The sequence below is a fragment of the Glycine max genome, chromosome 13 (assembly GCF_000004515.6).
Source record: "Glycine max cultivar Williams 82 chromosome 13, Glycine_max_v4.0, whole genome shotgun sequence".
In the NCBI taxonomy this organism is placed as follows: domain Eukaryota; kingdom Viridiplantae; phylum Streptophyta; class Magnoliopsida; order Fabales; family Fabaceae; genus Glycine; species Glycine max.
In genome coordinates this window covers 27,470,762-27,521,631 of record NC_038249.2, presented here as the reverse complement: position 1 = coordinate 27,521,631, position 50,870 = coordinate 27,470,762, and the positions used below count along the sequence as shown (strand labels likewise).

Sequence of the window (50,870 nt, the reverse complement as noted above, 5' to 3'; positions counted from 1 at the left end):
TGGAGCATGATTAAAATGTATGTCTAAATTAATCTCAGTCAGTCGCAAATATATATATATATATATATATTGAAATATGTATTTTTTATTGGATAATATGAAATTTTAATTTTTAATATTAAAATAAACACTGGCTAATTATGACAAATTTGAAATAATCATACCGTTGTGTTTGCAGTTTTTTTTTTTTGAGGCAGTGTCGTGTTTACATTTATCCATTAAGCTTTTTTTTTTTGCTTGGATCATTACGAGCTAAATTTTAACGATGACAGTGCTTATCACAACTCCTAAGAAAAAACAACAACCAGATTAATTACGTACTTATTAGTACTTTTAGTGATTTTGAACTGCAGAGAAATTAAAGTCTACCTCAAGAAATTTAGTTTACCAAATTTTTTTTTATAAGAAAAAACATTTTATCAGAGTTACATCTCTGGTTAGCATAAAAAATATAATTAGATAATTAATGATTCTCAGTATCCCGTTTTAAAAATTTAAATTACAGAGAGACCTGATTAAATTTCTTCACATTATAATAAATTATAAAGGGATAAGATTGAACCAAATAAATAAATAGAGAAAAAAAAGTAAGTTATCCAAATAATATGTTCAAATGAAATATTTGCTAAAAGGCCAAATGTATATATATATATATATATATATATATATATATATATATATATATATATATATATATAATGTCATTGTCAATTTATATGTACTTGCAAAAAAAGTATTATGTAAATAATATTAAATTAATGTTAATGATGGACCACCTATAATTGATATAAATTCTATTTTATTATAAAAATACAAAAGGATATTTGTTTTCATAGTGACATTTTTATCATTTCGAAAGGTGCGAATTACACATCTTAGACATCTAACTGATTTTTTGTCGTTTTATCATTTAGAAACAAAAATACATATTTAAGTGAAAATTTTTCAATATAAACTATTTTTTTATGGAACAATATAAAATAATAAAATACTATTTTTTATTGTTAAATAGAAATCATAAATGTAAAAAATAGGCTAGTAGTGGGGAGATAAATTTGTCAAATAAAAAAAATATGTATCTAAAAATGCATACTCGGAAACACGGAGCCTCAGCGCAACCGTAATGTTTTCAATTCACACTTTTTTGTGGTTAAAGGCTGAATACATGTAATCAGTCTCAAATTGCACTTTCCTTTGAAGTTTCTAGCTGTCAATTGTTATTTTACAAAGCACATAATTACTTATCATTTGTGTAAGCAAGTTGTGTTTTTTCTCAATCGGTATTATTAAATTAAATCTCAACTCTTTCTTTCTTTTTATCTATCAACTTATAAGAAAATAAGATAAATCAACTTAAGCAATTAATTTTGTCTTTTATAGTAAACTTATTTTTCATTTCTTAATATGACGACCTTTATTGTTATTTCCCTTTTATTTATGATACGTGTATATATACAACATTAAAATTAGATAGTATTATTCAAGATAATGTTAATATTGTCTTTAATATATACGCAGATATCCACATAATTTTATACTTTTAAGTTTTCAAATTTTATTTTGTTATAGATTTTCTTTTTCTTAATTTCTATAACAAAATAGCAATTAAAAAGCATTGATTATTGATAAATCATAAAATATATTTTACTTGATATATTGATCATAAATATGTTAAAATTAAAGTTTACATTATAATGATTAAATTTTAGGAAAAAAAAAGTTATGCATTGATAATGTAAAATAATTTTATATTCTTATAAATTTATTAATTTTTAGAATAAATATCTTAAAAAGTCATACAAATCATAATTTTTTATTTGATGATACTGTATAATTATTTTATATTTTTTTTTTGCATCACTATTAAATTCATTTTATGTTGTAATAATTATTTTTATTTATTTGCATAACAAAAAGAAATTAAAAATGAATGGATTATTGATAAATCATCAAATATATTTGCGCGCACATGATGTTATACTTTTCAGTCTTCAAATTTTATTTTGTTATAATTATTATTATTTTCTTTATTTGTATAACAAATAGCAATTAAGAATGCAAAAATTATTAATAAAGCATAAAATATATTTTACTCGACATATTGATAATAATATATGGAATATATATATATATATATATATATATATATATATATATATATATATTATTTTTATAGATTTATTCTTAATTGGTATAAAAAAAAGTAGAAATTAAAGTGCATTTTTTATTGACAAATCATAATATATATTTATCTTAATATATTTATCATCAACGTGGAAAAAATAAAGCTTACGTTATAATGATTTTGGTAATCACAATTTTAACTTATTTACAAATTTAGTTACCTTTAATTTTTATTCTTTTCTAAATTTGAAAATAATGTATGAACTAAAATTATATTAGTTTTTACCAAATCATAAAATAATAATTTATTACTTATATTAATCATAAATAAGAAAAGAAATAAAAGTATATATAAACATTGTAGAAATTACTACTTTAAATTATTTATACTTTGTATTCTCTTTAAATTTTATTCTTTTAACATTTGTTATTTTATAGTTTACAGATTCATACCTTTTCAATCTATTTTCTTCCCCTATATAAGGGATGCTTTCCATGTGTTTTAATCATAAGAAAAAAGGACCATCAACAAAAATACTTGTTACTTTAGTTCAATTTGAGGAAGAACTGTGAGCATTCTCCAACATTTCGTTTTCAAGTGCAGAGAGTTCGGTGCATCAATATTTTTATCGTCTTCAGGGTTGAGTTTTTATTTTAAATTTGTTCTAATTATTTTGCTTCTTTTTTATTGTTTGGAATTCATATATATTTTTATTTATGTTAATTTACAAATAATTAGTTACTCCTATGATTTATCTGTATACAATGAATCATTTTTTTCCCTTCAAAAATGTCACTTTAATCTTAACACCATTTGTTGATTTATATTTTCTTACAACTTTTTATTTAAAATTTATAAATAAATAAAAACACTTTTTTTTCCAAGTCACTTCCTTCAAAATAAATTTATTTGAAGTACAGTCGAAAATGAGTATCTTTCCTAATAAAATTTAATACTTAATTCGAGATTAGTCCATTCAATTAGATTCATCGTCAAAAAAAAAAAATCTAGTTTTAACAATTTGTTAACTCTTTGTCTTTTGAATGATGATTTTAGCCTCAGAACTTGATGATTTGAATTTCTGAATAACAAAAATTAAATTTTGAAATCATTTCTTTTTTGATAATGTTTTTTATCCTTTTTTTTTCAATGAAAAACTCAAAATGAGTGGTATAAATCGTATCGAAAATGTACGAGTTGTTTTAAAGTTTGTTATATTTTGAATATATGAAATTCGATCAAAAAGATAAGTTTTGCATGATTCTTCATGTTAACTTATTTAATTACCAAATAACATATTTTGCATCATTGCTTAGTTTGTACCTTAATAAACATAAAGCTGACAGCTGCAGGCGGTATATAATTACCAAATAACATATTTTGTTAAAAAATCTTGTTCATTTGTTAAATTGTTAATTTCAAAAACCAAATAGGCATATTCTGTTAATAAATTATAGATGTTTCTTAATTTACACTATATTCGAAATTAAACCTTGAATGATTAAAGAAGAAAAAAAAAACGCATGCATGCATTTTATTGTTATGTTTGTGATATAACATAAAATCATCCATATAAAGCTAACTATTGCGTCAAAAACAAAATATTTTTTTAATGAAAGTATTATTTGGTGTAACAGACATAAAAAGCAAAAAATAAAAAGGGTATTTCTAGGTGCAACCTAAGAAGCAACGCACCCATATTAGTGTATGTACCGTCCATAGTATCTTCCTCAAAGTTCACGCATCACTAACAGTTTGAACTTGATTAAATTAAATTAAATTGAAAGAAAAAAAGAAGAAGAAGAAGAGAGAGAAAGAGAGAGTGTACTTGGTATTGGTTTCGAGGAAATTGTATTATAGTACTAGAACTAGAATTTACAAATGCTGAGGTGGTTGGTTTGGTTGGACTAAGAGAGAGAGAGAGAGAGTTGTATGTGTTTTTGTGTTGTGTGGGGAATAGCCGGTTTTTGGGGAAGGATTCATTGCATACTGAAATGGGCAGTAGCAATGCACCTGTGCTGTGGTGTTGTCTGTCTCTGTGGACTACACCTATTTTTCTTTTCTTTTTCTTTTCTTCCTTTTTTGCAATACTATGACTTTGTTTCTTCGTGACACATATCATAGACATATAATACATTCATTCCCCTGAACGAACTCCAAACCTGACTTCATCCATTCCATTCCAAAGCTTCTTCCTTCCTCTCTTCTCTTTTTTTGCCCTGCTCTGTGGGGTTTACACTCTCAACTCAAATGCTCTTCACCCTTTTCTCTCTGATCTGCTTTTTTCTTCTCCCTCTCTCAGATCCTAAAGGGATTCAGCTGCTGCAACTCAGATTCTCTTGCTTGTGCTTGTGGACTTATTATCATCTGTGCTCATGCCTGCCCTTGTCAATTACAGTGGTTAGCTTCACGACTTTTTCTTTAATTTTTATATATTTGATTGGATATCTGCTCTTGAATTTCAATGTTTGATTGCTCTCTTGGTCTGCATGTACTGATTGAATTTATATATAGATTTTTTTGAGGTTTGTGAGATTTTTTTGAATTTATATATAGATTTTTCATTTATATTGTTGGATGGTGTCATGGTATGCTTAGGAACCATTTTCTTAGAGCTTGATTTGATCTACTACTGATAAGAATGACTTTATAACTAAGAAGATTTTTTTTTTTCTCTCTAAAGAAAAGATTTTTCCTTTCGTTTTTCTTTGGTGGAATGAGCATGCATGAGGAAGTCTTATTCTGTTGAAAGCTTAAATCTTGCATGTGTGATATGAGATGAATGTTGAGTTTTGGTTCTGGGATATCCTATCATGTTAATGTGGAACACTATTCATTTTATTTTGTTGGGCTGATTTTAGATTTTGTGGATGGAATTTTCAGGTGATGATGAACTGTACCCTGGGGGTTCTTTTTGCCCAAATCCAATGGAGTTGGGTCGCTTGTACACTACTATTGGCTCCAATTTGGATATGTACTACCCTCCTACTAAGAGACCACGCTCCATCTTTGAAGCTATTGAGCGTGAGCAGTATTATCAAGACCCTGGTATTGAGGTTCTTCCAGATGAATGCCTCTTTGAGATATTCAGACGCCTCCCTAGTGGCAAAGAGAGAAGCTCATGTGCCTGTGTATCTAAACGGTGGCTTATGCTTATGAGCACTATCTGTAAAGATGAGATTGAGGGGACTACTTCTGTTGCTGAAACTGTTTCTTCTGATGAGAATCAAGATATTGATGATGATGGCTACCTTACAAGGTGTCTAGATGGGAAGAAAGCCACTGATGTGAGGCTTGCTGCAATTGCAGTTGGGACTAGTAGCCGTGGCGGTCTAGGGAAGCTTTCAATCAGAGGAAGCAACTCTGAGCGTGGTGTCACAAACCTTGGCCTCTCTGCAGTTGCTCATGGTTGCCCTTCTCTCAGATCACTTTCTTTATGGAATGTATCTACCATTGGGGATGAGGGTCTGTCTCAGGTAGCAAAAGGATGTCATATGTTGGAGAAGCTTGACTTGTGTCATTGTTCCTCAATCAGCAACAAGGGTTTGATTGCAATAGCTGAAGGTTGCCCCAACTTGACCACCTTAACTATTGAATCATGCCCAAATATTGGAAATGAAGGTTTGCAAGCTACTGCAAGGCTATGCCCCAAGCTGCAGTCCATCTCAATCAAGGATTGCCCTCTTGTTGGGGATCATGGAGTGTCTAGTCTTTTGGCATCGGCTTCAAATTTATCAAGGGTTAAGCTTCAGACTTTGAACATCACAGATTTCTCTTTGGCTGTTATTTGCCATTATGGAAAAGCGATAACAAATCTGGTCCTCTCTGGTCTAAAAAATGTAACTGAAAGGGGGTTCTGGGTCATGGGGGCTGCTCAAGGTCTGCAGAAACTACTGTCACTTACTGTTACTGCCTGCAGGGGGGTAACTGATACAAGCATTGAAGCCATTGGTAAAGGTTGCATCAACCTGAAGCACTTGTGCCTTCGCCGGTGTTGTTTTGTGTCTGACAATGGATTGGTAGCATTTGCCAAAGCTGCAATATCTCTTGAAAGTTTGCAGCTGGAGGAGTGCAACAGGTTCACTCAGTCTGGGATTATTGTTGCCCTTGCAGACATCAAAACGAAGTTGAAATCTCTTGCCCTTGTGAAGTGCATGGGAGTCAAAGATATCGATATGGAAGTGTCTATGCTTTCTCCTTGCGAGTCTCTTCAATCTTTAGCCATTCAAAAGTGCCCTGGTTTTGGTAGTGCTAGCCTGGCCACGATTGGAAAATTGTGTCCCCAACTTCAGCATCTTAATCTGACTGGACTCTATGGCATAACTGATGCTGGCCTTCTCCCCCTTTTGGAGAATTGTGAGGCTGGACTTGTCAATGTAAACCTCACTGGTTGCTGGAACTTGACAGATAATATAGTTTCAGCCTTGGCCAGGCTACATGGTGGAACCCTCGAAGTACTAAATCTTGATGGATGCTGGAAAATTACTGATGCAAGCTTGGTTGCAATTGCAAACAACTTCCTAGTGCTTAATGATCTAGATGTGTCAAAGTGTGCAATCACCGATGCCGGTGTAGCTGTTCTCTCAAGGGCCAGTCTGCCTAGCTTGCAAGTGCTTTCGTTGTCTGGTTGTTCTGATGTATCAAACAAGAGTGCGCCTTTCCTGACAAAATTGGGCCAGACCTTGCTGGGATTGAATCTTCAAAACTGCAATTCAATTGGCAGCAGCACAATGGAGTTGCTAGTGGAGAAGTTGTGGAGATGTGATATTCTGGCTTAATCATGTTACAAAACTAGAAACAAATAAAACTGGCTAAATCAGGGAAGGAGATAGAACTGTACAGGTCACATTCGGCATACATTTTGGTTGATATGTCTATCAAGGGTGGATTGGTGGCAGTTTGGTGACTTGGTTGTTTTCCAGGGAACTTTGGCTTGTTACTTTATGACCCATTTTTTTCGCAAGCATGAAATGCTTGTTCCAACTTACAACCCTTTTGGCCCCTTGGCTTACTGGGGCTACTTCTTTCATGGCTAGGGTCCCCTGAGAATACAGTTACTAAGTCTTGGTTGATGGTATCCACTGCTAGATAGTGCATGCTTGTGCTAGGTCTTATTTTGTACAGCTGGATGTTGACAATAAAAAGCATGTTTTAGCTTCTGTTGCACATTTGCTATGATGTTGCTTAGACTTAAGCTTTAGTTCATGTCTTTTGAAGTCTTCTGTCTTTTTAGTTTATACTAATCAAGCATCTTCACCATGCCTTAGAGTGTGGAAGAGGCTTTAGCTTGTCTTCCTTTGGTCTTGTCAGTGTGGTTATGTTGTGCAATTTTAAGGCTAGGTACCTCATATTCAAGGGCTTTGGTGTGGTGGCAGGGCGTCCATTTGTTGCTATTTTTTTTTCTTCCCTTTTAAATCAAGTCCTTGTTTTTGTAGGCTTGTCTTGCTTTTGAATTGTACTTAGCAGACCACTTTGCTTGTCTTCAATAATAAAACTGCAATTTCGCTTGAACCTATGCTGTCGTTATTATTTATTGTTTTCTATGTTGTGAATAATGGAATCTTGTACTCGTGAAGTGAATTTGGATGGCAGAGAATCTGGTAGGTTGGGTTGTTCAAAACTCGTAACCTGCTTTGATCTAAAGTTAATTACTTTTGACATATTGACTTTTAGAATTTAGATCTAACATGTTTTACAGTTTTTAGGCATGGACTTGAGTTAGTGTGTTTGGTACAAGTGGTAGAAAATTAAATACAAAATCATGATAAAATTACTACAAAAGCAACCATTTGTTGCATCATGAAAATCATGGGCAAATTTCCATAAAGAAATTATTTGTTGCTTCAAAAACTCATGGTGGGTTTAACACCTTACCATAACATGCATTTGAATCTCTTCCTCGATTGACAAAAATTAATAATTAATATTTATTAATAAAAAATACGACATCAAATAATTTATGTACGAGAACATACTTATTTGATTTAACTAATTTATGTACGAGAACATACTTATTTGATTTAACTAACATGGTATGATATTATTGATAAATAATCTTATCTCTTAAACGTTTATTAAAAGATTTTAATCTCTTAAAAGGATATCACAAATATATGATTGATAGATAATTTTGTCTCTTAGATATTTGTTAGAATATATCAACCTCTTAAAAGATCTCACCAGTACCGTGAGAAATTAGTTAGTGGATGGGCAATTTAAAAAAAAAATAGTTATTTTTGGTTTAGGTACTTTTTACTCTTTTTCTTAACCAAAGTGTTTTTAACTTTTTAATACATGTTGTCTTCTCAGGAGGATTCAAGAAAGGAAATGAGAATTCAAACACGTTATGTTCACTCTAATACATGTTGAAACGGGAATTCTATTCTGACGGATCAGGATTTATGTTCAATGGAAGGAAACGATAATTTAAACACGTGGGTGTGTTTGTCTTGCAGTTAGTGTGCGTTTCGATGCACACATTGAAGCCGATCTATGAGTCTTGTATCATTAAGTTCACACATATTCGCAAGCAAGTTCAAGTCAATTCACAAGTGTAGTATCATTGAAATGGACATTTTGAAGCTTCTAAAATAGAAAACTAAATACTACACATTATAGAGACATGAGTTCGAAGTGCATTGAAAAGTGAAAATGAGTAAAACAAAAAAAATTTAGTTATTGATCACTTCATGGCTTGGGGTGCTAAGGTGTTGTGTTGGGACTTGCAATGGTGGGTTCTCTTTGGTTACAAGAAAGGGTTGCCCATACGTTGATGGAATGGCAATAGTTAAAAAGGGTCTTAATTTGCATCAAACTTTACAAAAATAAAAGGACAAAATAAGGTGCACCAATCACATTGACATAGAGAGGATATTGTTTCTGGAAAGAGAGGGGAAATGATTAATAGTACCACAACATAATATATAAACTTTCATTGTTGTGAGTGGCAAGATATGGAGAAAATGTGTCTGCTGTTAGAAAATGATACTTTGTACAGGAACTGTTATCTATCTGCTACAACTGCTCATAGTCTTTTCTTCACTTTGTCCTATTCAAAAAAGGCATGAGCAAGCAAAGACGCGGGGACCTGCTACACCTGCAATGGACTTTTCAGGTCTGTCTCTGTGCCTTCCCACTACCAGGGCTACTACTTTTCATAAGTTTGCCTCTTGCCATGTGGCTCCATGCATGCTGACATCTCTTCCCTTCTTTTCTTTGCAAAATAGTAATAGATTAAGCTTTACTTATAAACATGTATTCAGAGATTCATTATTCATATTCATGTGTATGAAAGAATGTTTAGTAGAAAAAGTTAATCTTCTATGTTAATTTCTATACTTTGAGAAATTAGTTTTTATCTCTTCAACATGAATAGTCTAGGCCAAGGTTTTAATTACAGTATGTAACAATAATAAGATCGACTCATCTCAATCGTATTAGGACCTCAATTGCGTCCACATTAGCTAGATACTTTTTTTTTTAATTATCCACAATGTCAAGAATTGTAACAAAACTATGATAGCAACCACAATTTAAAATCATGCCATAGACACAAAAGAAATGATAGAACAAGTTGTGTTGTGTACTAATTAGGAACAAATTTGATCAACAAGAAGATTTCATTTATCGCAAATTATACCCTGTATGCAGAAGAGTGAGTGGCATGTGGATTATGATAGAAAGAAAGTTTTAACAATATATCTTTTACGTTTTCTTTTTAATGCAACTTTCGTAATTATGTAAATTTTATATAGGATTTAGATTTTTGTAAACTCCAAAGTACAAACAATAGGATTGGATCTCGAATAATCTTTCCGTCTTTTTTACTATAGTTAACACTCATTAATGTTCACAATTACGGTCTAAAACTCAATTACATATGTCTAATTCAATTGGATCTTTCTCAAAATTGTTCGCTAGGCAAATGAAATCATTATGAAGGATATGAATAACTAAATCATAAATCATTAATAGAAAAACCAAAGCAAATTATTAATCGAGTATCATAGATTCCTTAAAAGCTTAGCCATTCATGATCATATAAAAGCACTCATATAAGATTCCATATGATAACATGTACAAAATTGTGTGATCTCCACTCCCGAGGGTAAGTGTATGTCATAATGAACCGAGAAATGATGGTAAATTGCAGAGTACATAGTTAGGAATTATATTGCGGTGGTGGGGAACTTGTGCATATAGATCTCGATTTGGAGAAGAACGTAACTTAATTAATGGTGCTGTGCTAATCTTGATCATCTTGCTCAACCCAGTAATAATAATCTTATCCGTTTCCCTAATCATAATTACCTCAACCAGGGTCAGTGCCACGTAACGTTGATACCATATTACACAACATACATAAAATACAATACAAAATATTATTCAGGTTTTGGTCAACTATGTAGTGCGTGCTTGATCAATTTATTTTTGAAAAAATAATTAATTATTTAAACAGATTGTTTTCTAAAATTAATTATATAAATACACAAAGTCAATTAATCCAACTCATCTATATTTCTAAATGAAATGTTCTGTTATCTTTATCAAGTGGTGCTTATTCATTATGACTTTAAGCTCGTGACTTCAAAAGTAAAGTTTACTCTAAATTATACTACACAATGTCCTGTAGTAAGTTTTAGTGACTCGATGAAGCATTATATCTTATATGAGTATTGGTCTTGTTATTGTGATAGTATTTTCTATATAATTTAGCTTTAATTTATGTCATAATATTTTATCTAAATTTTATACATATATTGAATCTCTTTGTGTTTTACAGTGATCTTTTTATTTTCAAATTCAATGCATATAGTATAAAAAGAAAACTTGACCAAACACAAAAATCTCGTGCGTTAAATTTATTTCGAACAAACTAATGAATTCTACACAGGAGAATATTTAAATAGAAAGATTAAGGGATAATAATAATAATAATAATATATGATACAACTGAGAAACTAACTAATTAGCTAGTAATCTGTTGCAAAAGTATTTAAGAATTAGTATAAGATTTTGCATGCATGTATTTAGGGAAAATGCTTCATGAGTCTTGAATATACCTGTAGTGATTTCTACCTAACGTTGAATAGATGTTTGAGGTTGAAAGCAGGGTGTTACCCTTGCGTGACTTATAAATGCCCACTAAAAACATTGCCAGCATTCAGCAGATATATTATGGTGATATCGACACGAGTGGCGCACACACAAAAAAAAAAAAAAAAAAAAAAACATTGATGCGACACCACTGCACCTTCAAGTCAGTGGAATCTCTCATCATCTAATAGTAGTATTCATTACATATCTCTGCCAAAGACCAAAGCGGTGCTGGTTTATCCAACTTCAAATAAAAAATATCATCCACACAATTAACTTGGGGTATGTTTGGATTAATATTAGAATGTTTTTAAACGGCCGTTTACGCATATTGAAACATTAAACATAGAAGTAACTTTTCTATTGGATTGAAAAAAACGTCAGTTATGTTTGATGTAACTGGCTTCAAACACGCACTTCATTATATTCTTCGCTTGGTACACGTTGACGTTGTTCATGAGAACTTAATTTTGAAGTGGTGTGTGACCAACGACAATCAATTATATAGCAGCGATTAATATCTGTACCTTGTAAGCGTACACTGCATGTGTGTGTTCAATAATTGTTTTGTAATATATTTTTTTTATATTATAATGCTGAAAGTAATTCTATTCGAACATAATATAGTCTTATATTAAGATTTAAATTCAAAATTATTGATTTAATTTTCTGCCGCAGTTAAATTTATGTGCTTGGTGGTATAATTATTTTGTAATATAATTGGTTAGAAATTAAGATTATTCACTCTCTTTAAATTCCTAGGTAATTATGTTATCTTGGTAGTTCTGATTCTTCTTCAGGTTTACCGAGACACATCTGTTGGTTTTGCATTTAAGATAAATCTTTAAGGACAGTATTAATATGACACGTTCCAAATGAAACCGTACGTACGTGTTTTCAGAGAAAATACGTACAAATAGCAACAAGTATGGGATAATGGGAGGACTAGCTAGCAAATTTGGGATTGAGGCTTCCATTCAATGAAGTGGTCCCTTTTGGAAAGCAAATATACACCGATCGAATTGATTTCTTGATTTGTTCTTGTATAGAGGCAAACACTGTATACTGGTAACATAGAATAGTAGTATTAGTAATAGTATTATTGAGGAGCAGAGCCAAGTGCAAATGACCAAAAACTCATGTCCACTCCTTATATGATGACAAGGGAAAGATGGTATAGTACTTCAATGATTTCAAAAGTTTGCATAGGGTAGTCAATTCAGCCAGCAAAAGATGAAAAGAAACTGTGACTTTCGGTCATTCACGCTGAAAACCTCGAGTCAGAGCACTTGTTGCTCTTCAAAGACCAAACTCTTTTATTTGGGACCCTTCAAAAATTGATGGGATATGCATTGTATTGTACCTATGATATTATTCAATACCAAACCCCTTTTCATCCCTATTATTATTATCATTATTATTATTGCGCAAAACCATTCCTTCCTTCCTACTTCTTTCTCCCAAAACCCCATCTTCAAACTTCTTTTTGCTGATCATTACTTCTTTTTTCTTCTTTTTCTAATACACTGATGGATTCGCCAAAAGTATACCTCAAGGGACTAAAAACTTCGGTGACTCTGATTCTCATAATTTCTCTCACGTTATTTCCTTCTAATTCAAGTAAAAACATACCATCATATCAGATATGAAAGGGAAGGAAAAAAATAGATTGAAAATTCATTGATAAATGTGCTTAAAAAACTAATTTATATACAAAGGATAAGGAGTAACTAATTAACTGTATAATAACTAACTAATTGCAGTTATAACAGAATCGTAATACCCCCTCAAGTTGGTGAATAGATGTTAATCATTCCCAACTTGGTAATGAATTTACCAAAAGCTTGTCTTGGAAGAGCTTTTGTAAAAACATCAGTAACTTGGTGTTGGCTCTTGACATGGACAAGCTTGATGACATTAGACTGAACAAACTCCCTGATGAAATGGTGGTCTATGTCAATGTGCTTGGATCATTCGTGGTGCGTAGGGTTGGAGGCAAGGCTTACAACAAATTTATTATCACAAAACAATATCACAGAGGACACATCAATTTCAAAGTGAAGAAGTAACCTTTTCAACCAAACAACTTCACTAGTAACAAAAGACAAAGCACAATATTCAGCCTCAGTGGACAATTTAGAAACAATTGATTGTTTCTTAGAATGCCAAGAGAGAAGGTTGTTTCCTAAAAATACACAAAAGCCAGAAGTGGACCTTCTGGTATCAACACAGCTAGCCCAATCAGCATCAGTAAAGGCAATGAGTTTGAGAGAGCTCTGAGCAGGAAAAAATAAGCCTTGTCCGGGAGCATATTTGAGATACTGTAGAAGATGATGGACAACATGTAGGTGAGGAACTCTAGGTTCTTTCATATATTAACTCAAGCGATTCACAACAAATGTGATATTAGGTCGTGAAATGGTCAGATAAATCAATCTACCAATTAACCTTTTATACATTGAGGGATTGGGGAGTAAGTCTCCATCATGAAGATTGATCTTCATATTGGGATCCATTGGCAGATTGAAAGGTTTGCATGCCAAGAAACCTGTATCTTCTAAAAGAGATAGAGTATATTTTCTCTGGGAGAGTGAGATACCTCTACTGGATTTGGCTATTTCTAAGCCAAAAAAATATTTCAAAGGGCCAAGGATCTTCAATTGAAACATAGATTGCAATTGGGTCTGAATAGCTTGCACAGAGGCAGAATTTGGTCCTGACAGGATGATGTCATCTACATACACTAGTAGAATGACTAAGGAATTCCCTGAACCAATGGTGAATAGGGAGTAATCATGCTTGGATTGATGAAACCCATGACTAAGAAGGGTAGTGGAGAACTTACAAAACCATTGTCTAGAAGCTTGCTTAAGTCCATACAATGATCTGTTCAATTTGCATACCAAGGAAGAATTTTCTGACTTGTAACCTTTGGGAAGTTCCATATAAACTTCTTCAAATAAATCTCTATTCAAAAAAGCATTATTAACATCTAATTGGAGAAGGCACCAGTTTCTAGTAGCAGCAACACAGAGCAAAACTCTCGCAGTGGTAAGCTTGGCCACTAGCAAAAAGGTATCAAAGAAATCGATTCCAGCTTGTTGAGTATATCCTTTGGCAACCAATCAAGCTTTGTATCTATCCACAAAGCCATCCATTTTATATTTAACCTTATACACCCATCTACAACCTATACAATGCTTATCAGGTGGTAAGGGAACACGTGTCCAAGTGGAATTTGCCTCAAGAGCTTGGATTTTCTCATTCATTGCTTGACACCATTCAGGATAGGGAGCAGCTTGATGATAAAATTGAGGTTCATACACAATTGGAATCTGGTTAATGAAAGCTTTGTAAGGGGAGCTAAGAGCTAACAAGGAACAATGATGCTAGATCGGATAAGTAGTCTTTGATTTTGATGTAACATAGTCAGACAAGTATAAGGGAGGCTTAGTGTGGTGTGTACTCCTTCTTAAAGTGATAGAGGGCAAAGGGTTAGGTTGATCTAAGCTAGGGACTAAGGGTGGATCATTTGGATCTTGGGTAGAGTTAGTAGGTGTCTGTGGTGATTGGCTAGTATTCTGGTCAGGGTTAGGTAATGTATTAGTGAGAGGAATGGGGATAACCAAATCAAGTAAGGAATCAAGAATGACTTGGTTCTATGAAATGGTTTGAAAGGGAAAAATGGATTCATGGAAGACAACATCTCTAGACACAAGAAAACTTCTTAGTGTCCAAGCTATACAATTTGTATCCTTTATAAACTTGTGGGTAGCCAACAAAAATTTCAGGTACTACTCTAGGGGAAAACTTGTTCCTTGATGATGGAAGAGTGGAAGCAAAGGCCAAACAACCAAAACTCCTCAAGGCATCATAATCCGGTTCCTTCTTGAACATAATGTTGAAGGGTGAGCTGTGTTTCAATAATGGTGAAGGAGTTCTGTTGATGAGAAAGGTGGCAGTGGTAACACAATCTCCCCAAAATGAGATAGGGACTTTAGATTGGAAGTACAAAGCTCTAGCTACATTGAGCAAATGTTGATGCTTCCTTTCCACTATTGAATTTTGTCTAGTCTCTCAACACAGAAAAATTGATGAAGAGTGCCTATGGAAGCCAAAAACTGAGTGAGAACAAGCTCCTTAGAATTATCAGATCTGAGGCACTTGATAGATACACCAAACTGAGTTTGAACCATGGTGAAAAATTGTTTCACATAGATTGAAGCTTCATATTTGTGTTTAAGCAGAAATAGATAAGTGAATCTTAAGCAGTCATATACCAATGTAAGGAAAAATCTTTTTCCCTCATATGTAGGGTGAGCATAGGGGCCCATATATCACAGTGAAGTAAATCAAAAGGTAAATAAGATAAATGGTTAGAGTTAGGAAAAAATAATCTTCTAAATTTAGCAAGTGGACAAACAAAACAATTAGAAAAAAAGAAATTAGGAAAGAAGTGTAAACCAATTTTATTATTCAAATGATTGAAAACTTTGTTTGATATATGACCAAACCTCGAATGCCAAATATGAGAATTTTTACAAAACATGTGAATTGATAACAGAAAAAGTAAATTTGCAATCATGAGTGTCCTTGAGGTCTAGGACATAAAGGCCTTGGATGAAATCACCTCTACCAATCCTCTTGCAAGCTTACTTCTCCTGAATATCAAATTCATTTTAGGAAAAAGAAATGGACAAATTAGGATTAGTTAGTAAGGTACTAACTAAAATTAAATTGAATTTGAATTTAGGAATGTAGGCAACATTATGTAAGACTAAGGTATTGGTTAAGCAAACTGAACCAATGACAAGAATGGGTATAATGTCACTATTAGGCAGAGTTACAATTTTATCATAAACAAGCTGATAAGATCAAAAATGATAAAGAGAGCAAGTAATATGAATGCTTGCACCAGAATCTAAAAGCTAGCAATCATGAAGAAAATTGGAGGTTGAAGTAGAAAGAATCATACCACTTGAGGAAGAAACACTGTGAGGAATGACAACATTGGTAGCATGACTTTCTAAAAGATTCATCAATTGACTATATTGCTGAGCAGTAAGCTAAAATTGGGAACCCAAGTCACCAGAAGAGGGTTGTGATTGAGGCATATCAACAGACACTTGGTGAGCAACCTTGTGTGATGGTTCAAAGGAGGAAGAAGATTGCTTCTTGACCTCTGAGGAATATCCATTCTTCTTATAATTTGGAGGATAGCCATTGAATTTGGGAAAAGCCAGATTAAAGAACAAGAAGCAGAAGAGTAAAATAAACATTGAATTTGGGAAGTGTCATTTTGAACTTCCGCAACCATCAAGGGTTGTAATGGTGAACGCCGAGATAAAAAATATATCAGCAACTGCGACTTTAACCTGGAATCACACAAGATTCGTGAAATCCTTTGCAACTGCAGACCACAAGAACTGTAGATCCTAGCGATGAAGAGAAGGAAGTCGATGTTGGCAAGGAGGACAGTGAAGGAAACGACAACGCGCAGATGGGGCAGTTCAGCGGTGAAGTAGACGACGTCGGGATCGAGGCCGACAAGAGTGCAGCAATGGAAACGACAGTGTGCGAGGAGGAGGACGGTGGAGATCCGGACACAGGGAAAGAGATTTGGGAGTCTCATGGTTCTTTGTTTTGTTTGAATATGAGTGTTATTGTTCTGAACTTTATAATTCTTTTAAACTAGCTGACCAATCATTTTTTTTTGTTATAATCGCGACAAAATTAACTGTCACAAAATTTTACACACATGGTATTCTTTCATACCGTCACATTATCATTTAGTGACATGTCATAATCGGACGACTTAAAAACACTAAACAGATATAAAAAACCAGGAATTAAAATTAGTCAAACTTTTATTTAAAAATTAAAAGTGAAAAATCTCAAGAAATTGACGGACCAAAATCATAATTAATTCTTTATTTCATTTTACTAGAATTAGTCTATAGCATCTCAGCAAAACATGACCCGACATTTTTTTCAGTAACAATGACCCAAGCCCTACTAATTTCATGTTCTGACAATTCAAAACAAGTAACTATCAGCGTACCTCCAAATGATAATTTAAAATTCCACATTGTTCAACGACAATTCAACCTCAATCTGTGTTTAAGTGAGCAATACAAAATTTTGGTAAAAAATTAAATAGAGTAAAGTAATTTGTATTCTTTTAAGTTAAATAAAAAAAAAATCTTAAGAACAAGTATATGATAGTAAAACATACTAGTATAAAATTTTCAGTCATAGAAAATTATATTTTCAATTTTAATGACAATTAACAGACTTAACTTTTAATTTATTGCGACCAAAGACGCTTTTTTATACAAAACAGCATGTCTCAAACAAACGTGTTTGAGAATTTGAATAGCTCTCCCAAACACGCTGACAGAATTGGTGACGGAAAGCATTATGCTTTATACATTTCTGCCCGAACCAAACAATATATTGGTTTTGTAAACCATTGTGGGATAGATTTGCTACAACTACAAGATGATTGCAATAGGGTTTTTTTCCTTTCCTTCTCCCAAGATTGTTTTTGTAAACCATTATACTTTAAGCCATGTTGTAAGTTGACAGTGATTCCCGTTTGCAATACTATTCATACAGTGTATGTTGCATTATGATAGCTAGAAAGGATGCTAATTTTTAGCATACTCGGGGACCAGTTAGTGCTCTTCTAATTAATCACACCCGCATGAAGTGGATTATAAAGTCATTTGCTTGAGCAGATTAGAATTTGGCATAGTCCCTGCCGGTCTCCAAATAATGTTTCCTAGTTTGGCACAAAAATTCATGTAAAACTGCAAAAGTGCAAAATATGTTACTGTCAATTTATACGCATGCAAATATAAAAATACGTGTGCACATGACGCTGCTTTTACAAATGCTACTGAGTACACACATTCGAGAAGCGGAAAGGAAAATACACACTTTCTAGCAATAGGATTAAATGTGGGGTAGCACGATCGAACTAATATACATCAACCAAAAAATAATAGATATAACTTTGGCTGAGTGTTAATGTAACCATTACAAAACCATTTTAGTATCAAAGCAAGGATTGATGGACATATACATTGAAATTTTAAGTTATTCAAAAGTTACATAATCACTTAAAAAGTCATAACTGTCGTATATTAATCTTTACTGTTTATAGAAAGATCTAATGGTTAATATTTGTCTCACTCTTACAGAAAAAAGGCCCTCTTGGTTGATACTGCTAGACTTACCATCCTTTCAAGTTTCAACTGTTAAGTACTTATTTTTCCTGTCCTTTTTCTTAAATTTTTTCTATTGAAATGATTTCCAGCTCATCATCTCCTTAATCCATATTCAACAATTTCTCAACTTCAAAGCATAAAAATGTCATTTCATTTCTTAGAAGAGGTTGAAAGTATTTTGAGAAGTTCAAATACAGATATATGTAAATACTGAAGCTAACCTTGTGGTAGTCAAAAGTATCCCCGGTGGCCCTCCGAACATCAACCATGAAAAGGGATGGTGCAACTTCAAACACCTTTTGAGAAAATGCATAGATGATTTTAATCAAGACTCAAGCAGAAATAAAACTTTCATATAAAAAATAAGAGGAATACTAGCAATACAATTTCTAACACACTCTCTTCCATTGGTCTGGAATTTATTAAAAACTACAAAATCAAGAGAGAAATTTCATTAAATATGACGTGGGATTCACAAAATTTTGATAATTTCAATAAATTTTAAAAGTCAAAGAAAGTGTGTTCCTAGCATTTCTCAAAAATTAATGAACACAACAAAAGCAAAAACAAACTACCTCCAAGACCACAGCAAATGGTCCAACCCTGTTTGCAGAAACGCCTTCAAGCCTCACCTACAAGAAAAAATACTTTTAAGGGAACCATAGGAGAAAAAAATAAAAGCGAGAAATGTGACTACAAGTTTCTTTTAAGAATCAAGTACAAAAATCTCTACCTAGTCTCAAGATTAGACCACCAAACAATCACCTATTTTGAATTAGCAATCCCTACTTAGGGATGTAATGTTATTGAAACAATAATTCTCATTTAAAATGTAAATTGGCTAATATGGCATAATAGATGATGCAGAGTAATTTCACAATAGCTAAAATGGAACAGCAAAAGTTACAAACAACAAAGATTGCGTTGATATCTGTGACAATAGGATTACATGAAAGTCTGCTCATAATTATGTGAAAAATGCCTGATACATCACAACACCAGTTATTATCAAATTAAGCATATTGAGCCTGTGTTATCCATTAAACATTTACAATGTAAAGTAGACAAGTGGAGTTATACCTTGTAATTGCGAGAATGGACCTTAAGACCCATTGACTCTGCAACAGCTTCAATTGAAGAAATTATAACTTTTGCTGGTTTACGGGAGACAAAACGAGTTTGCCGCTTTACATTATCCTGTTAGAACAGCAAAAGAATATCAATTGGGGCAATGCATCAGACAACCTCAAAAAACATAGACTCTGAACCAACTTGCACCACTTCAATTCAAACTTGAAATCAGATGTCCTCTAATACCCACCTAGGCAGGTGGAAGTATAAAAAGTTACATGGCAGCCAGAGACATAAAGGAACCATGAGATTGTAGGGCAGGAAGAAGAAAATATAACAATACCTGAAGCCTATCAAATAGTGGTGAAAGATTCAACCCTTGTGATAAGGCAATCATCTCAAATGCATTCATTATCAGAGGACCTCCCTCAGTAATTTCTGACCTTTCAGCAACATATTGGTCCTATATAAATGCAAAAATTGCCAATTTATCCCTGATTAGTGAATGAAATGCATGTGACTGTCAGATAACTAACAACAAAAATCTTAAAGGTAGTTGATTTTCCTTCCAACTGTTATATAACTGTATAATTGGTATATAAAGAGGCAAAAAGTTTTGATAATCCTAATTCCTTATGAAGTGAAGAAAGTGAGCTTTTAAAGTCTTCAAAAATTTATATTTTTTAGCTGAATAAAAATATTAGTGACCAGTAACCATGGCAATTTTTCTTTTGTAATAGTGTATAAGAACTTTCCATAATCATGAGCAATATATTTTTGCATAACTGGATGTAGATATTTTTATTATTCTGTATAAAGGGAAAGAACTAATTCATTATCCACAAGCATATAATTTTAATTTGCACATATCTTATCCTCCACCAGTAATTGAAAACCTACTTCAACAATGTATTATATTGTCATTTTCAAGCCCGATAGTATCAAAATCATAGTCAAAGTCTCAATAACTTTTTTCTCAACACATTTCCATGTCCTTCACTTGATAAGTCACATGACATATTTGTACACACACATTGTATTTGAAGCTATGGATATGTAACTATGTAAGAAAGGTTTAACACATACATTTGCAAAAATAAATTTTGTTGGTATAAATTAAACAGAACAAAAAACAACAGCAAACCTCAATATCATCAAAAACAGCTCGAACATCATCCAAATTCACTTGCTCGTCTTCCCCGAGTTTGACAGGAAAATAGTTTTTCTTGAACCATGGCTCTTTCCTTATTTCTTCAATTTTCACCCGCTGCATATATAATATATTGGAATTAATTAAAAATAATTTATTGAATTCACAAGTATTTGCAAATAATCAGGTGTAAAATTTCCCCAAGAGTAAATCTTTATACAACTATACTTAATTGGACAGTAGATAATATACTCAGACAACCATATGGTAGGCAAAATCTATATATTAGAAAATGTATTTATTTTAGTATAGGAAAAAATCAAGAATCCTTAAAGAACCATAAAAATACAAGATGACTGCAAAAATAGATCATAACTAGTGACATCTTTTAATGAGAATAACATCGATTATTGTCTCAATTTTGACTATTTTTCAAATTTTTTTGTTTCCCATATAAGAAAAGGAGAAATGAAAAACAAAAAAATACAAAGAAAATTGTTATACCTGTTCACAGCACAATACATAGACTTGCATTAAGTAGTAGGAATAAACAGACTTAAAATTATAAAAACGTGTCAAGATAATCAGTGAGAAACACAGTTCATATATACCATAATGCAGGTATGTCTGTACTAGAGACTGTAACTAAATAAGTCTGAAACAAATGGAAAGTTGTACTCACTGTTTTAGGATTAGGATCCAGAATTTTTTGTATGAATGACTTTGTGTCTGCAGAAAACCAGAATGGGCAAACAAATTCTGCAGCATTTATCTACAAGTTTAAATAAAAAGAAAAACCAGCAGCAACAAGTTAACAGAAGGTTACAATCTACATCACCAAATGCTCAAAAATGAACATTTCAGCAAACTCAAAAGATTCCTCATGGTATCTAATATGAAAGACAAGAGGATCAAGTTTTGAAAGAGAATGAGTGAAGAGCAAAAGTCAGAGGGATTATTAACACCATCGCACTGGAATTAGATTATTACACCAAGACAAAGAACCTCAAGGCCTGACTAACCCCAGAGTCCAGGACTGTTGCCCCTTCAAGGGAAGAGGGAAACCCTATTTTCCAGCCCCAATACTCAGCTATAGTCCTGAACTATATACAAAACAGAATCCCTTCCCCCACTCACTCCCTCTAAAACCTATGCACACTACTGCTGCCTCACCGTATCAAATTCTCTCTTTTCTTAACTACATTCAGTTCCACAGAGTTTCTTTCTCACATTTACCTTCCCAATAATAAGGTTCCAAACAAGTTTTCATTAAGAAGATCTACTGGATAATAAGCATGAACATAAGAACAATGAATCTCACCCTTACATATTATATAATAGAGCATATAAAAAACAACTATTAGAGCAAGGATGACACAACAAAGAAAGATGGTGGTCACCGAAACTTTTTCTTCATTTTTGGCAATTTTACTGTCACCACCAATACTGTGTGTAGACTTAATAGTTCATTTTTATATTATGTATATAATTATTAAGGTTATTTAGGTAGGACATTGTTATTAATATTTTAATTACTAGATCTGTTTCTTATTATTTCTAGAGACTAATTTTTCTATATTAGGATTAGTTCAAGATTTAAAATGTAAATAAAGCTCCAAAGTAGTTAAAAATGGTGTTCCACTGGTCTTCTTTTCTATTACATTCACTACCTACATCTTTTGCACTTCTTTCTAGCTCTTTCAACGTTCAAGTCTTTGCTTCAAGATTATAAGGAAAAGGTAGAATACCCTTCTATACAGTGTTGGAAGGTCTGCCTCCTCAAAAGGAAGATATCCAGCCATTAGAACATATAGGATGACTCCACATGACCAAACATCAGCTGCTGCACCATCATATCCTCTATTGCTGAGTACCTGCAAAAGATCATTTCAGTGAGAAACCGAAATTATTGCACTAAGGAGAAAAAAATCAAATTTATACTAACTCCTAATTAAATCACTTAGAAGAAACACGCAACTTGCCACAACCAAAATTGCTACCTAAAATAACTATATTGCCTTATGCATATAATTGAATACATCAATGTCATGGGATGAGAATAGTGCAATAATTATTAACTCAATCATGAAATGTATAATTAATGAACTGAGCTGAAGATGACTCTTGCTCCAACTTCCAAGACAAGGGTTTACCGGTAAGGCATAATATCTAGTATAAATTGAATTACACTACTTTAACTTTAAAGTGGATTAATTTCTTATTTTACTCTCCCTCAAAGAATGACATGTCATTCTTAATTTCTCTTTTTTAAATACCAAGTTTAAATTATATTATAATGTAGTTGTATATATATTTTAAGATTCGTGCTGAAATTAGAGAAAAACAGAAAAATGCAATGCAGAGGACACTCAACTTAATACTATTGATCTATTTCATGATTTTCATCACTAGTGATTTGTCTAAAAGACCAGAACGAAACTTGATATGAAGAATTATATCGAACCATTAATCTAAGCCAAGTAGCCAATCACCCATAGGAAAAGGAGCAAAAGTTTAAGGCAATAATTGAGAATGACATAAGAAATGTGTATAACCAAATTTACCTCAGGGGCAACATAGTTTGGGGTCCCACAAGTGGTGTGAAGAAGGTCAACACCCTACAAAAAAGAAAAACGGAGAGGAAAAGATGGAAGATATTAGTTCAGCAGCTTCTGCTATTTCCAAAAATCATTATTCAGAGACAAAGCAAGAACAAGATGCCAGTGTGATGAAACCAATCATTATCTCCAATTTTACAAGTACAATCTTACCTGTTTAGTCAATGCACTCAATCCAAAGTCAGAAACCTTCAAATTTCCGTAAGCATCAAGAAGAAGATTTTCAGGCTATCAAAAGGGAAGAAAGCAAATTGATCAAGACAGACACAAAATGGTTAAAAGTTAAAACATTTACCACACAAAAACATAAACACAAACACACACACACACACAATATTGTCTTTCACCTTCAAGTCTCTATGGTACACACCCTTTCTATGACAATGATCAACTGTGTCTATAAGTTGTTGAAAGTAGCGCCTAGATTCATTTTCAGAAAGCTTTCCCTGCTGAACCTACAGATTCAGAAGCAGTGTAATTGTAACATAAGCAACAAACAAAATCAAATCATTAACAAAAGTTTGTTAGCATCTCAGCAATAATTGTTAATTTAAAAGGTCAGACTTGAGAACTATCAGTGTTCAGAAGAATTAAACTCTAATATATTCCATAATATATAAAGATAAAAACTTACAATTTTATCATATAGTTCCCCTCCCATTACAAATTCAAGGATTATGTAGATCCTGGTCTGGCTAGCCAAAACCTAAAATTTGAAAACAATGTGAGAAATAGAAAAGAAAGAAATATGGTATAATTCCTGACATATTAGGATATCTAAACATACCTCGTGTAATCTAACTATATTAGGATTCCTGACAATCTTCATAATGGATATCTCTCTTTTAATCTATAACATGGTTCATGTTAGAAAAGCTAATAGCAAAAGATGGAAAGAATTACAATAGGTATTCAGTACAACAAACTCCATCGTTATTCTGCCATAAATGCACAAGCAAGATTAGAAGCAGAACCTTGACTGCAAATTTCGAACCATTACAGTAAAAATTTAAATAAAAATAACAACGATATATTATCATTATATTACTTGTCTTTGTTTAAATAGGCCAGTCTGTTAGGCATTTTCAATAGCGCAAAGCTTGAACTTTTGTTACTAAATAGGCTTTAAATAAGGCCTTATTTGACTTATTGTGCAAATAGGTTTGGTCTAAACCTGATGTAGACTAAGCCATTGGCCTCAAAATCATGCCCCCACTAGCAACCTGATGTGGCTGATCATATTTTTATCTCTAGATTGTTTTAATTTTATTAATGTTTTTTGGATAACAAATGAAGAATTAACAACTTGAATTTGTATGAACACCAAAGCAAACATGAATTAAAATCTAAAACATAAAGGTCATAAACAATATACTTGAAATTGAAAAATGAGTTACTTTTAGAGAAGTAGAAAAGGAAAAAAGGTGGACCTGTTCAACCATTCTGTGCTGGAGAATGGTGGTCTTAGCCATGATTTTAATAGCCACGCTATCCCCTGTCTCCGAGTTTCTTGCGAACTTAACCTTGGCGAAGGTGCCTTCGCCAATTGTTCGACCCACCTCATACTTGCCGATCTTTCTCCTCACCTTCTTCATAGTTTTTCAACGATCATTCATTTGCAATTGCAATTCAGAGAAGATAACCTAGAAACACAATTCAGTTATTCGAGAATAGCAGTATTCTGGGACTGGAACCTGATTCTCCAACACCGAACTACGCTTACTAGCGTGACGAGAAAAGAACCAAGAGTTGAAATGAGAAGAAGAATAGGAATATTCTAGAATTGGAAAGAAAAGAAGAAGCGAGAATCCAAAAAGACTGATAAAATGGAAAATGGTGTATGTATGGCAAGTTGCCAATGTCCCCATCGTCTTACGCTTCTTCTTAGCGTGCCCATAAAAGATACTTGACCTTTGCTCACATAAACTTTATGCCTACTATTAATTGCCGTTAAATCTTTATTAACTTTTTCTTTTTGTTACATAAATCGTTTAATTAAGTTCCTGCGTAAATTTATCTTATAGATGTGTGCTTATAATTAAAGAAAAATTTAAAACCATAGTGCTCCCCACTTATTATTCAATCAACTTACCAAAGTTATGCATTTTGTGATTTAATTTCAAATATTTGCTCAAATAAACCTCTTCATAGTTTTTCTTTTCCGAAAATCTTTGTTTAAGTTCTTCGAAAAAATAGTAAAAATAAATAACTTTTTCTCTAATTAAACCAGAGATTTCACTACTTCATTGACTAGTCTAATAGCATGTTTGAAGTGCATTTTAAACAGGTATATATGGGAGTAGTTTCCAAAGCAACATAAATTTGCTGCCCCCGTCCGCGGTGAAAAATGTGTTTCATGAACAGGAATACAAACACGCTATAAAATTAGAGGTAAATACAAATCATTGTGTATTGAACATTGATTAAGAAATTTCTTAAAAAAAATTATTAACATACGTATAATTATATTATTTATAATTTTGTTCCGTGTTTTTTATAATTTTTAGAATAAATATTTTTTTCTTTTAATTTATTAATCAATATCCTTGGTTAATAATAAGATCCAAAATTAGAATATATGGAAGAAGTAGGGGTGAAAATAAGTCAGGTCAGACTTTAAGAGGGGCTTCAGTATAGCCTACGATGAATTTTTGATTCCTGAACCTGACCTATAATCTATCAAAAACTTTTATTTTAGCTTGATCTGACTTTTTTAAAAGTCTAATATGACCTGATAGCCTTTTTAAAAGTCTTATTCACATTAAGTCTTTAATGTTTTTTTTGCTCTAGAGTAGGAACTTCATATATTAAATCTTTAATGTTTCTGCTCTAGAGTAGAACAAGAATAGGAAAATCTATAAAGAGACACATGACTCACACTTAAATTATAATTAAAGTCTTACTTGATTATAAAAATGGAAGTTATCGAGCAGTAATGTGTAATCAAAATTTGTTAGTTTAAAAAAAAAATTAATTGTACCCAAAAAATAATACAAGTATAAATTGGTATCAAAAAATAATATATATATATATATATATATATTTATATAATTGATCTATTTAATTTAATAGACTTTTAAAAAAAACCTGAGTCTAATCTTTTAATTAAATAGATTAATTAAGGTCAGACTTTATATAGATTAAGTCATAGACCCCTGTAAATCGACCTGATCTATTCTCACCCTTAGAACGAACGATAACAAATTATGACTGTTATGCACTCTAATGTCGAAGGCAAAGGTGCCGTCCTTTTCTATCTATTCTCTTTTATTTCTATGAAGATGAAGATTGCCCTGCTTTTTTGCAACTAGTTGAACATTTGGCCTTGTTGAATCGTATCCACCGGCTTCCAGAATGACCCTATATTCTTGTCATCAATTTTCATCTACATACTTCTTTAAACTCTAATGCACATCTTATGAATTAATTTAAATTTTATCATTTTCCACTAAAGTTAAATGATTGATTTGACTTTGACTGAATTTTTTAAAAGAAATATTATATTTAATTTGTAAATGACATATGTATTTTATAGTGATTTAAAATATTCAACATCAAAATTTTATTATTTAAATTTAAAAATGAGATAATTTTATATGATATCAATATTTTCTTTAAAATATATAATTTTAAAGTGATTTAAAATAAAATATCAACTATCAAAATTTTATTTTATTTTGTATTATCTTAATTTATTTTATATTTTAAAAACAAAGACAACAAGAACTCTAATATTGCAGAGGTAAAAAACACTAAAAATATATATTTATTTGAAAATAATTAAGTTTACTTTTAATATGCTTATATCTTTATTTAATGATAGTGCAGAATCATATCTTATTATAATTTATTTTTATATTAAGTGTGCAAATTTAACAAAAATTTATATATTTGTTAATTAAAATCTTCCCGTGCAACGATGAAATTTTATCAAACAAGAACTTTATATTCCGCACAACGGAGCAATGCAAACAGAATGTCAGCAAATAAAACAAATTATAATCAGTCAAAACTCAATAAACAACAAAACTCAAGTACAATGCAAGCAAAAACAACACCTTAGAACGAGACAAAAATCAATAAACAACAAAATTAAATTACAATACATGCAACTAGCAAACAAAACCCAAGTGCACTTCAAAGAAAAGGTCAACGAATAAAAAAAAATGTAACTCAAAGAGTGAAACAAGTATTAATTAGAACTGAAATACATTTTGCACCGAAAAAACATGTATTAGAACTTGTATCAAACAAAAAAAAAAAGTGAAACAAATATATATTTGTATTTTGTAGAAAGCATTGTATGAAAAGTATAAACCACAAAAACAAATAGCATGTATTATTCTCTCCCTTTGTAGAACCTATATGTAAAGATATTATAGATAGATTAAGTCAAGAGCGAATATTTGATTTTTTTTTTAGCAAAAAATGAATCTATATATTTCCTTGAATTTGCACAAAAAATTCCAATGTTCCTTTGCTGCCATTGCAGCACAAAACATATATACTGCGCACATCAACCACACATGACTAGAGAGCACTTGCAGCCTATGAAGCACCAACACCGACATGGACATCGGACACGACACGGATACGGACATGTGGACACCTGTAATATCCAAAATATAGAACGTAATACGGGTGTCGTGTCGGTGTCAGACACTGACACGGACGCGTGTCGGACACCGGACACGACAACAGACTGGAGTGTCCGTGCTTCATAGCTTGCAGCTCAAGTTAAATAACAAATACTCGAAACCGCGATAGTTTTGCAAAAAAGACCACATACAACTTTTCCTGTAACATTTAGAATAATCGCTTCCTGCAGTATGAGGCTCCACAATAGCATGGCATTTGCTTGATCTTCCCATCAGAATCCAAGACGCTATCAAGCTCATAACCATAGTCATACGTTAATTCCTGCAAGCAATCAAAGAGATTAATCAAGATATTGCTAAAAATACCACAGATAAATTGGTGGGTAAAATATAGAAAATGAGTTACCTGCAAAGGGGGTATGTTGTCCGCAGCAAACAGCATTACACGAGCCAATCTCAAATCATGGTGTGTGCTCAAAACACATTGAACAAACAGATTGGGCTCACAACAATGGTTTATAAACCTAGCAACATTTCCAGTAGATCCTGCATCAATACAAAACTCTGGCGCACTTTCAGAACTTTGATCATCATATTTGTCCAAGAGATTTGCAGAAATCTCTCCTTTTGGAGACCGTTTCTCTCTTCCCCCAAGCCCCTTCATGGTTAGCAAGCAATCTATCTCGAAAATATAATTATTTTCCAATACCCTATCCATATCATCTGTCCTAGAAAGTATTCCAGTGTACTCACAAACTGGTGCTCCAGAAGGTATAAAATCCCAGGATCTAACAGCCCATCCTTTGTTTGCAGTGCGGAAAACCTCGAGACGATATCTAAGTCCTTTTTGAGAAGTTCGGTTCACACAACCTGGATCACAACCACATTTGGGACCACATTCAAAGACAACATCTTTGGCTTCAACTAACCTGCCACCATCCCGAGATACATATGGAAAATCAGAGCCATTACGCAGTGCACATGCACAGGTTGTTGGGTCATTACAAATGCCTTTGCATTTACATCCGGTGCCATTCATCCTTGGAAGCTTCACATTCTTTGCAAGCTTAAGAGACTTACAATATGTGAAACCTGTGGGTGGAACAGGAGGGTCATCAACCAAATTTGTAGCCGGAATGGGAATATCTTCTTGACCTCCAGTGATGTCCTCACAGACCAATCCTTGTATCTCTGTTAGAGATCGAGGTACACGTCCATTTACAAAATATACCTGATTTGTGGTTAATTTAGGTTGCCCTTTAACCCTGCTAAGTCTAAACTTGTAGACTGTGAATCCAGATATTCCCTTCTCTGCCCAATATTCAACAACATTGTACAAGCCATCATATGTGTATATTTTACCAGAGTAACTGCTTGAAGATTTATGACCACGAATGACTCTAATAGGCACACATTGCTCAACGCAATTCTTGAGAGCCAGGTTACCATACTCCAACTTCTGATCCCTGATTTGGCGCTTATTGCCAGTGAGATTATGCCCACCTTGACCAGTGTATACAACATCGTCAGCATTGTCGAGATCATCCTCGTACATACCCGACAAAATAATGGCAACAGCAACTGGAAATTCATACGTAGTGTACACATTGGCATAGGATTTGGGCATATAATCAATGCCCTTTAACCAGTGGCTATGAAAACCAACCGCAACCATTTCACAACGAGAATAGAACTGATATCCAACCTCAATACCTGGAATGTCGCCAATTCTTTTCCCAGGGTACAATACTTCATTATTATCCACCATCTTCCCCATGGCCTTTAGATCTGGTCGCTTAGAAGTGACCTTTGATTTTTCACCTCTCTTCTTTGCCTTTCTAGAACCCTTTTGTTTAGCAGCTTTGGGCTCAGCCGCTGCACACCTCTTTTCTTCTTCCTGAACAAAATGAAGGTAATACTTGTTAAACAGTCTTACAGTCTCTTTCACCTTGAGAGGGTCACTCTTCTCCCCCAAACCCCCACCCGCATTTTCCTGCTTCCCATTCACTTCTTCCACCTTACCCTTGCGCTTTTTCGAAACAACCTCTTCTTCCACTGCTACGCTCTCCTCACCGCCACTATTTCTATTGCGCTTCTTCGCCCTCACCGCGTTCTCGCAGTTGTCTTTCTCTTCAACTACTACTACCTCCGCTTTTTGACGAGCAAGGAGCTCCTTCTCGGCTTTTTGCAACGCTTGAATTCGAGCACTCGATCTCCGCGGCATTGTCGAACACTTCGATTTCTTCTTAGCCTTGGTTACTTTTCCGCCATTGGCCACGGCGATTTTGGATTCCGAACTATTCTCCGCCCTGGTTTGAACCATTAAATGCTGATGAACAACGTCCGTCGGGAGGCGTTGTTTTTGCTTCGATTGGATTAGAAGTTTTTAGGGTTTGGAGATGGCAAAAATAATGATGACGAGAGAGCGTGCGGAGGAAGTAAAAGCGAAGGGTTTTGTGTTTTCGTACATAGCTAGGCGCTCCTCCTCCGATTTTGATGTTTGAATTATTTTCATTGAAAATAAAATAGTAAAATTCTTCTTACTTAAATTTTTTACAACATTTTATAATTAATTAAGTTATAATATTCAATAATTAATTTAATAATATATATTATATTTTTTAAGATTAATTTATATTAGATTATAAATTTTAACAATTAATTTTTCATATTATTTATGAATTCAATGATTAAATTTAAATTTTTTATTTTTCAGAAATTAATTTTTCAATTCTTCACTTTTGTCTATCCTTAAAAAAAGAGTAACTATTTAAATTTGGTAAGCTTAACTATTTTAATTTTAAGGGAATAAAACTATAATTTGAATACAACTTGTTTTACAAATATGATACTGGTATTTGAGTTTTGATTCAATTAGTCGTCGGTTCATTCGTACGATGCGCAAAATTTTATTAAGATAAATATTTTCAGTTATTTATTATAACATTTTAAAATATAATACAATTATGTTATTATCATATTATCAACATGTTTCTTTGAGTAAAACAAAATCATATTATAAACATGAATTCATATTAACGTAACATAAAATAGTACGATATAACATAAAATATCATGGATAATTTGTTCTGATACATGTAGCAAAATGTAATAATATTAGTCATGTTTTTTTAATTTATTAGATTCAAAATGCAACATGGAGCGGTATTACAAATTACAAAAAAACTTCTTCAAAAACAACATTAGAAGCAATGTTGAACATTTATCATCATTATTTATTATAATCAAAATCTTTAACTCTTTTTTAGATGCGATCTCTTGAAACAGTAATATATAATTATTTATTGTTCATGTGAAAAAGTTTCTTGGGACAGATAAACTTCAAAATGCTTTAGGCATTTGACCTTGACTTATGTTAATGATAATTGCAAAAGAAATAGCTAAAGGAAACTGCTAGGGTTGAAATTTGAAGAAAGATTACATCTGCGTTGAGACTGTCATTCTATACAACTCTGCTTGATGACATCTGCGTTGAATTTTCCCATGCACCTTGCAAAACCAATGAAAAATAATAAACATATGACTTGACATTGAAAAGCATTTAGGATCTAAATAAAAGTACATTCTCATCAAGCAAAAGTATCTCCATGTTGTTCATCTCAGCAAAATTTTTAAAAGCCGAAATTAACCACAGAAGATGGCTATATATATATATATATATATATATATTAATTATTGCATGCTATAAATTCTTACTTAATTTGCTCCCTAAAATTTACAATTATCGATAACAAAGTTTTCATAAGAAAAGTAATTAAGCTATTTTTAATTACTGAATAAACGGAGGCATGCCAATAATTAAGGATTGAGCATCAATTTGGAACTAGGAACCTAGTATTTAATACACGTATTGGAAATAAGATATGAAAAGTTTGCATAAATTACGTGATTCTTTTCCTGTTATCGACAGATACTTTCGATTTCGAGCAGTTTTTAGACGAATAATAAGAGATTATATGCAGCATGAAATACTAAGTATTAAATAGACAATTTTGAAAAAAGAAAAATTATTTGCATGAATACTTGCTGAGTTACGTGCTTCTATTCCAGTGTGTGGGTGATATTTGTCATGCAAAATGCCTGCAGAATTTCTTAGTTTTAATAACTAGATATTTAAATTATGTATTACTGGATTATATTTTTTTATTGTATTTTTTAAGTTTATTAATTTAGAATTTGGTAGAAATTAATCTTTGTACTAAAAAATATAAAATATATAATTTTGTATTAATAAGGGTGCCTTAAAAATACAAGATGGAATTTTGATAACAGAAATGATTTTCTTTGTAAAGGTTGACAGAGCCATCCAATAGCTATAACTCATTAGTCACATAACCAGTAAGGTATCACAGGAAGGCTAATATCCTAATTATAATAATTATCAAATAAAAAAAATGTTTACAGAAATCTTTTAAGATCTCTGATAAAATAGAGTTAGGATAAATTAAAATACAACTTTATAATTTTAAAATATAATAATAGACTCGATGCTAAAGGTCATCATGTTAGTTATAGTTTACAAAGTTTGATACCAACTCATTTAAATAATTTGAACATAATTTTACGCTTAAACTCTTAATTAAAAAAATAATATCAATTAAATATTTAAGAAGTGAAATTCAAATAATCCATAAATAACTCAACTTATTTATAACTTTAATTTAGATTATCTAGCACACCCTCTATGATTATTTTGTTTTGGATTAAATAAAATTTTGATCCTAAAAAATAGAGTATTTTTTTTGCTAAGTATGTTTTTCATATTTGATAAATAAATTATTTTTAAATTACTTTGGATCAATTATTTACTTGAAAAAATTTTATAATTCAACATATTATCCGTAATCTAGTTTTGTTAAATGATGATGTAATAGAGAAAAGTATCAAATTTTCATCTAGCGTAATCACTCCCCACATGGCCAAATTAAAATCATTTCATTATTTATTATTTAAAAAAATCTAATTATTATATTTTATTAACTAATAATAATTTTTTTAAAAAAAAGCGACTGGGATTTGGAAAGCATTCCCTCTTCTCGTGTCGAAGTTGCATCATCACCAATGACGGACACGAACTTTGCCTTATTCGTTTGTCTGCACCCGTGAAGATCCCAATCAAGAACCGACACGTGCTCATCACAAGCGGATCGAGCGGCATCGGACTGGCACTGGCGCACCGCGATGTGGCGAAGGGCGAACGTCTTCATTCTCGCATGGTTGCCGGAGAAGCTGGAGGAGGTGCGCAACGCGATCCGCCTCGCCACAGGGATCGAGGTGGCATTCACGGAGGACGAGCGGGACTTTGAGGGGGTGAAGCGCGCGGTGGACGATGCAGACTGACGTGCTGCCCCTGAGCCAAGGTGTTCTTCGCAAATCTATTGGTGTTGTTATGTTTCTTCTGTGATTTCTTACCATTATTTATGAAGACATTCCAGTTGTAAAACCATTTTTTTGGTGAGAGTCGTATTTGGTTTTCGTTGAGATCTAATTTTTGAAGTATCGATTTTCGTTGAGAAGGAATTGTTGGACCGAACCAATAATTGGAGCACGGGTAAAGCAAATGTTTTCGAGTAGATTTGGAGATGTCATAGATCCGAAACAAAGTGAATGTGCATAGTGATTGGTTCTTCGTTGGTAAATTTGCTGGATTGATTGTGAATTAGTTGAATAGAAAGGGGAAGAAGGAAAATCGAATTTGTCCGAAACGAGGTTGGTGATGGCTGTCACACACATTGACCTGGTATGCTAGAGGGTCGAGGTGGGATCGTGATTGTACTCAAAGGAGGGATGACAGCGGCCATGTTGGGCGGCACCGGGGAGAAGAGGGAGAAGAAGAGTGTGAGGCAGAATGATGTGGCAAATGTGTAACGGATTAGTCATTAGGTACGATGATAGGACATTATCACATTATCCCTATAAAATCACGAAACTAATTAACAAGCAAATACTAAATGGAAGTATACAAATTTTTTAGATACCCAATTTCATAAGTAAATTTGAGGTAATCATTTGAAAAAAAGAAGCTTATTTTTCATGTATAAAAAGTAAATTTAAGTCATTTTTTTATTCTAGTCCTTAAGTTTTTATCTTAATTTTAGTTCTTTATGATTTAAAATTTTTAGTTTTAGTTCTTATTATAAAATAATAATATTAAATGATAACGTAATAATCATCATGACAATTCATTCACTTATCATATTATTAAAGAATTTAATAAGATAATTATTTTTTTCAAATATTATTGTTATGTTATGATCTTATTTGATAATAGAGATTAAAATAAAATAAAATCTTTATATTTAAAAGATTAAGATCAAGTCAATTTTTTTTAAAGAATAAAATTAAAACATTTTTTTTGAATGACTAAAAATCAGAATTTAATGCTTATATATTATAGTGTAAAATAATTTTATATTGTTATCCAATTACACATTTTTCAATTACTGAATATAATTATTTTTAAAATCAATAAACATAAATGTGAATTGTGGTTGAATTACTCTAAGCTTTTTATACTAGTGAGCGTATGACTTTTTTTTCTCTAAAAAAACTAAGAATAAGAGGTTATTTAAGCATTTTGTTTTCCAGGTTTTCATTGGGCAATATAATTTTTTAAGAAAGTCAAAATCATGGGATGTATTTCAAAAAGAAAAAAAATATAAATACGTAAATAAAAAATAGATAAGTCATATTACATAATTTGACCGTAAAAAAGGAGATTATTATATAATAATTATTACACAATAGACTTTGAGCTTGTTTTTTTTCCTTGGGAAGAGAAATGGAAGAAGTAAATTTATTTAATTAAGACGATTTTTGGGGTGTCTGGATTGATCGTTAGGCTCAGTTAAACCAGTTTTCTTTTTTAATTTAGATCGATAAAACACGATTAAACCAGTTGAATGAGTTTGATCAGTGCGATTTTCAAAACAATGTTTCTAACTTCACTAACAATTGAGTTTAGGCAACACACAAGAATCTCTCATTCATTGTCCAATAGTATTCATTCACTTATCAATAACTTTTCTGTTGAAAAAGCCAAAACACACACTAATGACATGTACTGTTTGATGTTTTCTTTCTTGTTACTCCGCTGGAGGAACCTATATCATTGGTCCTTGTCGACGACATGAGCGAGTGCGTTTGATGCTTGAATTTGATTGATAACTAATAAGAAGGAATCTTTCCACGTACCACACGATTAACAGATTTTTTTTCCGTCCATGGATCCTCCAATTCATGCCTAAACCACTGTTTATAGCTTAAGTAGATTGGGGCTTTGTGGTTGTTGTGTTCACTAAATCTTTATTTAAATGCCTAGATATTATGAGCTGAAAGAAAGGAAAAACAATTTTTACATTATTTAGATAAATAAATTACAACAAATTCACAATTCAGGTGTAAATAAATATGCTATCCAGTATTATTCAAGAAATGATCCATGGTTTTTTTATAGCATAATAATTAATAACAAAAAAAAGAATATCATCGTCGCTCGGTAACTAATTATTAATTATTATAATACATTAACATATTAACAACATATTGATTGTTTATCTTTTACCTTCGACTATATTTTGGCATTGATATTTTTCTTGTGAATAAAGAAAGAGTCACGTTGTCTTCGTAATAGTTGTTAGCAATTCGGGTCACGTCGTAATATTTGAATAGAAACTATATTTAAAAATTTATTTGACGTAAGGTTATGTAATATTAAAAGAAGAATGTGTAGCACTTCCTAATTGAGTACGTAGCTTAAACAAGGGTTATAGAAGTCTGTAAGCATCATATAAATGATTGCGTAGAAATTGTTAAAGCTGCATAACATTTGTTTAAACACAATGTTGTACATATAAAAAGCCATGTAGCAATTCATTTTTCAAACGTGGTACAAATATAAGCTGCCCAGTAGTATATTATAGAAAGACCATGTCTAATTAAATATTTTACACAGCGTTTACATTTTAAACGTTATTATGTGGCATTAATTCTACGTATTACGCCATCAACCCACATGACAATTGTGCATTAAATCTTAAAATATTAATAAGATATGCAGATATATTTATGAATGGATTTTCAATGAACGACTATCTTGATAAAAAAAATGAAGGACTTCGATAACGACACCACACAACAGTAGTATCATTATGAAATCTGTAAGAAATGTAATGTAATTATTTGACACAACGTAATTTTAACCAATGTGGCATTTTACAGGTTTAAAATCTAACGTTCCTTAGTTTTTTATGTTTTCGAGTCTAATAATAAAATAGCATGTACTTTAAACTAATGAAAATTCATTGCTTATAAAAAGAAAGTACTTTAAACTAAGAAACAAACTAGTAAGAGGCGTGAGCTTAAGCACAAGTTTGTTTGAGTTAAGTAAGCACTGGTATTACAAATCCGCAAAGTTCCATAGCCTTTTTTGTTTTTGAATTAATTGATCTTTGAAAATTATTAAATTCAAATTTATGCTTATTTAAAATAAGATATTTTGTGTTTTCATTTCCAATTTTTGTATTGATCTTTATCAATTCCATTTTAGTAGGCTTTATTTTATTCCATAATTAGTTAATTATTATTTATAGAATAAATCCTTATTTTAAAGTATATATCTACACACGATTGCAAAAGATTTTGGACGTGCCTCCCTCTCTACATCCTCTGTTCTAATAAAAAAAAATCTTACGTTTCTTTTGCGCTGACAATATATCCTGAAAAACTTATGCACCACAAATAAATTATTAACAACAGTATGAAATTACACGCCTCAAAGTTCAAACTGTTTCGTTTATGAATAATTGAGTTAATGGTATTCAACATTTAAGAATTAAACCTTTACCCTTTATAAGGTACTCGTTCAAAAATAATAATTCAAGCAAAAGTCACACAGTAAAGAAAAGAAATATCGTTGCATGATGTCATAATTTACTATCACTATTATAACGAGGGGAAAAGACACTCGGTGCTTTTTAAAATTTTTTGAAAAATAAAATAATATTGAATTGTTTTTAAGATGTGAGGGGAGTATGTGTTGATTGAAAAGAGTAGTTATAGGAATAAAAAAGAAATTTGGTGATTTTAGGAATAAAATGGAAAAATAAATATATAACCAAAATATCATACTCCATTTATAATAGTATAGATGTTTTATAGCCAATATTTAAAAGAAAACAAATTATACAGTCATTTCATGATGTCATACATATAAAGGGTTAATTTGTTTGAAATTTTATATCATTTAAAATAAATAAAATTCGTTTATTAAATAATTTACACAAACACATAAAAAAAAACAAAATATAAATAATTTTGGAAAAGAATATAGCAAATACTACTAATACTATTAATTAACATGAAATAACATCAATGGTGTCTTGTCTATGAAAGAAAATAAAATGTATAAAATATCTCGAGTACAGAAAGAGGCCATAATACAATTATCAAGCATGAAATGGCATGAATGCCCTCACTCAGGCATGAAATAGTTTATAGAGCGGGACCCACAAATAATCTCCCGCGGCGGTGCTGAACCAGAGGCCCCGACGATGGCGACCTCAACGTTTCCCAGCCTCACCAGTTACCCTTAAAAAATCTCCACTATCTCTTTTACTAACCACACCCCACACCTGATATCTTCACAACATCACCACCGTCAAAACCCAATCCAACGGCTATAAACCTCAGACGCGGGCCCCGCTTCACGTGAAACACCCGCGCGCGGGGCCAAATAAAACGATGAAGAATCAACGGTTGAGATCAATCGTTGCCTCCCTCTATAAAACTCCGTCGCCGTTCTCCACCACCCTCAGCGAGTATTCTTTTCTATTAAGTAGGGTTTCATAATTTTTCATTTCACTGTGAGCAAACAAGATCTTCAGATCCATGACAACAACGACAATGCTTCTGCGAAGCTCGTCCACGCCGATTCTCAATTCTCGCATCCCTCACCCGAAGGATTCGCCTCACGAACCCGAAATCCTTCACCGGAGCCCGCGCACGCGCTCGCTCACGCTCTCCGCGTCGTCGAGTTCGCTCTCGCCGGTCGAAGCTTCGCCGAGCAGAATGACGCGGGCGCTGTCGGAGACGGATCTCTCCGCGCGCTCCAAAACGTCTTCGTTCGGCTCCGCTCTGTTTTCCTTCACCGAGTCGGACGAAGGAGACGGAGTTGGCGGCGGCGGCGGCGGTGATGGATGGGACAACGGTGACGGCGGAGGGTCGGGGTTTTGGGATTCGAATAATGGGAATGATAGCACGGACTTGTATTACCGGACGATGATTGAAGCGAATCCAGGGAACCCTCTGTTTCTTGGCAACTACGCGAGGTACTTGAAAGAGGTACGTGAATTGAAGCTATTTAGTTATTACTTTTAGATTAAAGCGTGTAGATGGATGAGGTGATAGAGTTGTTTATTTGATGGCAGGTTCGAGGGGACTATGTGAAAGCGGAGGAGTATTGTGGGAGAGCGATTTTGGCGAATCCGAATGATGGGAAGGTGCTATCGATGTATGCAGATTTGATATGGGAGAGCCAGAAGGATGCTTCGCGTGCTGAGACTTATTTTGATCAAGCGGTTAAAGCAGCTCCCGATGACTGGTAACTAACATCAAACTCTTGGTTGTTTCTCTTTATGGTTGAGATTATTCATATGTTTATGGCATGTTTGGGACATCAAATTTATACTGACATGTCACCGTATATTGTTATATATTGAAAGATTGTCGATTCTTTTAACTGCTTTAAAAGTCATATTCAAAGTAAAAAAAATGTTTTATAGTGTATAATTAAATTGAAGAAAAGTTATTTGGAATAAAATGATTACATGAATTGAATACTACAAATCATCGTGTATTATTTGTGTTGACACAATTTTCATGCCAAAATTCATTTCTGTTTGAAATGGGCTCTTGAATAAAGGTTGAAAAAACGCTGGTATAGAAAAGCAACAAATTTTTGGTTTTGGTTCAAAAATTGGTGTGGGATGACCCTTATAGGGTGTTTGAATAACATACAAAAATCAATTTTATTCCACAAAATAACGGTGATATCATAAAAATTATAAAGTTAGAAGTAACAATTTCGTACTTTTCCTTCATCATAAAAAAATAATTGACTATTTTTCGTTATGGAGCTAACCCTAACACACTTTAGTAACTCTGTTAGTCAACCCATTAGGTGTAGCTTAGTGATAAGAAGTTTGAATAGTTTACATCAGGTTTAAAGTTTAAATTTCATTTCCACGGTTGTACATCAGAAAAAGATTCTGTTAGTCATAAAATTCTTATATGGTAGTCGTTGTTTAACTCATTCTGTGAATTAATGAAACGCCTGCTTGGTTTTGTAGTTATGTTCTGGCATCCTACGCTCATTTTCTTTGGGACGCGGAGGGAGAGGAAGATGTTGAAGTGCAAGAAGATTCATCTGAAATATCTCCTAGTTTCTTACATGGAGCTGCTCCACTACCACCGCCTTTAGCTGCTGCTTCTTCTTAAGCTGCTTCCACTGGTGTCTGGCTTCCATATATAACTTTCTAACTTTTGTTTATACTACCTTAACCTTGTAATATTTTTGGCCGATGAGGACAGTTGTAATGGTTTTTGTCCACTGTGTCATCACTTGTAGATTCATGTAGCGATACAAGAGAATAAAAGATGGCGGGGACATTCTCCTTTCCTTTTTGCATTTTGTTTGATTTGCCGAATCTTCCTCTACAGGCATGCTTGTATTATGTCCAAGAAAAACGCTTGAACAGGTTTTGGAGTTATATTATTCACCCGTGCAAGAAGGTGGCAGATTTTGAATTTTGATATTTAGGCAGCTGACATTAGGGGTCGTCGATTCAACCAAATTGAAAGAGAAATTTTGATTGGTTGGGTAATTTAGTTTGGATTTTAAAATTGCAATTGATTTGGGTATTTGGGTTTTGGATGGGAATGGGTCTAAGGATAAGGTTACTAAAAATTCAAGCTTTAGGTTCATTATAATTTTTTTTTTTGCTGTTTGTTTTTTATAGAAAGTTTGTTTTTGGCTCCTCTCACCCGTGTGCCCGCAGGCCCTTTGCATTGGATTTGGACATATAAAATTTGATTCACAACCATTCAACTTTATACTATTTTGGATAATTTATTATTTTTATATTATATAATTTTATAATTTTGACTTTTGAGGCTATCAGTTTATTTTACTATTATTTTCTATTTATTTCTTATTTTTCATTTTATTTTATCATGTTTCTTTTATTATTTTATTAATATATATCCCCAAGTATGATCTAATTAATTCTGTTTGTGTTGTTAAAAAAATTGAAAATTCGAATAAACTGAAATTGATTAATATTGATAGGTTAAAATCACGTCAAAATATCATTTAAAGTGATTTTAAGTATTTTTTTCACATGCAATAAAAAAAGTAATTTTTCATATGTTTGAATTTGCGTTAAGGAATTGACCCTAGGTTCAAAATTCATTGAGTCAAAGTAACTTTAGGTAGCTTAAAAATTTATATTAGCATTAAATTTTATTATTAACTTGTTTTTATAACAAAAATATACAAATATAAATTATTAATGACTTAAAATTCAATTTTAATCAAAATCAATTTAATTTAAAATAAATTTTGTTAATATTCATCCAAATTCACACTTTGAATATCTCGTAAAAAATCAATCTAAATCTGTGCCCATCCCCAACTGGCATAGCATATGGACACAACAAAATCCTCAGGTGTATTAGGTGGAGTCTTATGTTTGCCAATAATGCTTTTAATGGAGCATGCGTTCGTTTGTGTTTTTGTTTTGTGAAACTGGTGCGACAGATTCAATTCAACCCTTGCCAAGTTTCCATTAAGCCTTTAGAAGGTTTTGAGATGGTTCATAAATCTTACCAATGAGGGACATATTCTCCTTTCCTTTTTCTGTTTTATTGATTTGTCAAATCGTTCTCTTCTGGCATGTTTCTATTATGTCCAACAAAAACGCTGCTTGCACAGTTTTGGAGTTATATTATCCACACGTGCAGATAGGTGGCATCGCAGATTTCCATTTTTAGACAGCTGGCATAACGTAACAAAGGGACAAATAAAAATCCGCAGGTGTATTTGGTGGAATTTTATATTTGTAAATGGAGCATTTGGTTCTCGTGTTTTGTTTTGTGGAAATGTTGTGATAGATCCAAGCTTTGCCATTCAGTTTTTAAAATATAGATGGTTTTGAGATGTTCATTATTGATAAATCTTGACAGGCAGGGAGCAAGACAGTTGCAAATTTTCGAATTTTTTGAATATGATTGGTGTTGGAGATTTCATATTCTGTAGTGACATAGTAAAAATGGTGTATATAAGTAGAGTTAACTCTTATCTTCCTAGTTAGTTTATGGGTTGAGATACGTCTAAGCTCAAATACTAATATCATAAGTCTATCTTGTTGATTGTTGTTTGGTTTATCGTGCTACTTGTTATCATGCAGTAGTTGAACTTCCCGTAAATATTCACATTTGAGATGTTCAATATTCGAGATGAGTGATATTTGTTGGGAATATTTGCTAATAATTTGTCCAAAATAACATGTGACTGTGGACAATTGTCTCAAGAGTTAATTTTTAAGATTGAATTAAACTCCAAATCCAAATTGAATGAAACTTTGCATTTGTTGCAAGAAAATATTGTTTCTATTAAAGCAGATCTTAACTTCCATTCAATTTACGGATTCTTACAGTACATTTCTAACCTACATACAAGTTTCCTTATAACCTCCATGTTTCCCATGTTCTGGCATGCTAAGATATGACACTCACGACATTAGAGAACAAATAAAGAAACAAAACAACCAAGTCGGGGCAAGGTTACTACCAAGGCTTTCTTGCCTCACGATTGACAATGAATGCTACTGCCTTTTTGCTCATTTTATTGCAACAGAAGTAGGCCTTCATAAGATCCAGAACCAGCCAAGAACTGAACCACCAACTAAGCCAAACCCAAGGAACCCTGTCATGACAATAGCAGATAACTCAGATTCTGACAAAGGCACTGACTTGGGTGCTAGAATCATAAGGACACTAGTAAGGTAACCATTGCTAAATCCTAGCAGAAAAGTCAGAACCACCATAGGTACTTCAGTTTTCAGCCACTTCGGTCCATGAAGACACACTACAAAGAGTGGATAGAATAGTAGCCTAGCTGTGGCTACCCATATTGCCCTTGTCATAGATTGCATAACATAGAAGGCAGTTAAAGACTTTCCAATGAGATCAGCCAAGTTATAAACTGTTATCAGTAAAATAGGATACCAATCCCTTAGAAGCTTGGATTCAAGATCTTCAGCAATAAATCCTGGGAAAATAGACAGAGTCACTATGTAGATTATGAAAATTCCAAAAGCTGCCCCCTTGATTTTTCCTGCCACTGCCCAAAATTTTGTCCCTGTGCACAAGGTGCTCTCCTGATGAAGCCTCTGATGATACTGCTGCATCACCGGTAACTTGTGCTGCAAGTTGCTAAAGATAACACAACATAGGAGGAAAATGGTGGCAACCATGAAGTACAAGTGAGCGCTTATTTTGAGGCCCTTTGGGGTTTGTGGGAGTGATGCCTTGGTTATTATCCTCAAGATCGAAATTATAATACCTGTCACCCAGAAAAAAAAAGACTAATTATTTGTATAAGAACAAACTTTGACTACATCAGGATATCAAAGTTACAGCAGAATTTACTCTATATAGATTATGATATTTAATTTTACTGCAGAAAAGGGTTTTAGCTGTTTCATTTGAAAACTAGAGGCTGACAGTACAACTTATTTAAGCAAGAAAAACAGCAAGGTCAGTCACAGTTTCAAAACTATTTAATATTTAAGAGACAGTTGGTGTGAGTAATAGCATGGTTCTATTACTAGATGGATAGGATTACTTTATAGATTATAGATGAAAGAATATGCTAAATCCACAAGAAATATCTTGTCACATGGATACAGTGCCCTATTAGTTAAAAACTTGGAAAACGAGACCCAGGAATCTACATTAGTTTATTTTCTCCCCAACCTTTAAAAGCATGTATATCCTCAAAAGAATATAAGTACACATCATGGTATTGTTTAGAGGAGCTTTACTTCTAATAAGCTGTTGCTTATGTTCCTGAGAATTTTTGTCAAACATAGCAAAACATAACCTGCCAAAGGGGAAATTAAAGAAAGTGAATTGAACTTGGAGGGCACAGAATGAATTGCCTTGGTACCTGAAGAAGCAGTTCCAGCAAAAACTGCTTGCATATACTGTTTTGGGAGCTTTCCAGCTGATCCTATCAAGCTTCCACCCACCAAGCCATCAGCTAAACCACATATCACCACTGCTGCAACCGTCAAGCCGTAGGCGCCGCTCGGTCTCTCATTGAGCTTGGTGCTGCTCGAGGTCCAGTCTATGACTGGGGCTACCATAAGAGACATAACAAACATGGAGAACCCCAAGTTCATTCTCAGCCTCAATGTTGTTTTGCTCCAACCTCCCCAACTGATCATCCCAAGAAGCACCATCACAGATGAAATCATATAGGCCACAGAGAACACCTTTTCTATGTGTTTGGTGGGATAGAGGTAGGCAAAGTAATCCACTGCAGTGATCAAGGCATTCCAAGGGAGCAAGTTGCCAGCACCAAGCAAGAAATGAATTATGTAAGCGACTCGGTATGTGTCTGGTCTCTCACTTGGATCACTAGACACCAACTTAACAGCTTCCATCTTTTGCTTTTCTTTCTCAACTTGTGGACATTCGTGGTTGATACTAATAACTCAAGTGCTGAACTATGATGTTTGAATAGAGTGAGAGAGAGGGTGAGGATTATAAGAGGAAGTGGCGGTTGATACAGGTAGTGAGGTAGTTCTTCTACTTATGCTAGGAGCTAGTTTGGGACTAGTTGACAGCTTTGCTAGGCTTCATACGTATATATACACTGACACGCACACGAGCACACACAGACGCACGCATTTGATTGATGGAGTTGGACATGGAATTGATATGCTTAATGTATGAATAAGAAAATTTGTGCTCTGTGGGGACAGCAACGAATGGGTGATATTAGATATACCTTTTGGTCATACGGTCACACATGGGTAAGATGTCTAGTACTAGACCCTCAATTAACATAAAAATTGGATGCTTGATATTCATGATAATGATCCTTTTACTATAAGCCTTTTCTTGCCTGCACCAGAGTTATCCACAAGTTGCAAAGCAAAAAGATGTTGAGAACAAGTTAAAAAAGGTAATAAATCAACAACAATAATATGCCACCAACCAACGGCTGTGTTCACTCTATAGTGAGAGTAGTCAATAGAGTCATATGGAGAGAAGCAGAGACAACCAAGGGTGACATTTCACAAAAGAAAAAGGGTCCCGTGAAGCGTGTCTCTCGGTTAATTGCAAGCTTACCTCAGCAGAATTTGATACTGTTTCAGAGAGAATTTATACAGTTCAGGTTAATCACCCCCAGCTCGACGTATGTCACTTACACTTAGCCGCTATTCCAGGCTTTTAGCCCTTTTTTTAACATGGTGGTAGCTTGCTGAGGTCCATAGCACTGCCTCAAGACAACATTGCAAAAGAAAGTTTAACACGAAGTGCTATGTTGCCTAAATCACCAAATAGTAACAGACATCATTTTCTTTTCTTTGTATGAGTGATAGATTGTGGAGCTTTTTATTTCATCTAGTCAGTGGAGGAGACAAACGAGTACTCAAAGGCAGTGATTGCTAAGAGACTTAAACCTAACGATGGGTATTACAAACTGGATGGACAGAATTTATCAACTATAAAAGTAGTAGCATTGTGCCCTCCATATTGCATTATTTAACATGAGTCAAGTTTAAGTATTTTTTTTGGTTCCATAGTTTTGACTTTAGTTTTTCTTCCAATATAATTTAAAAATCAAATAAAAATGAGAGAGCAATCATTACGTGGTCATATTCCTTAAAAATAATATCGCTTAGACAATGATGTGTGTTTTGCACCTGTAGCCAGAATCAGGCCCAATGGTCCATTATTCACTCAATTCAGGTCATAACTTGGTTTCATGTTAGATGCGGAAATTTCAGCCATAATTGCGTCATCAACCTAAAAATCTTGTGACTCGGTCTGCTTTCAAAATATGGGATTAGCCTAAATTAACAACTTTACACAATACTTCTTATTGCAAAAAGTTGGATAGCCAATCTCCTATGCTTAAGTAACTGTTACGCTACATAAATGAGATCTCCCCCACCCAAAGTACACGTTATGACCCCTATAGTATTGTACTCAATGTGACTCTTTCTGGGGTCCAAATATGACTCTTTAACTTAAGTGTTTAAAGGTTGAAATCTTTGTGAGGGAGGAGTCTAGTTTAGTGTGAATCTATGTTTCAAATAAAATTGTTTTCGAAAGAAGACACTTGAAAGAATTTTCTTTTTTTAAAAAAAAGTAGTGTCCGAATACTCCAATTATGTATAGGGTACAACACTCCTCTCCACTGCTAGTACTACCGTAACATTGCATTGAAAGTGACTTATCAATACAGTAATGGATTATTAATAAACCAAACACAAGTTTATAGTAGTTGTAGAAAATGATGTGAAGTTAAAGGGTATGGAATATATAGAGTATACCATCTCCTTATGCTGGGGAACACATAACCCTGCGTGAGAATCACGTGATTCTAGGACGTTTCCAGACATAAATCTCTTGTCTCTTAGTATCAAATTTATTCTTTTTAATTTTTATAGTTAATAAATGAATTTTTTAGTATTTAATTACATTTTAATTCCCAAAAAGTTTTTATCGTTAAAATTTTTTAATTAACGGAGTTAAAAAATTGTACGACAGAAATCTTTTGAGGATTAAAATGTAAATTTGGACTAAAAATTTCACTTATTAATCATAAAGACTAAAAGGAATAAGTATGAAAACTAAAGACTAAATGAGTAATTAAACCTTAAAATAAAAAAAAAGTAAGGTAGAAAGCATTGGCAGGTTCACCAAAGACAGAACTTATAAATAATGGCTTATAGCTTTATCATTATTGGATTGGAACAAGGCCTAAACCAATATTTTTGAGGTGCTAACTGCCAAATTTTAGGTTGATTGGAACAAAAGTTTGTATTATTGGATTGGAAACCAAGGGTGGTTTGGTTTGGGTGAGAAAACGACAAAAGTAGTCATTCATGGTTTTTCTATCAATTTATTACTAAATATGGTTGAAAAGGAGAATGGGGCATAAGAAACTAATAAAAAAATAAGTGATATTATCAAATGGGATTTGATTATCTTTGGAGGACAAAGCTTTTGTCCCTTTGTCTTATGCGATTAACCATTTAAAACAGTCAAGTTGAAATGAGCTTTACCATGAAGATTTTAAGTGGCCTGATTATGGGATGTCCCATGTGAGTTTGTGATTGACGTTGTTAACATCTAGTAATAATGGTTGTTTGCTTCTAAGCCTTTTCCAGAAGTATAGGAAAATGTCACCAAATTTGCACAAAAGTAAATAGTCTTATTAGTAAACTTTGAAGGTAGATAGATACGCACAATCTAAGGATAAGCATGTTAGTGATTATTTTTAAGAACCATTTGCACCGAGGAATGAGTGTAGAAGGGAAAGTAGCTCTGAGCTATGTTGTGAAAAGGAAGTTCCCTTGTCCTTTTAAATCCCAATTATTCTTATCTCATAGTATCACATACATCTGCCAAGACTTCATTGGCCAGTGAAGTAGAATATTCTGTAGTACAAACATGTTCGGAGCAAAGTCATTAAAGAGAGTAACCAACCACTTCTTACGAATCAATTGAATTTGTGGTTTAACTTTGTGGATACCCACTAGTTTTTATCTGAAAAAAGGGTGTCATTTTGTCTGGCTGCCAAAATTAATGTTCATTTCTTCAGTATCAAATTCGTGTTTTTCATCATACCATACCCGCCAATGCTTGACACATCTTGCAAAATGCGAATTTCTATTCGAGTATAGAGGAGTTTTGGGCTACCAAATTTAGCACCTTCTTCCTTAGTCAAAGTAATTGCTAAAGCTTCCACCAACTAAGTGAAGTGTTTGTGTGTCAACGCGGAATGTATCAGTATCATCTATACACAGAATATTTGTTGGTTTCTTTGGTTACTCATTCTAGTCTTTATACAGACCCGGTATGTTCCCTACGCATTTTGGGTGGATGAAACTTGACATGTACAAGAGCATTCTCTTCTAGTTCGATTTTGTTCTATTGAAACAAACAAGCCGTGAATCATGTGCGGTAAGTTAAGAATTTGATACGTTAATATTGCTATTATTTTGGAGTGAACAAAGCTTACTATGCACGATTTCCTCACTGTTAGGTAGTTTAAATTCTGTCTGCCATTTCAAAAGTGGTAAAATTATTCACAGTTACTTAGAGCTGTCAATGAGCTCCGATCGGTGGGTGAGCCCGGCCCACTGCGGGCTACAAGAGGTGGGCCAGACTCAATTTTTTTTAAAAAAAATTGATATCGATAATTTTTCAGCCCGGTCCACTTAATCCGTGGGTTAGGTGGACTCAACCAGTGGATTGGTGGACCAGCCTGTCAACCCACTAAATTTAAATAATATATTATTTTATTTTATTATTATTATAAATTTATAATTGTTAAGAAATTAAATTTTTATTTTGTAGCTAGCAATCCAATTGACAATTCACATTCAGTAATAGAGTAAGTCCAAACAATAACAAAGTCCAATTGAATTAGCAATTGTTAATTTGTTAATAATCCATATAATCTTAGTCTTTTCTTTTGTTTAATTATTTAATTGTTTTATGATTCAATTTATTTAATTTAATTTTTCTCTTATATTGTCATAGGAATATATCAATTATGTGAGTCAAAATGTTAATGTCAATGTGAAGTCTGAATTAGATCTCTATTTGGCTGAGACACCGCTTGAGCCAAAGTTTTTTCTTAAGTTGGATATTTTGAGTTATTAAAAAGACCGCCAAGAACGTTATCCAAATCTTTGTAGATTGGCATGTGAGGTGTTAAGCATTCCTATAACAATTGTTGCTAGTGAATCGGCATTTAGCATTGGTGCTCGTGTGCTAAACAAGTATCGCGCTAGCCTTCTTCCTTCCAATGTTCAAGCACTAATTTTAACCCAAAATTGGATAAATGGTTTTGAAAATATTGGTAATTTACATTTCTTTTTCCATAATTTTTAGTTTGTTATTGGTGTGTTGTTTGATTTATTTGACTTATTAATGATATTATTTTTTTTGTCTTTGTAGATGAAATTAATGGTGATGTTGAGAAAGGAGAGGAAGTTGTTCTGGATTTCATAGTTCATGACTCTAATGTTTAATTTCAATAGTTTAGAAGTTTATTTTTTATGACATTTAAATTTCAATTATCTTAATGTTGAATGCTGATTTTGAAGACTTCAATCATTTTAATATTGAATGTTTGGATTTGATTTAGTTTGGTTTTTATATTGGATTTTATTTTAAGTTGTTTGGAATAATTTATTTTTTTTACAAAAAAAGGCAGAAAAGTGGGCCAGTCCGCATAACCCACCAACCCGTGGTGGGCCGGGCCGGGTTGACATTTTGTTAGCCCACACAAAAGTGGGCCGAACTGGACTAGTCCACTTTTATCTCAACCCGTTGCGGACCAGCCCATATGGGTCGGGCTGACCCATTTTGACAGCTCTACAATTACTAAAAGGCTTTAATACGAATTTAATTCCTTTATGTTTATGTTTTTCCAAGTTATGTAAGTTTTTATTTATTTATATTTAGTCCTATAAGATTTTTCTTTTTCAATTTTAGTTTTTTTCTTTTTAGTTCCTGTAAGTCCTTGCTTTATTAAAATTAAAAAAGTACAAATTTACAAAATTAAAAATGAACAAAAAAAAATTAACAAGAAATCAAAATTGAAAAAATACAAAGAACTAATTTATTTTTTTATTCATAGGAAATAAGACAAATATCAAGCATTTACAATAACTTATAAATCTTTTCAACTAACTGAACTAAATCCTATCCTGAGAATAAATTCATACTTAAATATCTAAAGGGATTTTAAATTCAAGCTACTTGGCTATTATTTGAATTATTGGGATCTCTTGTTCCTGTGGATCTTATCTTTTTAATTCATAAGAGACTATTATGAAATGCTTGTTTGAGTTGACAATTTGCTGAAAGCTTCCAATTCGAAAAAGGTAAGAAACCTATATAAAGGAAGTTTTTTAAAGATTTGCAACTAATGTGGTACTTAAAATGAAAGAGGAAATTGAAAGATTACTAAAAGCTAAGTTCTACAAGAATGTCAGCTATGTTGAATGGAATTCTTATAGACTTGTGATTAAAAACAATGGTAACATGAGAGTTTGTATTGAATTTTGAGATTTAAATTTTGCAATTCCTGAAAATGAATGTCGTATGTAACATGTTAGTTGATTATAATTGACAATAAAATACTTAGTGTTCTTTTAAAAGTGTATTCAAGATTAGTATATTCAAATTTTTATTGCTGTAGAGAATATTTTGAAAGTAGCATTTCGATGTCCAAGAGCTATCGAGACTTATGTATGAGTCGTTATACCTTTTGGTTTGAAAAATACAAGTGTCACTTAACAATAAGCTTTGGATATTATATTTTATTATTTAATAGAGAAATTCATGTAAGTTGATATTAATGATATAGTAATTAAAGAGATGAAAAATGTTAGCGATACTTTCTCTAACATTTTTTTTAACATTATTTATGTGATTGATTAAAATTTGTTAAAAATCATCAATTTTTTAAATTTCATTCAACATTTAATGATTCTTCATCCACCAAAATTAATAATTTTAAAAAATTTCAGTCAATCACAAAAAAAGTATTAAAAAAATGTCATAAAGAGTATTGCATATTGCGGACATTCCTCGTGTTTATTTATTTTATAAAAGAGTAGACTTCAACATTAAGGGTTGTAGGATTTGATTTTTATAAAATGTAACCAAGTTCTTAAGGAATGTTTTGAATGTGGTGATGTGATGGACCCCATTCTCCTAAATGATGTTGATTACAGTAATGACTAATGAGTTGCGGTTAGGAGAAATGAGTGATGGGATAAAGGTCCCAAGATAAATTAGTCTTTGACAACGATACCTTGACTTGTGGAGCGATGGCAATGACAATTAAGGTCGATTAATTAGCTTTTAACATACACTAGGTAACACACAGAATCACAGAAGACAACTACAACTTCTAGTTCTACGCCTCCTTGCTATAAGAGAAGAGTATAGGGAGTAACACAAGTACAACAAGATTAGAAGATATGGTAATGACGAAATTGAAGAGGAAGAAGAATAGGTTTACAATAGTGGTGAAAGCAAAAATGAGGAAGAGATGACTGACCTTAGAGATGCAGATGATGATGATGATAGTTATTAGCATTGTATTTGATTTTGAGTATTTGGTTGCTCTAAGTTTTTTGCTTATAAAATTACATTTCGTTAGCCTTCGAGTGCTGCTAGGTGCACCCAGCATTTTTGTTGGTGCACCCAGCACTTAAGGCGAAAAGACATATGTACCCCTGGCTTAATTAATTTTTAAAAAACTGTTCATTCTCCTCTCTCTCCCTTCCAATCCCGCGTTCCGCTTCTTCCTCACCATTTTTTCTTCTGAGCTTTTGGTCTCCTCCCTCCCGCGTTCCGCTTCTTCTTCCTGACCTTAGCCTAGGCTTGTCTCAAAAAAGCTTGAGCCAAGGTCGTCATCACCCGCAGTGCATCCGTCTTCTTTGTCAGTGTTTCGTTGTGCGACCGCGCCGCTGTGGGTGTTGACCATCCCAGCCAAGTTGACGGTGGTGTTGCTGCCTCCGCGCGTCAACATTGTTGAGGTAAGCATCGTTGCGCTGAGTTCGCCGACGTCATTTGCAGCAGTGGAAGTTACGAATCAAGTTGATCTGTAAGCTTCTTTCAGATCAACATGAT

At 32.9% G+C, this 50,870-nt stretch overlaps 5 protein-coding genes across 6 annotated transcripts; 2 read left to right on the top strand and 3 right to left on the bottom strand.

Moving 5' to 3' along the window:
- Window positions 1-3,926: 3,926 nt before the first annotated feature.
- Window positions 3,927-7,636, top strand: LOC100786182 (EIN3-binding F-box protein 1). The gene is made up of 2 exons (XM_003542627.4): window positions 3,927-4,525; window positions 5,009-7,636. Exons 1-2 carry the CDS (start codon window positions 4,501-4,503, stop codon window positions 6,901-6,903), a joined length of 1,920 nt encoding a protein of 639 aa, XP_003542675.1. The 5' UTR covers window positions 3,927-4,500; the 3' UTR covers window positions 6,904-7,636.
- A 9,991-nt stretch (window positions 7,637-17,627) lies between these two features.
- LOC100784786 (CBL-interacting protein kinase 24) lies at window positions 17,628-25,191 on the bottom strand. 2 transcript variants are annotated; one of them, XM_006594205.3, is made up of 14 exons: window positions 24,723-25,191; window positions 24,080-24,142; window positions 23,927-23,998; window positions 23,640-23,747; window positions 23,446-23,520; window positions 23,239-23,292; window positions 22,423-22,548; window positions 21,357-21,446; window positions 20,669-20,791; window positions 19,868-19,987; window positions 19,534-19,650; window positions 19,029-19,085; window positions 18,675-18,749; window positions 17,628-18,005 (listed from the first exon to the last, which is right to left on the bottom strand). In XM_006594205.3, the coding sequence occupies exons 1-14, from the start codon at window positions 24,885-24,887 to the stop codon at window positions 17,946-17,948; spliced, it is 1,305 nt and encodes a 434-aa protein (XP_006594268.1). In that variant the 5' UTR covers window positions 24,888-25,191; the 3' UTR covers window positions 17,628-17,945. The 2 variants fall into 2 exon arrangements, with proteins under 2 accessions (XP_006594268.1, XP_003542672.1); XM_003542624.4 differs by having other exon boundaries at window positions 17,628-18,033; window positions 24,723-25,189.
- A 2,615-nt stretch (window positions 25,192-27,806) lies between these two features.
- LOC100812749 (histone-lysine N-methyltransferase, H3 lysine-9 specific SUVH4) lies at window positions 27,807-30,246 on the bottom strand. Its single transcript, XM_006594204.3, has 2 exons — window positions 28,297-30,246; window positions 27,807-28,212 (listed from the first exon to the last, which is right to left on the bottom strand). The coding sequence occupies exons 1-2, from the start codon at window positions 30,211-30,213 to the stop codon at window positions 28,099-28,101; spliced, it is 2,031 nt and encodes a 676-aa protein (XP_006594267.1). The 5' UTR covers window positions 30,214-30,246; the 3' UTR covers window positions 27,807-28,098.
- A 6,918-nt stretch (window positions 30,247-37,164) lies between these two features.
- Window positions 37,165-39,684, top strand: LOC100784254 (uncharacterized). The gene is made up of 3 exons (XM_003542623.5): window positions 37,165-38,252; window positions 38,339-38,511; window positions 39,260-39,684. Exons 1-3 carry the CDS (start codon window positions 37,800-37,802, stop codon window positions 39,405-39,407), a joined length of 774 nt encoding a protein of 257 aa, XP_003542671.1. The 5' UTR covers window positions 37,165-37,799; the 3' UTR covers window positions 39,408-39,684.
- Window positions 39,685-41,477: 1,793 nt separating this feature from the next.
- LOC100812206 (equilibrative nucleotide transporter 8) lies at window positions 41,478-44,644 on the bottom strand. Its single transcript, XM_003541448.5, has 2 exons — window positions 43,141-44,644; window positions 41,478-42,534 (listed from the first exon to the last, which is right to left on the bottom strand). The coding sequence occupies exons 1-2, from the start codon at window positions 43,637-43,639 to the stop codon at window positions 41,837-41,839; spliced, it is 1,197 nt and encodes a 398-aa protein (XP_003541496.1). The 5' UTR covers window positions 43,640-44,644; the 3' UTR covers window positions 41,478-41,836.
- Between the last annotated feature and the right edge of the window lie 6,226 nt (window positions 44,645-50,870).

Coding starts and splice junctions, on each gene's coding strand:
- LOC100812206 (XM_003541448.5), bottom strand. CDS start 43,639: ATGGAAGCTGTTAAGTTGGTGTCTAGTGATCCAAGTGAGAGACCAGAC. Junction 42,535..43,140: donor TGCTGGAACTGCTTCTTCAG/GTACCAAGGCAA, acceptor TCTGGGTGACAG/GTATTATAATTTCGATCTTG.
- LOC100784786 (XM_003542624.4), bottom strand. CDS start 24,887: ATGAAGAAGGTGAGGAGAAAGATCGGCAAGTATGAGGTGGGTCGAACA. Junction 23,293..23,445: donor TGAGTGCATTGACTAAACAG/GTAAGATTGTAC, acceptor TCTTTTTTGTAG/GGTGTTGACCTTCTTCACAC. Junction 19,651..19,867: donor CACTATTTGATAGGCTTCAG/GTATTGTTATAT, acceptor CTGTTCTAACAG/GATAATGTAAAGCGGCAAAC.
- LOC100812749 (XM_006594204.3), bottom strand. CDS start 30,213: ATGGTTCAAACCAGGGCGGAGAATAGTTCGGAATCCAAAATCGCCGTG. Junction 28,213..28,296: donor ACAACATACCCCCTTTGCAG/GTAACTCATTTT, acceptor GATTGCTTGCAG/GAATTAACGTATGACTATGG.
- LOC100784254 (XM_003542623.5), top strand. CDS start 37,800: ATGACAACAACGACAATGCTTCTGCGAAGCTCGTCCACGCCGATTCTC. Junction 38,253..38,338: donor ACGCGAGGTACTTGAAAGAG/GTACGTGAATTG, acceptor ATTTGATGGCAG/GTTCGAGGGGACTATGTGAA. Junction 38,512..39,259: donor AAAGCAGCTCCCGATGACTG/GTAACTAACATC, acceptor TTGGTTTTGTAG/TTATGTTCTGGCATCCTACG.
- LOC100786182 (XM_003542627.4), top strand. CDS start 4,501: ATGCCTGCCCTTGTCAATTACAGTG. Junction 4,526..5,008: donor TGCCCTTGTCAATTACAGTG/GTTAGCTTCACG, acceptor TGGAATTTTCAG/GTGATGATGAACTGTACCCT.